General features: G+C 39.8%; 3 protein-coding genes across 4 annotated transcripts; 1 reads left to right on the top strand and 2 right to left on the bottom strand.

Moving 5' to 3' along the window:
* Positions 1-1,643: 1,643 nt before the first annotated feature.
* On the bottom strand, positions 1,644-4,750 carry COPRS (coordinator of PRMT5 and differentiation stimulator). The gene is made up of 3 exons (XM_010218412.2): positions 4,666-4,750; positions 3,889-4,146; positions 1,644-1,863 (listed from the first exon to the last, which is right to left on the bottom strand). The coding sequence occupies exons 1-3, from the start codon at positions 4,748-4,750 to the stop codon at positions 1,694-1,696; spliced, it is 513 nt and encodes a 170-aa protein (XP_010216714.2). The 3' UTR covers positions 1,644-1,693.
* A 3,870-nt stretch (positions 4,751-8,620) lies between these two features.
* UTP6 (UTP6 small subunit processome component) lies at positions 8,621-16,651 on the bottom strand. The gene is made up of 19 exons (XM_010218413.2): positions 16,525-16,651; positions 16,364-16,448; positions 16,151-16,192; positions 15,970-16,062; positions 15,296-15,343; positions 14,436-14,499; positions 14,160-14,278; positions 13,556-13,633; positions 13,192-13,273; positions 12,950-13,031; positions 12,544-12,725; positions 12,323-12,402; positions 11,570-11,647; positions 11,222-11,401; positions 10,428-10,508; positions 9,848-9,957; positions 9,702-9,768; positions 9,321-9,393; positions 8,621-8,787 (listed from the first exon to the last, which is right to left on the bottom strand). The coding sequence occupies exons 1-19, from the start codon at positions 16,614-16,616 to the stop codon at positions 8,630-8,632; spliced, it is 1,794 nt and encodes a 597-aa protein (XP_010216715.2). The 5' UTR covers positions 16,617-16,651; the 3' UTR covers positions 8,621-8,629.
* A 10,149-nt stretch (positions 16,652-26,800) lies between these two features.
* Positions 26,801-47,420, top strand: SUZ12 (SUZ12 polycomb repressive complex 2 subunit). 2 transcript variants are annotated; one of them, XM_088538028.1, is made up of 16 exons: positions 26,801-27,117; positions 29,796-29,842; positions 29,934-29,998; positions 34,037-34,105; positions 36,036-36,085; positions 37,413-37,498; positions 38,796-39,027; positions 39,151-39,253; positions 40,529-40,634; positions 41,241-41,418; positions 41,989-42,080; positions 42,547-42,690; positions 43,424-43,581; positions 43,964-44,162; positions 44,685-44,764; positions 45,080-47,420. In XM_088538028.1, exons 1-16 carry the CDS (start codon positions 26,802-26,804, stop codon positions 45,423-45,425), a joined length of 2,271 nt encoding a protein of 756 aa, XP_088394154.1. In that variant the 5' UTR covers position 26,801; the 3' UTR covers positions 45,426-47,420. The 2 variants fall into 2 exon arrangements, with proteins under 2 accessions (XP_088394154.1, XP_088394162.1); XM_088538036.1 differs by lacking the exon at positions 26,801-27,117 and adding an exon at positions 29,484-29,608.
* The last annotated feature ends 3,095 nt before the right edge of the window (positions 47,421-50,515 follow it).

Raw genomic sequence — 50,515 nt, 5'->3', positions numbered from 1 at the left:
TAAGTAGTTACTGCAATGCCAGAAATCCTGCGTGCAGATCCCACACTTTCTGATGATTTTTTTTTTTTTTTTTTTTGCCAAATGAAAGTACATTCACAGAGCAGACAACTTTTTGCTGCCCTCTGCAGGGTAACACTGACCACTGCTGTTCTTGAAAGTAATAAAGAGGCTTACAAAATAAACCATGCTTTTTCAGAGAACTTTTATTATCTAGTGGTACACATCATTACTTCAAAAACAGTCTGTACTCAATATATTTATAGTGCATATATAAATTCTGAGCAGCAATTTCAATCAGCTTCATTTCTGTTTTCTAAGCTGGAGAAAGCAGCTGCTACATATCCAACCCTGAAAAGTCTGTCACAGTCAATTGTTACTGCTGTTGCACAGAGGCAAAGGCAAGTACTAACCAAACCGCAGAGCTCTGCTCGCCACGCAGAGCGCAGACCCGTCCAAGGCTGCAGCAGCCCAACACAGACCCGAAGCACCCGCGCTGCCCCGGAGAGCACGGCCAGAGCCTCCCTGCGGCGCGAGGCCGAGCGCCGAGCGTGACAGCGTGCTGGAACGTGCTGGAGGAACTTCTCATGGAAATACCGCTCCTCAGAGCGCTCCAGCACACCGCAACAAGAGAGCGGGTGGGCTGGCCTCCAACCCCAGCCCTAGGCTTCCAGCTTATACTTGTATGGCTTGCTAGGTACTGGTATTTACTCAGGAACTGCAGTGTACCAGAAAAGAGTCTTCCAAACTCTTGTCCTCCTCTGGACAAGGAAATATTACTTTGCCATTCACTTTTGCTTTCCACAAAAAAGAAAGTTATTTGAAATTATTTCAGTCTTATTCACTAGATGATTAGAAAACAAAACAAGCAAAAAATCCAATGCTAAATGTTAACTTCTTGCCAGAGAATAAACAAACATGAGTATTGGGCTTTAGTATCAACAATCAGTGTCAAAACATGACATCTTAAAAAAGCTCTCGAAAGAAAAGTTATTAATGAAACTTGAAGCATTAAGTGATCAGCTACTCAGTCTACCTGCATCCACAACACCCAGCATACTCACTAGGTGCAACAGGCCCACTTACCCAATCCTCATAATGTCCACATGTGTAACAGCAAAAATGAATACCAAATACCTATAACTTATTCATATTGAAAGGCATTTAAAATATTAAAAAAAAATTGTATGTCATGGCTAATTTTTTCAAACACCAAAATATGAGTGACAAACTGCAATATAAAATTGCAATATAAAAGTTGAAAGGAGGAAGACATTTTTAAAACTATTTGAACCAATTTGATAGCATCAAACGCAAAGGAAAGAAAAAGGCACAAAACAGAGGCTGATACACCAGGACCAGCATGTTAAAACTGGCTAAACTGGGCAATCAGGCTGATGTTTAGAAATCAAGTATTTCCTCCCAAGCAGTTAATTAGCAACAATATAGAGGTGTAACACACAAAGAACAGTCCAGAAGTGAACAACAACTTATAACCAGCACCTGCACTTTGGTTTCTAGAGGTCAAGCATGACCATCTTACACAAACCTCAGGAAGAGCCTGAGAAACTTCAGAAATGGTGCAGCATGTCTGACCTCATCCAGACCTCCACCAGCAAGCCAAGGGGCTTGACATTAATCAGTGAAGAACACAGTCCAACTCAGAAGCCAAACTGAGTTCTGCCCAGGGGCAACCTTATTCTTCAGCATCATCAAACTGTCCAGCCTCAGTGATCCTAATGGGTGATGTAAAAGTAATGCAAGGTGCATGGTGACACCCTGGATTGTACACCGAATCCTCTCGCCACGAATACAAGGCCAAAAGATTATTCTCCTGAAAGCTTCCACAGGGGAGATCGCCAGCATCTAAAGAAGATCAAAAAAAAAAAAGAGATTTAAACCATGAAAGATATTTACAAAACTAGTGGTGTAGCATAGCAATATATTTTGCACAGTATCTTCCAGTCAATAATTTCAATCTGATCTACAAGCACTAGTGAAACTAGTCTACAAACTCAAAAAGCTGAGTTTGGCAACAGCTTCATTTTAAAAAATGCCTCTTGCCCCAGAGACAACCTAAAACAGTTTTCCCAAAAGCTCAGTCACACACCTGGACTCAGAACATGCAACAGCAGCTCTTACAATTCATACAGTTCTTCCTTCACTTCGGGTATAAAAGGCTCAAAGCCACACACTTATTTTCTCTTTCCAGCTCCCTCCATAACCACATGGCCAATTAGAAGGCCCCAGACCCTTCAAGGACTGGGTCAACCAAAGAGCAATGGAAGAATGAGACCGTGCAAAAGCTAGGTCTGAACAACGTTTCTATAAACTGATTGTTTACCAAATAGGTAAAAAGACTTCGCCCTATTTTTAGAGGGCAAAAGATTTCTAGTCAGCTAACATGGAAGGGACTAAGCAAATGAAAAGCCCAGATGATGGGACAGAGGACAGTGTACCTCCTTGCCTTTTATCCAATAGCACTGCAGAACAAGCCAAGCAATCACAACAAGCATTCTCAAAGGTGATTATAGATCAGGAAAACAAAACAAACAAAGAACAACAACAAAAAAGAAAAAAACTCACACACAGAGGGCTGCCCAAGCACTTCTCTGCAGCAGTAACTAAGACACTCATCATCAGGATCCTTCATAAGCACCTGAACCCAATAATCACACCTCCCTCCCTCTAAATACAGAAGGAGAAAAGCATAAGTAATGATGAGCTAATTAAATACAGGAAGAGATGAGAACCTGTGATATTTTCAATCCAAATCAGTAGTTTCAAAACATTGCATAAATTTGAGCAGACAAGGATAAAAAGGATAACCTAAAAATGGAAGAGAAACATCCAGAATGGAAATATCAAATAAAAAAAAAAAAAAAAAAAAAGGAAACAGCACTTTTCTCAGATAACCCAGCATGAAGAGTCAGCACTGTTATTTTCACTTTAAAATTAATATGTTTTTATAGGAAGACCACAAAAACTTCCCCAGATCCTTCTACTGCCTTGAACTTGAATACTACAGCCATCTGCAGCATGATAATAAACAAATAGGTATCTCCTAGGCAAAGAGAGAACTGTTTGTATTAATTGCAAGAGATACACTCTGGTCAGATACAAATCTTCAGTGATACTGCTCTGCATCCACAACAACTCAGCAGGTTATCACTCACTATTGGCTAAGCATACAACATATAGCCTGGAAAATTTAAGGTTTAGAGGCTCAGTTCAGGCAAGAATGATTATTAAACTTCTTACAGCTAGAATGATCAATACTATTGTAAAAATGGGTTGTAAAACTGCCATTACCACCTTTGTCCAAGGCACCGATGAGAAGGTAGTTATTTACACAGTTATTTACAGAATCAAGCTTAAAAACAAAGTCCAACAGCAGCAACAAACTGTACTTTGGACACAGACCAAGTACTTGCACCACTCGCCTCCAAACAGCTCCATGCTCCAGAGGCACGTTAAGGTTGTATAATCGAGTGATTTTTTTTTTCTCTGAAAGGAAGGAGGACCTTTCACACAAAAGATGTTATATTTCTGAAGTCCTCAAAACAGTCTCTTTTGCTTCAGAATAAGGATTCACTATACAGCCCTAGATTCTCCAGAAAACTCCATACACACAATCTTCCGTCTACCGTCCCATCCCTTAAGAATTGCTCAAGCAAAAAAAGTTACACTTGAACTAGACAACACTGCTTTAAATCTTGTATTTTACAAGAAAATAAAATTTTGCAACACAAATTCATGAGGCAAATTCAAAACAAAAACACTTCCCAAAGGAAAACATGATGCTATTTAAACACATTCACCTGCAAAGCACCCACCTCCAACCATGTACTAGCCAAAACTTGAATGAAGAATAAGTAAATTTGCACTTACCATATGGACTAAGTTCAGAATCCTCCAATTCTTTGTCCCAGTCCTCCACCTCGTATTCAGTAGCAGTTTGGAGCTCAGGAAAAGCTGCAACTTCAGACACACTGGATGCTTCACCCTCCGACTCTTCCAGATCCGACAAGGAGTGAATAGATTCAACTGCAAATCCACTGACGTCATTTTCATAGTGGGAAATATCAGGGAATTCACTATCTTGAGCCTCACTCTCAGCAACATTTGCAATATTCTTCAGGAAACATTCTATAAGGAACAGCAAGAACCAAAAGAGCCTTAGGAAGCGACGGCAAAATGCTTCACATGCAATAACTTTGCTAGGTCTATGAAGGGACAGCACCTTGGAGCTACAAAACTAATAGACACAAGTTCGTTCAAAGCTTTTCTTGTACTTGAGGCTTCAGACACTTGGGAACATCAGACATGAGCCTGCACCAGCCCAGACAGATTCCTCATGGTTCTTAGCTCCTTACACTGTGCATGGCACCCAGCAGCCCCACTTGTCACAGCTGACTCATGGTATTTTTATTAAATGAATTACTTTGGAAAACCACCACTCCGGTCTACCCAAATAGAGAGGGTTTTCTGCAGCATTGACTAAATACTCTTGTACCTAGTAATGCCCCCCTCCAAAAAAAAAAAAAAAAAAAAAAAAAAAAAAACAGGAATAATGCCATAACTCCTGGCATCTCTCCTGCATAGCCCAAGGGTTTTAAGCAGCTTTCCCCGAGCATGAACCCCACCACCTGGCTCTTTCAGGCCTACCTCGGCCGGGTGCCCATGGCGCAGCGCCGCCGTCGCCGGAGCGCCGCTCCTCCTCCAGGGACGCGCTCCCCACGGCAGCGGCCATCCCTGCGGGACAAGGCGGGAAGGAGGCAGTGGCACCCACTGCCCAGCCCTGCACACGCTCGGCCCGCGGCGCTCGGTGCATCGGTTTGTTCCCTGCATGAGCCAGGGCTTTTAGACCAGACAGATTTTTCATTTGGGAAGGCGAATCTGCCAAGGAATAGCTTGTGCTGCTGCCATTAGTCACACCAAGCAGCAACAAAATAAATATAAAGAAAAAATATATATCTTACTGGTCATAACAGTCATCTGGCTGCTGCCTTGGATGGCAAATAGAAGCAGCAAAACTGAGGCGAGTTGGGTCAGTTGGGAAGCAAAGGTGGGCACCAAGATGGGGAATGAAAGGGGAAACAGGGAGATCCATGAGGGGTCCCAAGGGATCCACTTTGGAGCCTCGGCAGCCACCAGGCCAAGGAGGAGCTGGGCCCCCGGGCAGGCGAGGCGGGAGGGAGGTGCCGGCTGGCAGCATGGCGGGGTGAGGGCGCCCCGGGGAGAGGAAGGCAAATGCCGTTACCCACCGCGTCCGCTGGCCACGAGGGCGGGCTGCCGCGCGGGGCTCTCACAGCACGGGCGGCCCAGGGCCGGCAGCCGCCTCCCGCACCGCGTCCAACGGCCCGACCCGCCCCCGGTACTGCCGCTGGTACCGGTGCTGGTGCCGGTACCGGTGCTGGTGCCGCCGGCCCCGCCCCGCGGACGCGCAGCCGCCGCGTTGCGCGGGAAGCGGCGCCCCCCACCGCGAGCCGCCCCTTAACGGCTCCCGCCGGAGCCAGCGCCGCCTCGAGCGGAAGGGCAGAAAGTCATTGTTTGACGCAGTATTACTTTTATCGGGGGAAAATATTAAATTTGTCACCGAATTATTAATTTTGCTACAGAAAAGTATTAAGTTTACCACATAATTATTGAATTTACCACAGAAAATTATTATATTTACCACAGAATATTGAACTTACCACTATGTCCCTACGCGTGGTGGAAGAGGCAAATGAGGAGCAGGGAAGGGCTGCCTGGAGAAAGCCGCCACGCTCACTGAAAGTAGTTTGTTTCTTGCTGCTTGGGACAATTATTGATGTTTCCAGGGACCCCAGGATTCTGGATCATATAACGTTTTGCTAACTGTTGAGGATTCATTTGAATTGGGTTAAAATTAAGTATCTTCTCTGCTGAATCTGAAGTTGCATTTTTCTGTCCAAAAGGGAAAAAAAGGACAAGTGCTGCACTGAGCCACACTCACACAACAGCCAGGGTTGAACCTGCTTTGACACCCGCTGTCAAAACAAATGTGGAATACGCTGTTCAGAGCGACTGAACCCATGGTCTTCATGTCTTGTACTCATAGAGCTGGAAGAGATGCAGCTGCGCACCCACCATGTTTGGTCCCAAAACAGCTAAAATTGCAAGGCTGGTGCATGCCAGGCTTCACAGGTGTCTGGCAGGCAGGAGGTGTGAAAGAGCTATGTGGAAAAAAGCTGTTGTATTTCACCAAAAAAAAAAAAAAAAAGGGCAGCCCAGTCTGAGCCTTCCCCACGGTCAATATGTCAGTCACCAACGGAGGGAGGCTCTCGCCTATGCTGCTGCCAGCTCTGAACTTGGCACTGGAGTGGCTTGTTAATTAATTTGGATAGGTTTGATGCTCAGGTTATTTAATTTGCAAAGTAAAGGCTTCTGAGTCTTTCACAGGTTAATATACACTCCTGTGGAGTTTGGCAAACTGAATCCCGGGCAATATGGGAAGACCATTCCTATGACCATCATGATCAATAGCCTAAGGGTGGTCCCATCAGAAAAGCAGTAGAGAAAGGGCATCCTGCAAAGCTGAGTGAGCCAGGAAACCCACTAACACAACCCAAGGGCACTTCAGCCAATGTGGCAGCTTATAAAAAAAAAATTAATTGCTATCAGAAACCGTCGTCTTCTACAGTTGGACTGTATTTTCTATTTGTTCTGTTCTATTGTGCAACTTCTCTCTTACGCATGCAGCGCTATTGCTGCTATGAATACAAAGAAATAAGGACTGTCTGATTTAAGAGCAGAAACAAGCAATTAACAGTAGAAGTAGCAGATTACACAAGCATTAGCCAAGGGTAAACAGGTTTTACATTCATCAAATTGTAAATAAACTATTAGTAGCTCCCCAGGCTCCCTGAATTTTTGTCTTGCCAAAAAATAGCAATCTCCCAGTCTCCCAAAGACTTCACGATTGAAGCATGCTTAGAAAAGAAAGGGGAAAAAGAAAAAAAAAAAAAAAAAGCTTTAAAACAGAGGGGAAGCACCTCTACAGAATGGGTCTGGTGGCTGCTCCCTGAACAGAAGGTATCAGGCAAATGAATATGATTTCAGGAAATGCATGTAGCTCAAAGGGGCTGTAGGTAGTGGCAAGGTATTAAGTGCAGAGTTCTGTATGGTACCAGAGCAGATAACAGAAAAGGTTGAGCTACAAAAGGCTCTAATAAGTTTTAAATTTACAAACAATTAACACCCAATGCTTTTATCAGTAGACGTGTAGTAAGGGTGACTGAGGAACAGAGCGAAACCCAGTTGCATATCACCAGCTCAGCCCTCTCTGGAGGCTTTTCATGCTAGCCCTGCTTTCTGAAACGGTGATGTGTCTTAGTGGATTTTCTTTCAAAGCCTTGTAATAAAATAAAAGCTTTTTGTTGTTGTTGAAGCAAGATAGGAGTCAAGGAAGGGAGTAAAATAATAAAGCATAGACCAAAAGGGCTTAAGAGGAGCAAATAGTGGGGGGGGAAATACATAATGTCAGATGTGAAACAGCTGAAAACCACTGGGGAGAGGGAAGCTGGCCTAAAGAAAAGCTTGGGAAAGACATAGCACATACTTCAGCTGCCACAGAAAATAGCGATCTGAGCAGGCTGTTGCTCCAAACCTTGTTTACAAGTTCACCAAAAGTTACTAGAATTCATTGCTTGAAGATTTGCAGGTTCTACTTGTGTGAGAAACCTCAACAAAACATTTTTTTGTACTAAAATGTCTTTCAGGTACAAATCACTTCAATCTTGAGATTAATGGTTGAAAAACATGTACCTACTATTCAAAAGGAAAGCCTGCCTTTCTGAATCGAGGTCCTTATGCCAAACAGCAGCAGTCAGACTACCTCCTTGAAAAAAAAAAAATCACACCATTCAGACACTGAGAAATTACATAAAGGAACCACTGTTGTAAGTTTCTGTATTTTCCCTAGGCATCTTCTATTGAGTATTGTTAGAAAAAACAGAGTGATCTAATGGTCTGATGATAGCAGTTATGTTATTTTAACCTGTTTGACACAGGGATGTAGTAAGCTGTTGCAAACAACCAAAGACTGTCTCCAAAGAACCATGTTTTCAAAGTTTGAGGACACAAGACTCAAGTGCAGGTCAAAACTTCCTTGTGTGACATCAGGAACCTTTGTGAGGTAGAGCTCAGCTCTACCTTTCACAACAGCTATCAGAATTACAGTCTTTGAGATACAATCACAAATTACAGTAGTTTTTTGTTATTAAAGACAGGACTTCAAGGGCGAGAAACGAAAAATAAGTGATATATCATTTCACTGATTTTTTTTTCCACTGTGCCATTTTTCATCGCTGAATTTCGAGGACAGATAGAGAGGTCGGGCTGCTGGGGGCCTGGGAAGTGCAGACCTGATGCACTGTGACGACGCAGAGCTAACACTCAGTTCTCAGAGCTGCCTTTGCTTTCTCCTTTAACTGTGCAATTGAACCTGCCCAGACAGAGGCATCACCACTAACAACTGCAATACAGCAGACTAGATTCTTGCGTGTGTGGGAAAAAAAAGTGTATTTTAATATGATCCAGGAAAATATTTACCCTTATACAAAGATATTAGAAAAAATTCACTATTATGCTGAGTAGCTACAGTTTTTCATAAGTGTCCAGTTTGCAATAAGGTGTATTTGGAAACAAAGTTTTCCACCAGGTCTCCCTGTAACATCTTCATAGCTCGCCAGTGAATGCTGCCGCAGTTCTCTGGTTTGCCTTGGGGATGGTTTAGCTCCTCTTTAATATAATCCAGCCAGAGATCTTTAAAAGAAAACAGAAGTTTCAGCTAGATTTTGAATGGGTATTACATAATAAACATACAGTACTAACTCAGAAATTCTCCTCAAAAACTGTTTTCTATATTAAATGCAATGAGGTTTACTTGAGGACTGCCCCCCCTGCCTTGAGGTCCAAAAGCTATTCTCAAATCAGTGTGACAGTGATGTTTTAAGAAATAATATATCTTGAAAACCTAGTTCCATAATGTTTACAAATCCAGATTAAAGGTTATGTGCATCTCTTATGCTAGACCACGTCAAAAAAAATTATTTGCTAGCTGTTCTGCTTAAAACCATCCTACTGTGACCAAAGATCCTGGACTGAAAGTTCAGGTCACCGCAAAACATTATGCACTTAATGGAACAGAAGAAATAAGCTGCATTCTACATGATAGCAATCATTTTTTTTTTTTTTTTCAAATGCATGGAAGTAAAAGGGACAGCACTGAATTAAAAAAAAAAAAAAGAAAAAAAAAAAAAAGAAAAAAGAACCACACAAACAAAAAACACCCTTACCCGAATTTGTGGAACCAAACTCTCGCAAGGCACGTTCATAGTATTCTCTCAAGTTAAGCATTTTGCAGGATTCCTATCAAAGGAAGGTATTAAAGGGCCATTTACATTGTACAGAAGTTGATATTGCAATTTAATAATTTAATTTCTGACGAAGAAAAAAACCTGTCATGATAATTACACATGTACCTACACACATTTTACCATGAAGTTCAAAGATTGGTTACCATGGAACTTGGTTTTGTAATGCAACTTCAGAATACAAATATGAACTGATTACAAACCAGTTATGCTACTTGTAAGACCACCATTTTCTATTCAAATCCAAAGTTAGAAAGTGTAGTTAACTAAATTAATGCTCTAATCAGATATTTAACAACTTACTTGCTCCTTTTCTATTTGTATCATCTTCCTGAAGAAGTCAAGTGAAAATGGACGATTTTCATGCAAGCTGGAGTGAAAACAAATAACTTCAGACCTTTAACCTTACAAACTTACGCCTTAGAAAAATCAGGTTTTTTATTTCTCACCTGGTAAAGACTCTTTTTACTTTCTTATAACCACCATTCCTGTAGGCCCAGTCAAGATACTTTTCTTTCATAGTCACAGACTCAGTAGGAGCTGTGGCACACAAGGATCTCTGTGAATTAAAAAACACGTAAATTACAATTAAAAGGCAACATGGGAGAAATCAAGCAGTACCTTCTCTCTAACTAGACATTTGACATTAAGTGGGTCTCGTAAGTGAGGCAAGCTATCAGACAAAAACATCCTGAAAGATGTCTGAAAAGCAGCATTAGTAACACATCCAATATTTTGCAGATTGTAGTATAGCCTAACGTACATTTTTCTTCCAATATTTCAGACAGCTGGGGTTTCACAATGTTCTACCAACATTTGAATTTAAGTTTCCACTGTAAATAACTGTTTTATGCTGTAAAAAAATGGGCCAGAAAAATAGTGTCATGACCTGTATTTTCATACAGAGGTCGGAAAATGCCTTTTGTATGTTTTTATAAGCTTCTCCCCTGCAAGAGAAACACACTCCTCACATGCTGTTCTGTTTATTTTCATGCCATGAGAAAAAGTAAGTTTATATTGGTCAACCACCTGGTACAGGGCTTCTGTGTCTTGCTTGGTGTTTGTGCCCTCACTCCATTCCACCCAGAGGGTCCACAGCGGCAGGGTGCCCTGCAAGGGAAGCAGCCAGGGGATGGTATCATTGAAGCACAGGTGAGAGGCAGACTGACCTACAGAAACAACCACCACCCCATCTGTCAGGTCGCACATCACGGCTGCTCTCAAACTGCCCATTAGACGGGACTATTAAAGAGCTGCCTCTGCATCACACAGGGAAATCAATTGTAGTCTCCCTCCTCGCTCACAGGGAGATATTCAGCTGCACAACTGCTGAGTGTTGCCTTGCACGTTCTTTTGCATCACTGACCACCATAGCCCTAAAGTAGCTCCCAAGAACAAAGGGGAGGAAAGAAACAATCGGCTGAGGGTTTCCTCTCCGCACTCCCTTTACCCAGGGTTTGAAACAGAGCAGCCAGAGGGCACACAGCTAATCCAAGGCTTGAAATACCACGCATGCAAACAATACATCAACACGGGGCAGGAAAGGAAGCATGTTTTTCTAGTCAGACGTGAAAAATGCCAGCTGACTGCTAGAGGGAGCATGCAAAATATCACCTGTCATTCAGACCTTCAAACTTTGAATCTGAAGTTTATTTGCAGTTCCCTGATGTTCCTGCACACAATGTGCACGTGAAATGTCAAGTTATTATTTCTGACCTTAAAAATGACTTTGGACTGAGTGCTTTGCAAAAAGAAAAGCCCTTCAAATATCAGAGGTTTCCTGTCCAGGACAACAGCATGCAAGTCCATAAAACAGTACAGACCTTAGATTTCATGTGTTTAAGGGCTTCTTCAAAACACTGGGTCACATCATCGCTCTTCAGCTGGATCAGCACCTGCAGCCTCATCTGCCAGATTTCCACTGAGAGTCTGAAACGCTGAGTTGCAGCTTCTGCCACCTCCATAGCCTTTTCACAGAGGCCAGACTCCAGCAGCAGCTGAAGCTAAAAACCAGCAGATAAAGGTAGTCACAAGAGTTCTGTAGTATTTTGGTAGAAAACCAAGCCCCGAGTACTATATTGCCCAGCTTGCCCCCTACTCAGAATGGTAAAGTTACGCATGCAAGCAATGCAGGGCAGTCTCCCAGGCTATTCTTCTGTGTCAACTCTTACCCACTGCTTATAGTGGCCTTCTGGCAACAAACTGGATTCGTGGGCCTTGTTGAACGCACTCAATGTCCTCTCCAGCCTCTAGAGCCAAAAGCCAACAAAAAGGAAAGAAAACAAATATTTATCGCTGCAAACACCAGATCCCCAGCATGACAAAATATCTACTGGGCTTTTTTGTCCAAACTCCCTGAAATTAAAGTTACAAATCTAATGCTTGAGGTACCTGCATACATTTCAAGATAAGGGCGAGATTTCAACACACAAAAAACACCCCACACAACCCACACAGTGATGTTCTCTGATTGTGGTAAAGGGGACAAAATTGCATAGGAGTCACGATTAGTTATTCCTGTCAGTCACACACAAGAATAGAGGTGCAAGAAAGGTGCCCACATGCCAGCACCAAACTCTGCTCTTATTTACACGAGATGTTTTAACTCTTCCCTCCTTTTGAACAAGCCCAAGTTTGCAGCACTATCAGTGAATGTTAACAAGTTTGGCCTCATAGAAACATCCATCTGAGGTGGTCACAGTACTTTGCTGACAAGTAAATGCCCAAGTTATTCACATTTGGGCAAGGCCACAGTAAAACCAACAGCAAAGCTGATTCCCTCAGATGGAGGCTACGTGATCTTTAATGACAATCCCAGGTCAATATTTCAGATGAAGCACTTCAAAGTATACTTGCTTTTTGACTGAAAGATTACAGAAGTCAGTAAAAATAGAGGTGCTTTGTTACTATGAGTATTTATTTACCTTTTGCTTTAATTCTTCACTGTTGGTTTTCCTGTTGTATCTCTCCAGGCAAAAAGTGATATAGCATTTCCACATGTCCTCTGCAGGATCAAATGCATAGTATCAAACATTACAGAATTACAATGGTAAGCTTGCCAACACCTGCTTCAAAATGTTTACAGTATGCTGTAAGCAAAAATACCAGGAAACAAAAATGTTAACATGCAAGTAGAACATCTCACCTGTGGGGACTGCTGTCACAGCCTCCTCAAACACTGCACAGCACCGCTCCTCTCTCTGGGTCATTTCAGCTACTTTCATCTGTTTTGTAGTATGTTCTGCAGACTGCAGAGACCCCAGCTCCAGCTCACGACGAGCCATGTAGTCCCATGTAAGAGGGTCATCAGCATAGCTGGCCTGCAAACTAATATACCACGGCTGCAACACCACTCAACTGTCGTTGACTTTTGCACTTCATTTCTAAATAGTCAAACGTCACATAAGCAATACTTTTCCAAGAAAAAAATACAAAATATTGCACTGATATGACTTAACTTTCCATTTGCCTAGAGGAATCAGACTTAGTCATTAACCCGTCAATCACTATAAATTAGGGCAGTGGAGCGTTTTTATTAAAAAATTCCTCACCTTTCAAGAATTTCTTTTTGCAAATCTTGCGTAAAATCAAAGAGCTTTGCAATAGAAAGCAGAGCCAGATGAAATTCAACACCTAGATGTCAATAGAAAAAAAAACAGTTATCAACTGGAATTAAAACATTACATCCCACTGCACCCTTTGTTTACACCGGATTAGGACTACTCAGATACTGGAGATCTGAGTTAAAGGCAAGCATTTTCCTACCAAACAAGGGCAAGAAATGTTACACTACCTTTGATTTTCTGAGCAGCGTCCCTGTAAATTATGCGAGCCATTTCCCCATTAAGAATCTCTTCAGAATAATTGAATTCTCCCTGTGATATCAAACACAGCATTGTTAGAATTATCTTCCTTCCTTATTTTTGCAAGCATGGAAAAAAATACCAGAAGAAAGAGATATTAAGGATAGATTCTGATGAAGAAAAACATTAGCTAGTTTGCACAAGTTGAGGAGAATGAAAAAAAATAATCAGTTTAACTACTGTCCCACCTAAACTGCTCTCAAATCAACCATTAATACAGATCCCTTGAACCTATGCATTCAGACACATGATACGCAAGCAGAGAGTAGCTCTGAGGAAGCTTAAGTGACCTACCAAATCCATCTTGGCTTGTTCAAATTCTTTCTTTTCTTTCCTCTGTTTTTCAGCATGCATCAGCTCCATTCTGAAATACTGCAAAAGACAGAAAAACATGAAAACACAGGGGAATAAAGCACAGAACACCTAAATCCACCAGCAAGCGCTACAAACCTAATATCCCATGTATGCTCAACAGCCTTGTTTTTTAATGAATTATGCGTATACCTAACTACTCTATGTATTTCCCAGAAACTTTCCACATTTAGAAATTTCCATATTTCACACATTCTTTAAGTCTTAATTTACTGTTAAGATAAACCATGCTTCCTAGCAAAGACTAAAGATGCGTAGTCTAATCCAGAGAAATTGCAGAGTTCATAGTACTTTGGAGAATTCTGACACATTCATTCACAGACGGCATAAAACCCTCAATTTTTATACATACAGGATTCACTAAAGCATTGTTAAGAGCCACCAACACAAACACAAAAACTCGAGGAAAAGTCTTTTTGACATTTTCACATTGATGAAAAAACAGTTTTTGACAGATTGATGTGAGATTTGCTGGAGTGATTTGATCTGACTGAAAATAACTGCACATGGAAGAACAGCAACTCACTTCTTGGTAAAGTTTCGAACACTCTGGATGGAAGCGCAAAGCACGAAGAAACAGGTGCCTGGCACTTTCTGAGGAGAGACGTGACTCCATTTCCCATTTTGCTGCCATAATCCACAGTGCTGCAACAGAAAATATGAATAAGTAGCAAGTTGAACCATAAGAGGAAAGCAGGTATTTTTACCCCCACAACCGGAATCAAAAAACAACATTACTTAAACATTCAAACATTATTCAAGTTTGAGACTTTCTTTCAGGACTCACCACAGTTTTACTTACCTGGTTTATTGGGGTGAATGGCTAACATGCAAGAAAAGACCTTACTAAGCTGATGCTTTGAATTCTGTAAAAAGAAAAAAAAAATGTTTGGTTTTATCTATTCTAGTACTGAACTGAACCACCAAAGTTTCATTATGGAAGATTACAAGCTCCAATACCATTGTAACAGGGGAGGAAAAAAAAAAAGAAAAAAAAAAAAAGAGAGACTTCTCTCCTCCTTGAAGGCCTCTCATAGTTGTTTCATATTGACCAGCTTTCAGATGTTTCAGACTGCATTGGGATAGCTACCTTAAATCTCTCTGGAAGGCTAACAGAAACCTTGCATGAGTCACAAACCCCTAACCTCACTGACCACTCTGAGGCAAAGATTCTGTTTTGGCAGCACATTCTTTACTCTGACCAGACCACCTTCTTTAGGAGAGAGAGATCAACGTCTGAAGGGTAGGAACAATGCAAAGCCTGGCACAGAAAAGTTTACCAAGTACAAAATTGCCAGCATTATACCTTTCAGCGTAACCACTCTAAGAAATATTTGGAACAAAATCACAAGTCACAGACAGATTCCAGGGAAGTGATAACCAATGGCATGCATCTTGCAAACCAAATGATACTCAGATTCCAGGCAATCAGCCACATCTTTGTGATCTGCAAGCATCAATTTTCACACTAACTTGTTCCAGGTTGAATTCTGCACTTATTTATATGACTGGAAACCTCAGACAGCTCTGACAAAACTATTCCAATATTGCATTATGATATAGTAAGATGTGTTCTTCCGTCCTGCAACACTAGCTTCAGGCACCGGACCGATCACCCTTTGAGGATCATCTCAAAGGAAGGTTCATATTCTGAAGACTCACCCATTGCTTGCAAAACGCAACATGCGACAACCACAGCTGGACATCTTCCTGTGGGAAATGCCAAGGGGAACAGAATTAACCTTATAATAAGGCAAGCACAGAATCAATTTTGCACACTGACAAGCAAAAAATGTACACTTGTTATAACCATAAAAATGCAAAAAGAAGTAAGTTTGAATCTCAAATTCTCTTTCAGATCTTTCAATTCCTGCAAAACATCTAAAGCAAGCTAGTCCTCCATCTCAAGATGCATTCCCACAGTTTCTGCAAGCAAATCTGCATTTTACAGAACTCAAAACAGAGCTATTTGGGATGATTCCTTAGGCACCCATTTAGGCCCCACTGTTGGATGCCTTGAGACAATCTTTTCTCAAGACAGGTTAAGGTTCTTTACATTTCAAGTTTCTTGTTTCTGGAAGCTGGCACACCAAACTCACATGGAAGTATAAGGCTCAAGACAGGCAAGAAGGAAAGACTCAGAAAAAAAAATATATCCATTTATCATTTATATATATCATTTATCCAACATGAATGATCTACTTTTAGGCTACTACTAACCGTATGTCCTTACTTCTATTTAGCTTTTCAATCACATTGTTCTATGTCACTGCAAATACCTTTGGCAATAATATCTTTTTAAATCACACCAGTCCAAATGAAAGCAATAGCCTTACTTTCCACTTCCCTGTGGCACGTTTGAAGAGGCTGTGGACTCTACGCACAATGGAGTTCTCGATTTCATCCTTCTTAAATGAATAGCCAATACGCTAAGAGAAAATATATATATATTAATTACATAGCACTAGGAAGTTGGATATGTGGTATTTTGCGTGCTAAGAAGCTCAAGAAACTTACTGCTCTTCTCTTCTTTATTAGTTCCAGCAGATTCACTTCATACTAGAGGAGAAAAAGAAGTAAAATCAAATGAAGAAGCAATGAGCTGTGCTGTGCGATGGGGGTCCCGCACCCCTGGCGAGGGACGAGGCGGGCAGGGAGGCACCAGACAGAAGGTCCCGCCTGATTTTGAGCTGCCAAACGCACAAGTCACCTCGAGGGGAAGCGGCGCACCTGGATGTAGGTAACGAAATCCTCCTTGCGCAGCGCTCGCCGCTGGATTTTGTACTCGAGCGCCGAGGCCTTCCTCAGCACGGCCCTGCGGGGAACACGAGCGCGGAGCTCAGCGGAGCCGGGCGCGGCGCGGGGCAGCCCGACCCCGGCCGCGGCCGCACCTGATCTCCCTGCGCGTGAAGAGCCCCACGCGCTCCAGCTGCTCCAGCTCGGGCACACGGTCCTCCAGGCGCTGCTCGATGCGCTCCGCCATGGCGGCAACCGCGGCGGCCCCACGCGCGCGGCACTTCCGGGCCGCGCCGCCCGCGGGCCCGCCCGCCACTGCGGCGCCCCCTGGCGGCCGCGCCGCGAGCGGCTGAGGAGGAGGCCGCGAGGCGCAGGGGGCGCCTGAGGAGGTGGCCTCGATGCTGCGGCGGCCACGATGCCCAGGAGGTGGCCGAACCGCTCAGGTGGCAGCCACATTGCTCAGGTGGCGGCCACATTGCTCAGGTGGTGGCCCCGCTGCGCCGGTGGTGGCCCCGCTGCTCCGGTGGTGGCAATGCCACTGAGGAGATGGCGCTGCCATCACTTGGCTGCTACGGCAGGAGGTGCCTGCCCGGCCTTCGCTCCCTCCCGCAACAAGCAGGCAGGTCCGGCCGAGGTGGCAGAGCAGTGGCAGGAGGATTTCTGGCTGAGCATTTTCTATATTTACTAGAAATGCTCTGGCCAAGCATTTTCTGTATTTATTAGCCCCCCAAAAAAGCTGTGAGTTATCATTGCCTTTAATTATGGCAGTGAGTTAAAGGAGTGTTTGTGAGCACAAATACGACTTTTGTTAAAATCATACAGCAAAAAGCTTAGCGAGAACAGCCTGCAGCTTCCACAGAATAAAAAGTTTAGCAAGATTAAGAAGTGGATTTTTATAATTTGATTTATAATATTTATTAGACATGATTGAAAAGCAGAATGAATTCTTAGTGGAAGAGCTGCAGAAATTTTTCACCTTGTCAGGAAATTATGACACTGCTTTCCAAGAAGTGATCAAACAGGAAAGCTACCAGGAAGCAGAGAGGCATCAAACCCTCGCAGAACTACCAAGTTCAGATCGTGTTGGCTGAGGCAGGTCTGAAGAGCAGTTGTGTCTGTAGCAAAGCAACTGCTTTGCTTGTAATGACAACAGCAGCTCCCACCGGAGGAGGTTCCCGTGGCTCTCACTGAGCAGCCACAAGCTACAGCTTCTCACGTTACACTGCTATCCATTCGCTTCAATAAATCACAGCAGAATTTACAAAATCTGGCAGCTGCCTCCAAGCTGCAGGAGGCTGCAGGAAAAGGGGAGGACAGCGGGTGCTGAGGGGACTGGCACAGACACCCCTTTGGGGGGCAAAGACCCGGCCTGCAGCAGGTACCTGCAGCTCCTGTTGAGGTCAGGTTTCGGTGAAGCAGCACAACAGGCTTAAACCTTCATAAAGCCGTGGCGTAGGAATGTTATTGTTCATGTTCATCGGTAACATTAATTGTTTTGAAGGTTACAATATTCACCAGCTCTGCCTGACCCCAATGTAAATCCATAGACTTCAGTGCAACAGTGCTTACCTCAGGAGGGCTGCACTTGGCATGGGAAGGGAAGTGATATTACTACACTGATCACTAAGCTGCAGTGTGGTTGGAATTACTATACTTTATTGTTTACTCTATTTCTGAATCTGACTGTGTCATTTCATATCATAAAAGCAATCTGTATTTACAGCTTATCTGTCATAGTGCACTTAGATCATAACATGTAAATGAGAACACTACATGGAGTTCAAAGCTTACGAGGTCTCAGTTATTGCTCTGGGAAATTCTGTCTTCTTGCTCTCCTCCATCTCTAAACATCAAGCATCCCTTTGGTAGAAAGAAAACAGCAATAACTGCGAGGCAGAGACACAAATCTGAACAATACAGTCACACAAACTCACAGAATGGTTGAGGTTGGAAGGGACCTCTTGAGATCATCTAGTCCAACCCCCCTGCTCCAGCAGGGACGCATAGAGCACATCATCTTCTGAAACCTTATGAATGATCATTCGATCATCCTGAAAACATTTTCTGTGATCAGCACACACCGGTGTACCAGCAGCAACCAGGAACATGAACACAGCTAACGGCATCCAACGCGGAAGGTGACAAGAGTCCCTGCGAGGCAGCAGCCGCCACCACCTTCCGTTGTGCCCCTAAGAGAAATCGCTCACATGCACGTATTTACCAACAAGTCTTTTGGTGTATGTGAGAGCTCTTCACATGCTATCCATATAGTGATAACAATATGTGTCTGCCAATGCTTCTGAAGGCATTAAATCCCTTGTTAGCACTTGTCAAAGCTCCACAATATCATCTAATAGAAGTATATAGGCACAGCACAAACCACTCTGCAGGACCCATCACTGTGGGACTTCAAAGGAAGAAAGACTGGTGTGCACCAAAACAATAGAATCCCCAAGGTTTTAGTTTCATAGTCTAATGTTTTCCTTGCAGAAACGCACACATAGCGAGTAATAATGAGATTTATAATGTTGAACTTATTGAAGACCTCACAGGATTCTTTACAAATAAACCCCATCACAAGCAGTTTGAAAACACTTTCTGCTCTCTCAGATATCCCTTGTTTCCTGTAAATGGAACAAGTACAAAAATAAGAAAGCCTCTCCCTTTCTTCCCTAGGCAAAACAATCCTTAGAACAATTAACATTACGGACTGTCAAAAGTGTTCAGACCAAAGTGACAAATGCAGTGAGTGGCAGGCAAGCCCAGCCCGACCCACCAGAACACTGCATGCTGGATTTGTCATGCAAATCAAAATGGAACCTGACATACTCTTTGTTCATTTTCCTTTCAAAAAATCTACTTTAAATGCCTCCCATGTGCCTTGTTTTGGGAGCTGACATTCCGAATGCATCAGTGCAAATTAAGGGAGGGATCTATTACCAATAAAGACGCTGGGATACAGAGAATTACAAAAATCTTATTGGAAAGACTAGGGCAAAAACTGGTGCAGCCTGCAGCTGTACTACTCACCAAATTGGCTGTTGCTCCTTCCCTTATGAAGCCTCTTTAAATAAACTCCACCAGTAGATCCTCAAATGAGAAGTTCTGGCAAGCCGTCACAGCCCAGTATTATAGATTACAGCCTGCAAGACAAGGATATGTTGTGAATAAGGAATAACAACAGTGGTTTTGCTTTGTTTTGATTTAGATTTAAGGTAATCTATATTAAAATGCATAAAGGTTAATGCACATAAAGAAAATGGTTAAATGATTAAAGTCGATTTAGACACATCTATTTTATTTATTTAAACTGGTTCACAAGATAAGTGTATAAACAGTTATGATTTTTCAGAAAATATCAGCAGATGTACAATATATTATAATTAACTAAAATTGTATGAAGAAGAAACTTTCAACAATGAGAGTGGTGTCCTGACCCCATGAACATAATTGGGAAAGTTTCACTGACTTCATCTGGGCCAATAGTTCATCCTTAGGAAAACTTCTGTAGCAAAACCCTCAAAGGATTTCCTGAGAATATGGAGCTTTGTTTTAAAAACACATATAAACACATATATTAATAAAGCAGCTTGGAATATATTCTCAAAAATAGACTAACACACACTTTGAACTGCATTGAACTCCTGCATTATCATTTAGTTTCGCATCTGCTAAAACTGACCGTCAGTCAGCAGAAACAGTGATTTCAACACTGCATTTCAACTTTGAGCCTCAAAAAATATTCCAAGACTGTGAGACTGGTCAGTTAGTGCGATCCATACCTGCGTTCATGTTGGTGCCTGCACCTGCCCTCGGTGGATGTTCCTGGTCCTGTTCTGCCAGGTAAACACTTGCCTGTCTCCATACAGCAGCACTGTTGGCCCTTACCCAGCAGCGTTACATCTGAATGCTGCTCAGAATTTCATTCACTCACTTATCTCTTCAATTTTATCAGCAAAAATAATCATATGAGCACTTTCATCCGATGACTTAACAGAGCTACTATCAGGCAATTTACCCTTATACAGGGTCTCTTAAAGAGCTTTACTTTCTTCTTGCCATTGGCCCTGAACCTGAACTTTTATGAACCCGATTTCCTCCTTGTCGCTTTCAGAAGCTGTTTCTCCTCTGTAGCCCCGAGATATGAACCTCTATAAACAGGGAAATTTTACCAAAGGGGAATTCCGCCTCTGGAATTGTTTCCTTGCCAGTTCACATCTGGTACTCAGCACCTGATCCGTCTGCTTATCCAGGGGCTCAAACGGTAGCAGCTCTAACTACGCCTTTAATTTGACACTGTTGTTTGGCGGGTTAGGAAGTAGTTGATGTTCTGTCTAAATGCAGTGGGATTGTCGCAATTATCGATCATATTCCATCTGAAAATTCATACCCAGGTGGAATGCAAGTCACATTTCAACAATTTGGAACTAAATTATCTCCTAATTACTCCCAATTGTCAATATCACAGATTGCATTTCTTAGTGACTTTTAACTTAATATTATTTCTTGTCCATACATTTTCACTGAGGAGTGTTGACAACTCTGCTAATATTAATTTATCTCACTGATCTGTGTGTGTGCTGAGAATGAGTAAAATTATGGCCTGGCCTTGCTTGTGGCACCATATCCTTACTTAGGAGATGCAAGTACTTCCTCAGAGCAAAACCTTGTGTCGTTTAAATGCAAAGATATCAGTATTGGCATCAATTAAACTGGAATGCCAAAGAGCACAAATTGCGTCTAATATAGATTTATTTCTCCTTCTAGAAAGTGGGAAAATGAGGGGTATTTTATAATTCTTGGTCACAATTTGCCTCCTGCTACGTTCCTCACCTCCTTCCATGGAGCTTTTTTTCCTTTGATGGAAGTACTTTGACCCCAGTCATGGCAACAGGCATGTGGCAACCCGGTAAAACTGCTTCTGGAAGTGTGGATAATTTAGACTGCAGTGGGCAGAACCACACACCCCGAGCAGCATTCAGAAAACAGAGCAAATACCAGTAAATGCTTTCTGAAGCAAGCTCTAGCACACAAACCCCTGAAAACATGTCAACTTCCCCATGAAATGCTCAGGTAAGCTTCCATGTGTGTGAATGAATGTTGCACAGCTGGCAAACTGGGGCATATTAGGAGAATAGCTTCTGCCCTCATCTTCTGACTTAAGACATCGCTGGGGATAAAACTAAAAAAGTCTCATCTTATTAACGCGTATGCTGCTTAGCCATAAGAAAAATAATTTGGATCCCTGCCTGAGTATCAAATCTTGTCCTGTATTTAAAGCTAATATTAACTTATCTTTTGACTAATCTGAGGTTTATTTTTTACTGTCCTTTGACATATTCTAAACCTCCTTCTTTTTTTATGATTGATTGAAGCTTTTGTTCCTGCACTGTCATCAGACCTTTTGGTGAGAAACTTCTATTCACATCTGCAAAGTACTGAATTCTCACACCTTCCCAGCAGTTTCTCTTTGATCTCTGCACTTCTGAGTTTAATAATTAAGTTTGCATCAAAAGCCTCTTTTTTTTTTTTTTTTCTGTTGCTGCATCTTCACTGTTTCCTTGACTTGGTTAAGATTCCTGAAAGGTCTCTCAGAATATTCTTAGGATAGTTTTGTAGTAAGTACTACACATGGTAGATCTTTAAAAATAGAGTATGAATAGCATGATTCCTATTCCTTTTTTTTTTTCTTTCTTTCCTGGATTAAATAGCGTTTATACATCATGATTTGGCATGATCTTTTTGCTGTGTATTTTGTTTGTTATACATATTTTTGTTTTGTTTTGTTTGTTATACATTAAGTTTTATAAATTTTCTTCTGAATTTAGCACAAACAGGACATCTACAGATCTTCTGTAAAAAAACTGGCAAAAAATCTGGATTAAGGCCACATTTTTATTTTCTGAAGTTCTAAGTGGATATTTTATCTTGGTCTGACTGTGTTTATGTTAAAAATCTTATTTTTTTGTTTTTAAATCACTGTGTGAAATGTATTTTTCTGTGACGAATACTGTTACTGTTAGTAGACATCTGAGCTTACAGAAGAATCAACCTAACAGATATGTGACTTTTCTAGAGCAAATTTTCATAGTGCTTTGGAAATAATTCTGATATTTTAGTCCACTATCTAAACACTAGAGACAAACAATGCCAATAAAAACCACGGAGCAGAAATAAATCATTAACCGAAGATCACGGAATACATTTCACTGCCAAAAAGTCAGCAGAGATGTAGCAGAATATCACTAAGAGAACTCCAAGGAAAAACTCCAGAGCAGTGACACAGATTTCTACTGAGCAGTAATGACTGAGTAATAATCATCCCTTATTTTCACTATATGAGTTCAGAAGTGATTCAGCAATGAAGGACGCAGCGTGCATTCACTTTTACTCCCTACAATTAGGCAGACGCGTGAGGGACCTGCTCGCCCAGGGCTGGGCATTATGGGTGCATTAAGATTCCCTGAGGGCCAGGTTCCTTGAGTGCTGCTCCTGAAATACATTTGAACAGCTCGGTACAAAGGCAGTCCCCAGGCAAACACATGAATGAGAATCACAAGTGGCTGCTCTGTCAATCTTCCCCGCACAGGGCATTCATGGCCATGCATCACAACACTTGCCCTGCGACGTGACATCCTCGCTCTTCCCTTTGCCGTGCTTCAGTGCAGTTGTTCCCTTACAGCGAAGTTCATTTTCTTAGTTCCCTGCTGGTAAAAAACAAGGCAGCAGCAGACATTAACATGCAGAAAAGCACACGGAAACCGAGAGCTGCCACCCCAAGTGCAATATGATCCTGCCATCCTAAATATACCCAGGCCTCTGCCCATCCGCCCTCACAGTCCTGCCCAGGAGGCTGCCGTGACGCCGTGTCTCAGGCTGCAGGATGATGTGGCCCTTGTTTACGAGAGGCTGCGAAAGCGCAAAGCGAGGGTTGGCTTTCGCCTTCCACCTACGTAGGGAAGAGCGCATTATCTAATAATTTCCATGGCCTGTTGCTGCTGATTCAAGTTAAAACATAACGAAAATGAAAAATGGAAATGGGACCAGCGAGTCAGCTGTGAGCAAGCAGTACATTCCTCTCTTCCCTCACATGGCCTGCAGAATGAACCAATAAATACTAGATGAAATTATCTCCACATCTAGTGCAGTTAGTTTGATATAGTAAAAGAAAGAGAAATATATCTGCAGATGCATGTTTGTTTATGTTTGTCTTTGTTCCATAGCATATAATTCAATAGAATTATGCTAGAAGAACTTTCATTTGGTCCGAGCTCCAAATATACTGGGTATTGAATTTCCTCTTTAAATGAGAATTTCTCTTACAACATTTCCATGCTGAGATAGAGTAATTTGGAGAACTGAAAGGTGGAAAGCAGCATAGGCGCACTACAGGCAACCGAGAAAAGCATGTAATGATGAAATGAAGGAAAAAAGTCATCAAGTGTTATAAAATATACTGACACTTTTTCATGCATATCTAAAGAGGGAAAAAATCACTGCACTTCAGCCTTTTGGGATGACAGGAATGTTGGGTATGTATGGATTGCAATAAGGCTTGGGAAAAAGCGATTTAGAAGTAGCATATGTTTTCAATCAGCAGGAAGCAAATCTGATCTTTTGGATATCAAATGTAAATCCCACTAACAGTATGTGAAAACAAGAATGGATTGGCCATCTTGAGCCATAAAAACTGACATATTATAAAACCACACTATTTCTGCTTTTGCTGCTAGGAATTTGTTCCAATAGCAACCCAGGTTTGCTAGTGATTGTTTCTAGTGCTTATCCTATTGAATTTAGGCTTTTTGTTTTGTTTTGTTTTATTATATCAGAATATTTTTGCATTTATGGCAAACAAATACACTACTTGTCACCTTTTATTTCTTTAATTTTATGAGCTGGTATCGATTTTTAGTATTCACTGCAAAACTTTATTGAACTACTTTATTAGAAAACACATTTTAACTAGCTTCACAGATACTCTGGCATCTGCCAAAGGCGGCCATCTTCTTTCTGTTACCTGCTGTATAGCTGGAATATCTTTTTTTAATCAGTGCATCTGTGAAACCAGTAACTGTCTATATTACTAGCCAATTCTATGATATTATAGCCAGGAGCAAAAGCTTATTTATTCTGAAGAAAGCATAATTCCCTTCAAATTTAAGAAAGAAACGAGCAAAAAATCTTTGCTTCTCGCTTCTACCTGTGCCAAATAGTTACTTCAGTTCTTCCATGCCCTGCGCTCTTTCTAGCTATTCACACTGTGAAGTCCCAGATATTTTATATCTGAATTTTGGAGGCTCTTTCAGCATCCATCTCTATACTCTTTTAAGTACATATGAACAGCCCAAGGCAGGAGCTTTAAAGAAACAAATGACAAAATGAAGAATCTTTTTACCAAACAAGTAAAACACACTAAAGCTGTGGAAGCTGTAATATTTGGCACTGTCCTATGTTTCCAGGGGGCCCATACGCACTTTTTTTTTGTGTGTGTTGGTGATATTCTGCCCCACTAAAGCTGGAGTTGCATCCTTAGTTTCTCCATTCACAAGCAGATCTGACTCCAGTGCCAGAGATTAATTGCCTAATTATCTTTCTTACTCCCTTTTGGAAAGTTGCCCTCTGGCTCCTCCTCTCGGTTTTGAAATTTAGAAGGACGAGACATCAGAAGTATCCAAGCCTTGCAAACAGAGGGGATAGATTAGGGATAGATTTTAGGCTCTGAACAACTTTCAAGTACAAAATTGCAGCTATGCAACTTTTTAGGAGCCTCTTTCACACATATTGTAATATTTGTTACCTTTTGTCACTTAGCACAGGAAATCACTGACCTCAGAATCAACCTTGGATGGCTTAAACATACTCCTTGTTGGCCAAGCTGTGGCTGTCTAGTCTACAGATCTTCAGAAAACTGGAAAATACCCCATGTAACAGAAGCGTAGCTGAAAAATCCTCTGTCATGTAAAGTGTCTGTCCTCAGAAATGCACAGTGCATCTAACCTTGCCACTGCCAATAAGCAATTAGTGTTCAGCAAAAACAAATGAGTGAGAACAGAGAAATTCAATGGGAAGATATTCAATGGGAAGATAAGAATCAGGCGACTAGAACGCAAAGCAAACAAGAGTTAGGATGACAAGGATGAAGTATGCAAATGCCTACTTTATAAATAGAAGATCAACCAACAAACAAACAAACAAAAAAACCATAACCAGTAACAATTTATTCCTTTCTCTTTATATGTGTGTGTGTATGTGGTGTATTTTTTTCTCCCTTAAAATCCAGTACGGTTAATAACAGACAACTGAGACATCAGATTGGAAGTCCCTTCTGTTGATAAACTAAGGCAAATTTACAGTGCATCTTAGTTTGATAGGTAATTTTCCTCTTAATATTTTCACTTTATTTTTTGTAACACTGGGAATTAGAAGATAGGTGGCATAGTCCAAGCATCAGTTGCAGCCAGTATCAACATTTGAGGCTGTATTTCACACACACACATGCCGCTTTTACCCTAGTTTCTCAAAAGATATCCCACAGAATTGGGAAGCTGTCAAAATCTTCCATATCCTGAGGCAACCACACTGCTGGCAGGGATGAGTTTGACCAAATAAAGCTGGTTTTAAGCTGAATTTTCTCACTGCATCTCCTGTGCCTCAGACCCCAGGCAGGTCAGTGGGTGTCCAACAGGCCTGGCAGTGGCACAACCTCCTCCTGCCCGTGTCCTTGCCGAGCACGAGGGGCTCCTGACACCCTCCTTGCGTGGGGACAGGCAAAGCCGGGGGACATTTTACCTCAAGCTTCAGGCCACCCTGCCCCGGCGGCAGAGGAAGCCTGAGGAAACCTCAAGGGTCGGGAGAGAAGAGTGAAGCCGCGGGACGAGTCAGACCTCATGTCCGACCCACGACGGCCGTTTCGTTATTTTATTTTCTTATTTATTTATTGATGTGAACCACAAAAACGATTTCCGAGCGCGATGCGGCTCGGGCTCCCCTCAGGCGGGCGCGGGGGCGGGGCCGGGCGGCGCGCGGCGCGGGCGGGCGGCCCTACCCATGATGCCCCGCGCCGCGGGGCGAGCGGCCCCTTTCCCGCGAATTCAGTTCAAAGGAGGGGGAGGGGAGAAGCGCCAAGCGCTGAAGCGCACCGACCAACCAAACTCTTCCAGAACCATCCGTGCGTCACGCGGAGGCGGGGCCGCCGCCGGCCAATGCGGCGCTGCGGCGCCATCTCCGCCGCCAATGGGCGTGCGGCGGAGGCGGGTGCGTCGCCGTCGTCGGGTTCGGCTGGCCGCGGCGCTGAGGAGAGCGGAGCGGAGGAGACTTAGAGGAGTTGGAGCGCGGCGCGTCCCCTCCCCCTCCTCGCCCACCCGCCCCGGCCGCCCCCTCCCTCCCCGCTCGGTCTCCGTCCCGCCGCGGGCCCCCCCCGGGCCCGGCCATGGCTCCGCAGAAGCACGGAGGCGGCGCGGGGCCCAGCTCGGGCTCTGCCGGCGGCGCCGCCGGAGGAGGAGGAGGAGGCGGCGGAGGTGGAGGCGGCGGCGGCGGGTTCGGGGGCTCGGCGGCGGCGGCGGCGCCGGGCGGTAAATCGGGCGGCGCGGCGGGCGGCGGCGGCGGCGGCGGAGGAAGCGGCTACTCGGGCGGCTCCTCGGCCTCCTCGGCGGCGGCGGCGGCAGCGGCGGCGCTCCCCCCCGTGAAGAAGCCGAAGATGGAGCAGATCCAGGCCGACCACGAGCTCTTTCTTCAGGCCTTTGAGAGTGAGTGCGCGGCCGGCGGCGGGGGAAGCGCCGAGCCGGCCCGGCCGGGGCCGCCGCAGAAAGGGCGGGAGGCGCCGCAGGGGAGGGCCGCGCAGCGCGGGGGCTTCCGGGGGTAAACACGGCCCGGGCGCGGGCGGAAGCGGGGCCGGGGGCCCCCGGGGCGGGCGCCTCCCGCCGGCCCCTGAACTTGGCCGCGGGGTCCCCCCCCCTCCCCGCATCCCCTCCTGCCGCCCGGCGCGGAGCCGCCTCGCGCCGCTCCCCGCCCGCCGCCTCGACGGGCCCCCTCGGGGCACGGGTGCGACGAGCGCTGGGCTGGACCCGCTCCCTCTTTGTCTGCTCCGCTTGTGCCCCTCGCTGGGGTCTCGCCTCGGCACCGGCCCCCGCCGCCCACGCGTCGCCCCGTGGCACTTGCAGCCCCCAGGAGGATCCCCCGTCCCGGGCGCTGCAGAAAGTTGTTGGCGGAAATCTGGCCGCAAAGCGCGGGGTGGTGATAAAGTGTGCCCTTATCCCAGGCGGCCCCCGAGCAAAGGGCAGGTCTGCAGGGAATCTCGAAAGCCCCGCTAAAAAGACAACTAAATGTATGGTCCGGTTGTGGGACCGGTGCTGTCACCGCGGCACCCGTGTGCTGTGCGTAGCGGCAGCGTTGATAACACGCTGGAGTTTTGGGTGCTGTGTCAGGTCCTTAATGACGCCGGCGCTTTTTCTTTTTTTTTTTTTTTTTTTTTTGACTCTTAGTCATGTTAACACAGCAATGTGATCAATAAACGCCTTCCTGCAAATAGATCAAGGGATAAACGGGACCTTTAAGAGCTTTGCTCAGTGCTGAAGTGTGGGGTGTCGGAGATGCGATTAGGGGAGAATCTGTTCCCCAGCTCAGGATGGGGAAAAAGTTACGGTGAAAATCCATCACCATGAGCTCGTGTCGTAGTCCGGAGATTATGAGAAAACAGCAATGAGTAAGTGCGGGATTAAGAAATCCTAGCACATGTAAAATTGAATCACGTTCTCCTTGAATGGTTTTGTCCCTTTTCAAGGTCATATGATAGAAAAAAAATATTTAAAAAAATATATTTTTTTTTAACTAACATGGACTTGTGAAGCGAAGGTCTCCAGGTAAAAGTGTGTTGTAGAAATTTTCTGCTCAGGAAAACTGAAGTGCGAGCAGCAGTGCGCTGTCTTTAAATTACATATTGCATGGTTAAGAACATAATTAATGTTTTCTTATATTTCTAAATTATGCGTATGCCATGTTTTTTGCAGACTGAAATGCCTGAAGTGTTGCCTTACAAGTTGTGGCTGCTTAGTATTTTCATTTTTTATCAAAGTTCACATCTTTCTTAATGTCTTTTTGCTTGATTTCAAACCTACAGATTTTATGATTGTAATATTTAATTTGTGTTAAGCAGAATTTTATTGTTTTAAACACTCTTTAATGACTAAGATCGGTTATGATTTCCTTCTCTTCAAAAAGACAACACATTTCTACCAATACATTCTGAAGTGTAGAAATAAGGTTGAATGGTATTTTTAAAATGGATGAAGGATTTTAAAATGCTGTCCTTGTTCAGTTCTGATTTCAGGATTCCACAAATAACAATATGATTTCCAATCGTTTTAAATAAATACTTCACAGGAATATAAAAATCAGCTGTTTCTTACAAAATAACTAGTTGGTTAGTTTCTCTTTGGGGAAGAGGAGACAGTGCTGACAGCCTCAGTACGGGCACTCAGCCTTCTCTGCCCTGCATCTCCCGTTCTTCCTTGGCATCTTTTATCTAGCCTTTTCCAAGCCTCTTGCTGACCTTATCAAATTAAGATGGCTCTTAGTTTAAGAATAGTGTATTTTTGTTCAGTTTGAAGTTCTTGGTGGATATAACCCAGTCTAGAGCTAAACTATTTTGTATTGATTTCACTTTATTTTAAAACTAAACTGAAGGTTCTCTTTTCTGTAGACAAATCTTGCTTTTTTTTTTTTTTAACTTTATATTACACCTATTTCAAATGATGCTGCTCTTTCATGTTAGTATTGATCACAGATCTATTATCTTCCAGCAAACAGTTTGCTATTTGGAACAATAGTTACTTTACCAGAATAAATGCATCCTTTAAATGTAAAATGTTCTAGACAATAACAACTTTCCTGGCTTAAAATGATCTGTAATGTGCCACAGGTAATTGACACACCCTGGGGTATCTTGTGCTTGTCAGTGACCTTGGTATTTTCTAGAAGGATAAAACAATTAGATACAAAATTGACTGTATAGGTTTAATATACTATTTTGGTATCATATCTGACACACTGTTCATTATTTAGGGGAAAAAGACTCATCTGTTCAACAGTAAACTGTAGTGTGTTGAGCTTTTTTTCTGCCTTTTTTATGACTTTAAGGCTTAGAGGAACCTCTTGTTCGATGGAAAACAAGAACATAGTTGTCTGGGTTGTGATGCTGATTTATGGTAGCTTAGACAAGAAGTTGCTTCATGTTATACAGTAGGTGGAGTAACCTTTGACTTGTTAACTGAGGCTTACGTAGACTTCATGATGTTTCATGTAAGCTGTGATTTCAGTAGTTGTGTAAAAAAAAAAAAAAGGTTAAATTGGATACTTTTTCATCATTATAAAGCTGTATTTCTAGAGGTGCAAGGTCTGGTAGGTAACATATATTTCTTTCTCTCAGAACCAACACAGATATATAGATTTCTACGTACCCGGAATCTCATAGCAGTAAGTAATTGGTCTTTATTGCTCCTTTACTTTGGGCTCATAGGAAACTTTAAAGCATATTAATTTCTTTTTCTCATTTCTCTTTCTGCAGCCAATATTTTTGCACAGAACTCTCACTTACATGTCCCATAGAAACTCCCGAACAAATATCAAAAGGTAAAATTACTTTTTGAAAAGTAATCTTAAAATAACAGCTAAGTAGTAGAAGTCAAAAAATAGTGAAGTGACCTGCTGTTTGCTTTGAACTGGATGCATCTGAGGAATGGGCTTCAATTTTGATGTTGCAAAACAGTCATCCAACTCATGTGAGGATGCTATGACTGCATGTTTAATTGAGTATAAAATGCATAAAGTGTGTGATATAACTGTAGGTAATTATTAACGCAATTTCAAAGTTATTTCAATTTTTCTTTTCCCCAACACACTGTAAATCATTCATGATACTTTTTTTTTTTTTGTAGTTTAAAGACTTTTAAAATTTTTAACACTGAAGTTCATATTGCTTGGGAACAGTTGCTGTGGGACTGAAATGCTTATTCATGAATGTTTAAGGAATAGTAATAAAATTTGATTATCCAGGCAATTAAAATTTTAAACTTACTTGTATCAAAGGAAGATAGCTTTTGGATTATTTGTTGAACAATAACTTGGGCACTTCTATTTGAATCAAATGGGCTGTATTTGGTGCTCTCACATCTCTTGGTTAGTGTTTAGAGTACTTTTCTTGCCATTTTGGAATAAGGTGGCATTAGTTATAAATGTTACTGCCACCTTAGTCTTAAAATTGTGCAAGAAATACTTTGTTTCTTGATGTATCTTGAATGTATCTTAACTTTTGACTGGATTTTTTTTAACTTACAGTTGCTGCTTTTTTTTTTTTTTTTTTTTCCCCATACAACAGTGACTGAAGTGTATCATATATTTTAAAGCAGGGTAGAGCCAGATTTTAAGAAATAATGTTTAGGACTTATTTAATTCTTTTTCTGCAAGTCACCTAGGTATCTGGAACAATATATATCTTTTTCAAAATGTGCAACAAAAACATGTTTCTGCTTATTATTTGTCCTAAATTATAGTTGGATGATATGCATATGTTCTTCTTTTACCTGAGTCTTGTTCTCTTTCTTTGGATGTCTCCTGTAGTTGCTGGGAAACAACTGGTACTTTGCATGTACATTGCGTTGTCCACTGTTCCAAATTTCTGTTCCTCAGCTGCCCAAGTAATGCTTAGTTTCTCTTTGAAACATATTGATTTTTTTTTACTAATAGCCATAATTCTCTGGTTTAGAATGGTGATTTTATTTTAGATAGTGTTTTGATCCATAACAGACAGATTAATGTTCATTTCACTCACTAGTTTTCAGAAAATATTGGCTTATTGAAATCAATTTGGTAATTAGATGTAGGAAGAATGAAGTAAAACATACTCTCTTTACAAAAACAGAGTAATGCACCAGAAGCAATTTAGTTTAGTTTCCTGGGTGTTTGCTGAGGGGAGAGAAAAAGAAAAGAAAGGGGAAAAAAAGACACAAACCAGCTATCAGTGTGTTCTTATGTGCCCCACCACTACCTAAACTTTTCCATATTCTATGTTAATGCTATGGCCCTTATTCTAAGCGGTCTAGTTAAACTGGTGAATACTGTGGTTTAAATGTAGTTTTATTTAGGTCTGGGAATGGCACTGATTGAAGGACCCGTGGCAAAACAATTTTAGTGTGATTTCTACAGAAGGTTAGCAAGGCTGTTGTCGGCAGGTCTATACTGGCAAACACATTTTAAAGTGCACAATGGCCGTGTTGCTATTAATTCAATAGGAATAGTTAACATATGGTCCTGTCGTTTTGGTGAACAAGAAGCTTTAAAAGAGGAAAAAATATGAATTGGACTTCAAAATCTTACTGAGATTTATATCTGGAAAACTTCAAAAGAGTAAAAATGTTAGTGGAGTTTTATTTTCAAATTAATGTATCCTGAAAATGCATCCTTACCATGCCTGAATAGGTGGTTACAGTATACGCATGTTATTTGTTTTCCTTCTAAGATTTTTAAATTTTGCCTTTTTTAATTTGGTGTTGTGTTGACTGCCGCTTAACGTTATTGTATGTAAAACAAATTATCTCGAAGCTTGATACGACTTAACTATATAATTATAGTTCCACGTTTTTTATCTCTAGCTCTACAGTAGTCTGTAAATGGCAGACAAATTTATCACTTGGAGGTGATAAAATTGGAATTTAACAAGAAAATATCCATTGATGTTGATCTGTATGTTTTATATGAAGGATATTTGTCAGGACCAAGTTGTTTAAAATGTAAAGAAACGTGAATATGTAGTAAGTTAATGGACATGTGTCAACTTGGGCTAATAGTCCATATTGTTTTTTTTAAAGTATTGCAAACTTTTTTTGAGAGGTGATATAATTTGCTAAAGTGATCCCTGATGAGAATTGATAATGATGGAGTTGAGAATGGTTAGTAGCCCTGTTTACAAAACTGACTGCCTATGAAGAGTTTGAATAAAGAAATATATATATGTGTGCATATATTTAATTATTGGCAGAGTGGCAAGCTATGATGTGACTTTCAATACTCTGTTAATTATTACTGTGCTTGAGTGGAGTAAGAGTGGGTGGAGATAGGAATGCAAGATGCATGTACTTGTAGCACCAGTGTATGCCGTTTTGAAATCCTGGGTGCTAGGGATGATTAAGTTTTGTCTGACTGGATTAGAAATATGACACACACATAGTAATTTAAAGGAACTTCCTTTAATCCCTGTTCTTATAAATTTAATACAAATTTAACACATTTGATTTACTGTGTTTTTGTTTATATTTGTTCCAAAAGATTTTTAGGAGGCTTTTTCTTGTCTTGGCATTTGGAAAGGTTGAATCATTGTTCTTGTTGTATCACTATTACTCACAGATGCTAAATACAAGCCTTGTCGGATATTAGTATACCTTATCAAAGATCATTAAACCGTTCCCTGTTTTGAAACTGTCCACAAGCCATGTTTCAAGCCCATATTTGAGGTCATGACAGATTTTTTTCTGTAGAGCTGTGTTTTAAGCAATTCTCTAGTCTGAACCCAGTTTTCTAGTCTAGCCCAAGTTAGTGACTTGGTAAGATCGCCTAGTAGCCTTGCCAAGATCAATGTGGTGCGGCTAATTTTGATAAGCTTAAGCAATGTGCATGTCAAGACTAGACTACTTTTTCTTTTTAACTTGCCTGCGTTCACTTAGGGGATTTATGGGTGCAGACAGTGCACCCCTTGTTTTTGTATGAAATCCAATATTTGACAACAGCTTGTGTGCTCTCATTATTATTGCTTCATATCTTATTCTCTAAAAAAATGTAAGCATGGCTGTACGAATGTTGCACTGTCAGTCTAGTTACGCATTTTGAGGGGTGCATCTAGGGCCAAATACTCATTTTCCTTTAAATAGAAATTTAAAACTGTTCTGGAAACTACTGAATATCATCTATTTGTGAGTGAACTTTATTTAGCAGTGTACGTTTAATTGTGTTGGGTTTATGTAGTAGAATAAGCTGAACATATGAGCGTGAATGTACTGTTATTGATGCATTTACTGAGAGAAATGATAGGAAGTGAATATTCCCTACTGCATTGCAGTCATGATTTTCCCTCTCAGTGTTTTGCATGAATGCATTCAACAAGTGGCTTCCGAAGTACGTTATTCGTTGTTTTGTGTCCATTTAATGTAACTTTGTGGAGAAGGAAGCCTTTTGGATAATCAGGTTTTCAAATACTGCTGTTTTTCATATTTAGAATCAAGGTTGAAATAGCAATAGTTGGAGAGCTAACTTGTACCTGTGTAGTTGGCATAAGCATCAATGAAGTGTGAGGATTTTCTCTCTGAGCAAAGCTGAGATACTAGATAGTTTTACAGGAGTTTGAATGTGATGCTGTTAAATGACACTTCTTAAAAACAGTAGGATTTATTCTGAAAGTTCTGATTTTAGTAAGGATATTTTGACACTTTGAAAAACTGTATTGTAGTTGCATTCCTATGACACAGTTGCACTACTTACCCTTAAAAAAGGTATAGAAAGGATGCTTTGTGGGTAGAAATCTAAGACTGTATGTAGACAGTTATAGGCAGAAAATTAAGTGAATCAAATTTTCTTGTTGTTATGGGAATGTGAAACTATTTTCTGCTCTTTTTCTCACAGGAAAACATTCAAAGTAGATGACATGTTATCAAAAGTAGAGAAAATGAAGGGAGAACAAGAATCTCACAGGTATTCTGCATATATATGTATATACAAAAGAGCTTATGTGAATGGTAAATCAACAGGAATGTGAAAAAAAAAGGAAGCAAAGTTGTTGCCTTTTGAAAAGTTGCTTACAAAACTTTAAAATATGTATGTGAACTAATCACTTGAAGAAAAGCAACAATGGGGTACATTTTTTTTGAATTTTTGTGCTTTCTTAAAAGTTATGTGGAATTGTTTTAGAAAAATGCTTCCTCTGTAAGTGCTAATTATTAAGTTATAATTACTGATGAACCAATTGGTTTCTTCGTATTTTTTTCCTCATTAAGTTACTTTCTTAAATCATATAATACACAGTTAGTGTGGGGAAAAAGCTAGTCTTTTTACCGAGTCTTCCTATTCCGCTTCAGGGCAAAAGTATTTGAGATGTGAACTCTTGCTGAGTGTGCAGTATTGTATTTGGCACAAGTCAGCTCAACTGAGATGTGAAATTGGGTGTGATGCGTTTCAGTTCATTTTCATCCTAGTCTGCCCTTGTGATAACGGGAAAAAGAGGGTATAGCAAATACCCAAATGAGGTGAGGTGCATCTTATTGGTGTTATGTTCTAGAGACTGCTATTTTATTTTCTTCCTCCTTTCTTTGGGGGGAGTAATAAATTCAAATTTAAATGAATGAAAGCCACCTCTTTGCATAGTGCTGTCAAATAGACGAATTAAGGTGGTAAAAAAAGCCCTCTAAATTTTCAAGTTTTATTATTTGCAATCTTAAAAATAAAAGTAATATCATGTTACCTCTCCTTAGGCATAAACATGTTGATTTTTTTGGTATGGAGTTGATTTTTCTCATAGAATTGGAAGAAAGGTCGATCAAGTACTTTGATTGTACCATGGTGATCAAAGGCTATAAATGAACCAAGGTTTGTAAGCTGGTGAAATGAGTGTTGATAGGTCAGTAGAAAGGTTGGTGTTTGTTTAAAAAAAATCAGGTGTATGAACAATAAAAAGAATAAAATTACTATTGTAAACACTCAAGAACTGTGAACACTATTTCTGTTATCAAGCATTTTCATAGCCTCAGCAACTGTAAGTGCGTGTAGTAATTTTTGTGCAGTTATTCTCATACTGTTTTGGTTCCATTATTCTTAATAGAATTATAACAAAAATTCTACTACTTGAATTTTGATGAATCATTCTCACAATATTTTATGGCTTTGCAAATTCATAAGTTAATTTGATTTGATATTAAATCTCTAATCCTTAACAAAAATCAGTACCATGCAAGGAAGCTGAGAAGTGACTTATCATGCGATGTGTTTAGAATAGTTGAGGAACTAAAATGCATTCTCTATTTAATGATTGGAATTAAAATGCATTTATCGGGAGTAGAATAATCAAAGCGATAAACTTCAGGACTCTGAATCTAAGTAACTATAGTATTTTGATTGCATATGTTAGAGTTGAAATGGACTAGATGTGACTGGTAAATGATTTTTAATGCCATCTGTCACTGTAAAGATTCTACTTACCACACCTCAAATACTTGGACTAAGACTTCAATATCAAATTCATGCTTTAGCCTGAAATACTGGAAAACTTCATCAAAATGTGTCTGCCTCTTGATGCCTACCTAGGAAATATTTGCCTGTCCACGAAGGCAAGATCCTGTGCATGCTTCAGATAGTGTTGTGCAAAAACCTCTACCTTTTTCTGTCTCAAGTCATGGGTAAGAGAAAAAGAATCATTTGATTTGTAAAGAGCAGACCCATCTATGACTGCATCTGTTGCAGTCTTATGGTTGCTGTATTTAGCAGTTTCCAAGCAGTTAGAGGACAGACCTCCTCACTATGATTCTTCCTTTCATGGGAGATCTGTCCTGAAAATCAGTGAATTGCATGTCTGCTGTGAGGGGCAAAATACTTGCTTATTCTAATACAAAATTTCTTTTTTTTTGTTTAGCTTGTCTGCTCATTTGCAACTCACGTTTACTGGTTTCTTCCATAAAAATGGTATGTTTGCAAAATTCATTCATCATACTGCTTTGTATAGCGCTTTCGGAGTTAGTACAGATTGTGAGGGGAATATTTAAGTAGTCTGTTAGAAACTCTGCTCTCTAGACGCAGTTTTTCTTTATACTCAGTTGTCCCATTAATTACAGTACTTCAAATTTTGCTTTTAATGACCGAAAATTGTGTAGCTTTTCACTGTGTGTGCTTCAGATATGCTTTAGCATATTTGTAATGTTAAGCAAATAAGCCTTCCAGAGTTTTAGTCAAAACACAGTGATTTTGATAAATACTTCAAGCCATCATCCTTCCAAACTTTAAATAGACCTTGAGTTGTTCCTGAAGAAAGTGATTTTATGAAAATGCGACTTTTGGGAATTTGAAGTAAATCTTAAACAAAACAAAAACCTTCAAGTAGTAGATTCAATGCTTTGGGATTCAAAATATAAGCATGAAAATAAATGATATCAGGTAGAGCCTAGAAATAAGACAAAGTCCAGAACAGGTTTTATAAAAGTAACTTGTATTAGTGCATTTTAGTATGTGTAATTGTTACTTGCAGTTTTGTTGTGTCTTTATGCATGACATTCAGCATTACCTCTTAAAATCTCAGTATGGGACTATGAAGTTGAGAATGTAAGGCTCTATTCCTTTAACTAAAGCAGCAATTGCCTTTATGCTGTGCAGACATGAGTAAATTTACTTTTTACTTCCCTGCAAATAAAAACTTAGCTGTTTATTTAAATAAATTGGAGTTTCTCATCTTTCGGTTAAAAATATCCTGAATGAAGTCTTAAGTCTTTGGATTTAAAAAGTGCTTGAGGTCATGTAACAGGTTCTGTGCTCTGATCTGGAAGCTGTCATGTTCCCTCAGAGTATTTTGTGCTTAACCAGATCTGCTCAGTAAGAAATCTAAAAGTTACAGTGGCAAATTTCCAAATTTTAGCATCGCTGCTTTATTGAACTGTAATTTCGTTCTGAGAAACTACTTTCTGTCTCTTGGTTGAAGCTTCTGAAGTATAAGTATCTTTAAAATACTGCTGGTCTCATGGGATAGTATTCCTCTTGTTTCTGTTCTCTGGAACTTCATATTATACATAGCCCTTAGTGCTTTAGAGAGGAAAACTGCAAGAGATAAAGGTGTCTTGGCAGCTGCAGATAAAAACAGAGTAGTGTAGAAAAAAGGGGTCTGTATACTGATGCTTCTTAAATACAAATATATTTTCAAAATTTGTGTCTGAAAGTGAATACAGTTAAAGCAATTTCAGGGAGATTTGCAGCATTGAATAGACTTTTATCTTTTGGAAATTATATGTTTTTTTCTGTTTAGATAAGCCATCACAAAACTCAGAGAATGAACAAAATTCAGTAACCCTGGAAGTACTGCTTGTGAAAGTTTGCCACAAGAAGCGCAAGGTAAAAGTGATTTGACAAACTACTATGTATGTATGCTAAAGCAAGTTATACTTTGTTCTAGAACATCTATTTAACATTACCATACTGGAAGCTAGTGGTGAGATGATGCTGAAAGACTAGTTTAGTCCTGAAAGTTATTGACAACTGAATTGTAAGTTGTTTTCTATTGACCGGTAAGGAATTCTTCAGAAACAAATATGTATTGGTCTTGCTCCACTACCTGAGAATTAACTAGAATATTTTTTGTAAAAAACATTCAGCACTAATTTAATTTTTCTTGCTTGTAAGTCATACTCATTTGTTGTGAATTTCAGCCAGTTGTTTTCATTCCATTTTTTTATATGCCTTTGCTAAGCTCAAACCTTATTTCTAATTATTCTGTTAATTGTATTTTCATGTCTAAAGGTTTAAGTAGGCACCCACAAATTCATAAAATAGTCTATCTTTTAGGGATTAGAAGTAAAAAGGAAAAAAGTTGGTCATTGTTTCAGTTCCTCAGTCACCAGAATGTTGTCTCTTTCCTTGATTTTTTCTGTACCTGTGTTTTTACTCTGATCATCTCGGTTATTGCAGATTTTAGATATTATTACTCATAAATTTTTTTTTTCTTGGAATCTTGGAATTTGCTTGCTACGTTAGCTAGGTTTGTTTCATGCCAGTGGGGAAAATTATCCTCACTGCTGAAGAAAAATAGAAGATTCAGTAATGCAAGTTTTATTTTTTTTTTATGGAGGGGAAAAAAGGTTTACACCCCTATTTCATATATTTTCATGTCAAGTCGTTGTGATGTGGATTTTTTTTTTAGGAGTTAATGTTTCTATTAAAATTTATTTTGTCTTGCTATGGTATGGACAAATATGATAAAAACAGGAGAGGGTCGTGGTTATTTTAAGTATGTTTTGTTGCAAATTTCATACTTAGGCTTTTTTGCCTTATTTTTCCAATATTACGCAGTGTTCCATGATGTATTTGAGAGATACTGTATATAATAAATCCTAAGTGAGTGGTTCTCTATCTCTCAGAAAGCTTGTAAGTGCACTTTGTAATATTGGATGGAAAAGATAGGAAGCCCTTGGAATATGTATATAACCAAAACATTTAATTTCTTTTGGTAAACAGAATTAAATTAGCATTAATGACTTTCCAAATGTCTTTTTAAAAAAAACATCTGTTAGAAGGCTTATTTTCGAAAAGACATTAGGGCAAGTGCAATTCATGGATTATATAAATTTATCACTTAATGTCTATATTTTGTATTCTAAAAAAACTAAGTTATAGCTTTCTTGTTTTCCTGCAGGATGTCAGTTGTCCGATAAGACAGGTTCCTACAGGTAAAAAGCAGGTGCCTTTAAACCCAGACCTCAGCCAAATAAAACCAGGCAACTTTCCATCGCTTGCAGTTTCCAGCAATGAGTTTGAACCAAGCAACAGCCATATGGTGAAGTCTTACTCGTTATTATTCAGAGTAACTCGCCCAGGAAGAAGAGAGTTTAATGGACTGATCAATGGTGAAGCCAATGAAAACATTGGTAACTTCAATCTTTATATGATTTTGCAAGTTTTACCTTGTAGTCTTATATATGGTTATCTTAATCTACACTGCATTTGAATTTGTCTGTATAATAATTGAATGCAATATTTGTTATATGCAGATGTCAATGAGGAACTTCCAGCTAGAAGAAAAAGAAACTCTTCAAATCGTGAAGATGGGGAGAAGACATTTGTAGCACAAATGACTGTGTTTGATAAAAACAGGTAATATTATCTAAAATAAATAGTGTTTCTTCTAATTCTTAGGAAGCTGTTTAGTATTAAACTTAAAACTGTTTTGAATTTCATTGTTGGCAGACATTTTTTTTTTGCATCTGAGTTGGTAGCTAATGTGCTTGCTTAGGCTTTATTGTTAAATTACTTGTTTTAAAAAAAAACAGTCTGTGTGTTTCACAGCACATATTTTATGTGGGTTTCACAGTACTTAGTGACAATTGCAGGTAATTCCATTTTATGATCTTGAGCATTGTTCTGTTAATCTTCATCAGTTTGTTCCAGGACTGATTTCTGTGGTTTTGTTATGGACCAGTGACAACATAACTAAAAACGCGTATGGTTGCTAAAGTATGGTTGCTACTTACATTTTTATTTGATAGCATAATATAATGCTACTTATTCCAATAAAAAAACATGTTATGTAACTTTGTTACTGTTTAAGTGCTTAAGCAAGCAGTTAAAATGATGATAAGCTTACTCTGTTGGGTAGTTTAAGTGTGTTGAAATGTTTTTATATTTGTTACCTCGACATTAGTTAATGTACTAAGAAGATGGGATAGGGGCAACTTGCATGTAGCCATAGCTTATTAGAGCAATCCCGATAGTGCAGAAGATAAGTAGCAAAGTGCCATTTCCTGTGGATGTTGTATTGTTTGTCCTGGGGGAGATGATAGCAGTGGCAACAACCAAAATCTTGGTATTTATGATGAGAAACAGTCTGTTTTGTTATTCTGAGAAGGAAGTATAGCAAATGAATTTAAGTGTCCTCTCTGTAGGAAATCTAGAACCCAGGTAGAGGTGGGTATCTAGATCAGTTCTTTGATAATAAAAAATACAGATTCAGGAAATAACTATTTAAAATATAGCTCGACACCAGGATTCTGAAAAAGTGCTTATTTATCCAAATACACTTTTAGAAGATTTTTATTTGGTGTAGGACTTTTAAGGAAATGTTTTATATATTCGTCTCAAGATTCTCATTGTAGTATTAGTTGTTATTAAGATTAGCTTCCTTTTGGGTTTATTTTCACGAGGATTTGAATTAAAGTTTGTCAATAGACACCTTTTACGTTATGGATGGTGTTTACCTACAGACTTAGGCTGTGTTACCAAATGATTTTGCCTGAAAAACTGTATTTAGTTTCATGAAAGTTAGTGTGAAATGTTTTGTTTAAATGCTGAAATATAGTCTGCGTTTTAGTGGACAAACAACACAAATAAAAGTGAGCTTCTATTCTCAAAATACATACTTTGTGTTGACAGACGCTTGCAGCTTCTAGATGGGGAATATGAAGTGGCCATGCAGGAAATGGAAGAGTGTCCCATTAGCAAGAAAAGAGCAACATGGGAAACTATACTTGATGGAAAGGTAAAGACTGTTTTATTACCTGAAGGACTTGTCTTCCCTTAAAATAGTCTTGATTAAGGTGGAATACAAATTCAAAATGCAGCAGCTGTTCCTTTGAAAATGGATTAAGTTAAGCAAGGAATGCTACTATTCTTTCAGGAGATATACAAAGCATGTTTTGATTTTAGCTCTTGTTTAGAAAAGCTTTGACCACATGAGACTATTACTCAAAGAAATGTTAAAAGCTACTCTAGGTATGGCAGTTGTCTCCTGTAATACCTTCTGAATTTCTCTTTCCTAAAATGGGACAAATCAAATTCAGCTATTTTAATAAATGCCAGTCAGACAAAAAGGAACAAACTATAGAAGCAGAAAAAAAAGAGAAAAAGGGGGAAAAGAGCTATCCAGGACTTGACAGCAATGTACAGGAAGTCATAGAACATCTTTTTTTTTTTTCTTTTTTTTTGTGATATATCTAAGCGTAGATATTGAAAATGCAGGGACTTTCTTAATCTAGATTGTTAAAAGATGTCTATCCCCTTTTTGTGAATATTTGTAAATATTTTTGCATGGCTTGTTTTTGTGCATTGGAAGATGCTAATACTACTGTGTCTATTTTTTTTCTAGAGGTTGCCTCCATTTGAAACATTTTCTCAGGGACCTACACTTCAGTTTACTCTTCGCTGGACAGGAGACACAAATGATAAATCTACGGCTCCTATAGCTAAACCTCTAGCAACAAGAAATTCTGAAAGCCTCCCTCAAGAAAATAAGCCCAATTCTGTTAAACCTACTCAGACTATAGGTAAGCAAACTTAATTTGATGCTGAATAGTAATCTCCTTAGCACTTACATGCCATAAGGTCCCTCATGTTCCAGTGCAACAACTTCAGGTAATCTTAAACATGGAAAAACAAAAATGAATGGGCTTCATGTATCTCATAATTTACTTTTTGAAAGGTAAGTTTAATGGCATAACTCTTTTCAGCTTTTAAAGTCATGGCAATATTGAAATAAGTAACTGTAGACTCTGCTTTCAGCTACAGCTAAAGAATTACTGATTAAATGGACAAAAGAAAATGTTGCTTTTTGGCTAATGATGTTTAAGTTCTCTGAAGGATTCTTCAAAACTGTGGATCCATTTAGATACCTGTAAATTTTGAAGGAAGCTGAATAGCAAGCCTTCTTGCTGATAGGAAGAGCTGCCTAAGCCATAGTTCATTACCGTAGCTGGTTCCCTCCAGAAGGAGAGTGCCCTTCACAGAATTTCTGTAGTCTGATAAGAAACACAAGGTGTGCTTTTATTTTTTAACCTCACACTAAGCAGAAATGTGTGTGTCTCCATGTTATTTTGCTTTTTTAAATTTTTTTTTAGCTGTGAAAGAATCCTTGCCAACAGATCTTCAAACAAGGAGAGAGAGAGATGTTTTAAATGAACCGCGACAAAAATTACGAATATTTTACCAGGTATTGAAAATAACTGTTAGCGGGGAGAGAAATAGTGAGTAAATGTTGCATGGAGGTAAAATGTTTTCATCTAAGTTGGGTGCAAGTTTTTTGTTCATAGAACTGTCTTATTTGTATTCTCAGAGATTGCCTTATGGGTTGCAGATTCACATAGCATGAGCAGTTCCATGTATTTCTTCTCCCAGGAAGTATTTTAGAAAATTAGTCTTCCTGGGGCTATGTCTGACACATCTTTTGAAATACAAAGGACGTCTCCCATTAGACGCCTGGAGGGAGGCAGGTGCTTTTCTTATGGGGAAAAAATTCTTGAAATAACATTGTTTCAGTACATTGAGCTGATCTAATGTTCCTAAGAACTTATGGTAGAGCTTTCCTGAAGTTGTGTCCAACTTGGTTTTATGGGTGGAAGGTTAATGAGTTCGATGTATTTGATGGTAATAATATTTTTTTTATTTGTTTGCGACAGTTTCTTTATAACAATAATACAAGACAACAGACTGAAGCCCGAGATGATCTGCACTGCCCATGGTGCACACTGAACTGTCGTAAACTGTATAGTTTACTCAAACATCTGAAACTCTGTCACAGCAGGTTTATCTTTAATTATGTTGTAAGTGATCTTATTGTTCATTAGCATGAAACATAATAAAATCTGTAGTAGATACTATATAATGTATTAACTTCATTGCTAGTCTATTAACGTGTAGGACTGTATCTGCAGGTTAAGTGTAACTTTCTTTGATTTCAATTAAATGAATGTTTGTATACTATATGGGTAATTAAAATTTGTAGGTTTTTTTTATAGTTCTTTCGCCACCGAAGCCCCTGGACAATGAATTCTGACTAAGGCTGCTGCTTTGACAATAATTATTCTTTTTATGTGATGTAGCAAGTAATATAATGTATGCTTGGTGGAAAGTCTTTAGAGGTTTTTGGAAGGCAGTATACATAACTTCATTATACTGATAAGGATCCTTCTAACAATCTGAATGAAATTCCTTCCTGTTTGTTAGAGAATGATTGTTTCTACCCTGCTTAGAAGATCATTCTTTACTCCTTCCAGTTTCCAGGCCGTTTACCATCTTCTGCTAGTGTTGTCTTTTAGTTTATAATTATTTTTGAGTCGTTGACTTGCTTGACAGTAGTGTGGCATATAGAACTTAAGGAAACTGAAGTAGTGTTATTGGCTTCTAGAGGTTAAAAATGACTTACATGTTGTAAAAGGGATCTAGAGTTGTGTGAAATAATTGATAGAGTGGTATTTTAGGTATTTGGAATTTAAAAGGTTACTTCTGAAATAGTCTTTACTTCTTCCTAAATATATTTGCAATTATCTGTTCCAGTATCATCCAAAAGGTGCTAGGATAGATGTATCTATCAATGAGTGTTATGATGGCTCCTATGCAGGAAATCCTCAGGATATTCATCGCCAACCTGGATTTGCCTTCAGTCGCAATGGACCAGTCAAAAGAACCCCTATCACACACATACTTGTATGCAGGTAGGTATATTTAAAAGAAAGTCTGTGTATGCTTGTGTGATAGGGGCCAAAATTTATTAAATTAGGGATCTGTTAAGTTGTAGCTGCGTGTAAGCAGTGTTGAATGAAAGTAGTGGTAAGAAATGATGTACTCACCTGTGATATTTCTGCAGCTGTTGAATTTATTCATGAGGTGCCTTCTTTTTGACTTTATCCTAGAACTTCTCTTACCCAAAAGATATAGTGGTTTTGTTCTTTTTCTTATGGGCTGTTTCACCAGTGATAAATTTTTCAACTTTTTTTTTTTTTTTTTTTTTTAAGACTTATTACTACTACTAGCAAGAGTTAGTATTTGCATATTTGATTTGATAGCTGAAAATAATTACTTTTTCCGTTCTGCTAGGCCAAAACGTACGAAAGCAAGTATGTCAGAATTTCTTGAATCTGAAGATGGAGAAGTGGAACAGCAAAGGACATACAGCAGTGGACACAATCGGTTATATTTTCACAGTGACACGTGTTTACCTCTCCGTCCACAAGAAATGGAAGTAGATAGTGAGGATGAGAAAGACCCCGAATGGCTACGGGAGAAGACCATTACTGTAATTATTCCCCTTAAACAAGCTGCTTTTAAAATGCATCTTACTTTTTAACATATGGTCTACAGGTGTTGTGGGGAACAAATAGGGTACATGCTTTCACTTTGAGAATAAGTAGAGTATTTTGTGAAGCTGAGCCACTAACATCTAGAGTGTTTTATATAAATTCATGGAATCAAAGTATGTGCTTAAAGTATGTCTTTAGTTGTAAATTTAACTCGGTCCTCATGATAAGTTTTTTTTCATCACTTTGTGCCTGTTTCTCATTAGAAGAGGAGGTGCTTGTGTCACAGGAGTACAGTGGTATCTGTATAATGTGGAAAATAATTGATCATCGTAGATTCCTATGTGAGCTGACTTTGTTCGGATCCTTTTGATTGCAGTACCTTAATCTTCAAAAGCAGTTATTTCTGTGTAGAGTTCATAAGCAGAAATTTAAGTATACTTTCATTAATTGTCACTAGATGTAAAATTCTAATGTTTCTTTCTTTTCCTGTCTTTTCCTCCAATTGTTTCCCCCTCCAGCAAATTGAAGAATTTTCTGATGTTAACGAAGGAGAGAAAGAAGTGATGAAATTATGGAACCTTCATGTTATGAAGCACGGGTATGTTATAAACTTAGTTTTGATGCAAATAGTATAGCTTTGGGTGACTGTTTTGTACTGCAATTTGCTAAGCACCTAATTCATTTCAGTGGTGTAGGAAAGGTTCATAAAGGATGATTTGCTAACGTGCTTTGTATTGTTTTAATTTAAAAAAAATCTTGTACATAGCTCTATGGCTTTGAAAACAAAAACATTGCAGATATTGAGACAACATAATGGACAATCTCTGCAGTTATCTTGATAAGCCATGTTGAAGGATGTCTTCTATTTCTGAAAATGTTTACCTCGCGTAACGATGGATTTCTGACTTGACAGGTTTATTGCTGACAATCAAATGAATCATGCCTGTATGCTGTTTGTTGAAAATTATGGACAGAAAATAATTAAGAAGAACTTATGTCGAAACTTTATGCTACATCTGGTCAGCATGCATGACTTTAACCTCATCAGCATAATGTCGATAGACAAAGCTGTGGCCAGGCTTCGGGAGATGCAGCAGAAGTTAGAAAAGGGAGAATCTGCTTCCCCAGTAGATGAGGAATCTTCTGAAGAACAAAGTGGGACGACAAATGGATTCAGTGAAAATAATATGAGAGAGAGAATTTCGGAAATGGATAGCATCTCAGGTGTCACAAAACAGAGCAAGAAGCAGAAACTCTGAAGTCAAAACTGAAACGCCATTCAACGGACAAACATTGAAGTGACATTCTAGGGTGCATGAGCTCTATAAAGAATTACACACAATGCAGAGATTCCAAACAGGCACTGCTGGATGGAAATAAATGATTTCAGCAAGGATATTGTTTTAACAGGGTTTCTATTCAGTTAATTATGCAAGTACTACATGTATATCGGTTTTGGTGATGTAATGACAATATTCTAAGAGTTTGAGCATGAAGAGCAATATGAAAGTCTTTTTGTAATTTTAGTAATTAGTGTCTTAAGAACTTTATGGAATTTTCATAATTTAAGTATATGTAAAACAATTTTTATATTAAGATTTTGCATCTGTATCTGGCTGTTTTTTCCTACCATGAAGTTGTGGAATATTGGGGAAAAGGGGGTTGGGATACAGTTTATGCTTTTCTTATTTAGAAATTCTCCAGTTAGCTTTTTGTGAAAATAACGTCTCACTATTTAAAGTTTAACCTCGATCCTTGTATTTGAAATCATTTATTAATTTGATCATAAATTACAAATTAAATCTTTTTTTTTACACTAAAATTATGAAATTTTGCAAACTTAGCACTTCCTTTGTCTTGTGCCTGTTTGGAAAGATCTTGGCTTTTCATGTTACAGACACAGTGAAGTACCACCTTGGCTTTTTGAGGTTACCAGCAGTTTGGTTTTTCGTGGATAATTCTGATGTATTGATCACCCAGTGTACCATTTTAAACTTGAACATTAGTTTATATTTTTATTACACATTTACACAGCTACACAAACTATTCGATGTAAGCCCCTTGTGCCGGGGCCGCGCATCGCCATGTGCCATGCTAAAGCCGGGAGTCTGTCGTCACACGTAGGCATTTCGTCGACCAACTTCCCTGGAAGTTCATGCCTGCTGTTTCGCCTGAGCACAGACTGCAAGTCCAGGCCGTGGGTTTAGCTTTGGCTTTTGAGATGCCACTCTTGAGGGAAAAATGCACTGTAAAATTGGACCAGAAAATGTGTTGCACTTCTTATGCAAGTATTCTGTGATGTATTGTATTCAATACAGATACTAAGATGCTGACTAAACTATATTTGAGCAGTTTTGCACTGCTGTTAACACATTTTATGCATACGTTTACAGATTTTTTCCAATGGAAAGTGGTTTCACTACTGGTACAGTATCAGCACCGAAGGGTTTATTCCAGCAAGCACTGTGGTTGAGTGACATCACCTCAATTTTTTATTATCCTTAAGATATTGCATTTTTCATATTCTTTATTTATAAAGGAACAATGCTGCTGTAAATACAGGTATTTTTAATTTTTTATTTCATTCCATCACCATGAGATGCAGTTCCCTATTTGTTTAAGGGGTATATAAGCTTTCTAATGGTGTCTTCAGAAATTTATAAAATGTAAATACTGATTTTGATGGTCCTTTAAGATTGTGTTTAACTGTGAGACTATTTAACTAATGGTGTGGATGTGATTTGTCATCCAGTATTAAGTTCTTAGTCACTGATTTTGTGTACAAAAATAGGAAAGAGGGAAACTGCAGCTTTCATTACAAACTTTTTGAATTTGCCAGCTCTCTGAGTTTTAGCAAACTCTAATTATGCCTCTGGATAGTACATCAAGCATTTCTCTCTGGCTTTAATTTGCTAAAGCTGTGCACATATGTAAAAAAAATAGATTATTTTAGGGGAGATGTAGTTCTAGAATTATTGCTTATGTCATTTCTTAAGCAGTTATGCTCTTAATGCTTAAAAGAAGGCTAGCATTGTTTGCACAAAAAGTTGGTGATCCCCCCAAAAATAGTAATGAAATTACTTCTGTCCAGTAAACTTTGTATGTCATGTCAATTTATAATAAAAGCTGAAAAAATCCCTTTGTTTTCTATTTATAAAGATGCCTTTTCTATATGTACCTTTGAGAGATTTTGAAGATATCATGTAAGCTGGTTAAAAAGCATTTGAATGGTACAGTAGATGTAAAAAACAAAACAAAACAAACAAGTTTGGTTGTTTAAATGAACCATTGTTTTTACATTAAATGTTTTATTTGAAATCGGCTTTTGTACATAAAGTTCAGTAATATAAAATCTGCCATGATGGTTGTCCAGTCATTTTTTTGTGCATGCAGAACGGCCACAAGCAGCATCTAGTGCAAGCTTCCTCTTCTGCTTGGTTCAATTTACCTTAACGTGCTTCCTTTGCCAGATTGTTACAGATGTGGCTAAGAACCCAGGCCTGTGGGTCTATTTAAATTGCCAAGTCCAGGGCTAGATTGTGGAAATAGTATTTTTGCTTTCTTGGGGTGGAACTGAATACGTGAGATCCAAGCTGTGTGCATTGGTGTTTAGAGCTGCAGTTTATCTTACTGAACCAAAGGCACATGAATTGCTGTTTCAGTTGTAAAAATGAACGGCTTGCGTGGGTTTTCTGTTTTAACATGCAAATGGTTAATGTTTCAAGTAGTTTTTACGGCTGTAACTATGCTTTATTTTGAGCAGAGTTGAAAATCGGAATCTGTGCCTTTCTAAGATTGTAAAGGAAGATGGTCTAGGTAATACGGACCAAGAGGAATTGTGCTGCTCATCAGAGTGTACTGGGTGGTGAATAGCAGGCACTGAAACTTTTTCCCAGTTAAAATAATTTGGATGCTGAAATAGAGGATATGACAGGTAAGCACTAGACTGTAGCTGTCTAATGTGTATTTTCTGTACAGCTAGCAAAAGCTCTTTTAATATGGCCTGTTATATGTTCACAGCAGATTGTGATCTTCTATATTTGGTGGTACCCTTAACACACTAGGTCTGTGAACCACAAGCCTGAAGGTAAGCTCTGATACGAGTATCTAAATCAGTGTTAAATAGTGTATTTGCCCCTTCCTCCCAATTCAAATGTTTTTTATCTTCATTGAGAATCACTGCTATTGTCAAAACTGTCCTCACAGCATGCTTCCTTCCAAGTTAAGTGTTTCTTAATTTACAGAACATTTGGGTGCCATCGTCAACCACTGCTTGAGTGAAGGTGTTCCTGCGGGACCAGATCCTCGTCGTAAATCCGGTAGTCCAGTGTTGCACAACCAAGGAAAGGATCTTTGGATGAAGTAAGTTTCCCCTTCGAACACTTTAATTTCTGTGATAGTTGCAGTTACTTGATGTGAGGTCGAACGTGCTCTCTTTGAGAGAAATACTCAGAATCCTAATGTTAAGCAGGTTCTTTGTATAAATACAGTATGAGAACAAGCTGCCTTGTCAGCAAGCTTATCCACTGGTTTCAAGCTTTAAGTTCCCTTTAAAATAAACCAAAGTGATGGAGTTGGCAGCAGAAAGCAGAAATAAGTTAAAGTGAAACTGTGCCTGTCCAATATGGACTTTATTAGAAGAGGATTAAACAATATTGGTTCTTGCTCAGTCAATAATGTTGGCCAAAAACTAACATGTAGAATTGTTGCAGCACTTAAAGCAACTTTAAAAACATGGTAACAGTAAAATGGAGTAAAGACCGTGGTGGAATATCAAGGAATAGAGTAGACAAATGTTGAAATTTGTGGGGGAAGATAAAGACAGGGGGAAGCTTAAGAACATGATTGTAGCTGCATGAGATGGGTGTTTAAATGTGAACTTCTCAGGGAAATGAAAGTAACTGCAGACGTGAGGAAGCTCAGCAGTAACTTTTTTGGAACTTTGGAGGGAGTAAAGATGAAAGTAATTGGAAAAGAAATGGAGAAGCACTTAAACATGGGTGCAGTGCTGTAGCCAGACTATTTTTGATGGTTGTGGTAATTGAGCTCACCAATATGCAGCTTTATACCCCTGTTGAACAATTAACTAAGCAATACAGAGTTAAGGATGAAACTTTATTTAGAAAATTCAAATATCACTTGACACAAATGTCTTGGATGAGGTAAGTGAATATTCTAGCTTCAGGAAACAACTTTCAGGATTTCATAACTTAACACTCAGTTGCTTGCAAGGCTCCAAGAGCTAGAGGTGAAAGACTGTAAAGGAAGTGTCAAGTCTTTTATTTATCTAAACTGTTCTACAGTAACAATTGTTTTAATCTAACCTCTTCAGCTTTTTTTGTTTTTTTAATACCTCTTACTCAGGTTTCTTACCCTGAGATTCTTTCCCCCTCCCACATTTAAAAGGTGCAGCTCTAAGAGGCAGCTGAACAGTACCTAATGTGTATTGCAGGCAGCTAGTCTTATACTTAGTTTAAAAAACAAGAAAATGGGCAAGCTGGCCTGGTTCTAGATACAGCTAAAGACCAATGTTGGAAAAGCAGATTTAGTTTATTGGTGTCCTGAGCTCCCAAGAGGGGCCAGAGGACTGTACTAGTCCTTCACACTAATCCTAGGCTTGGTCAGCACAGTCTGAACAAGCTCACACACAAAACCCTCTCCAGAAGTACCTGAAGTGAGGATTTACACTTCACATTCCAGGATGCTGGTAAATAGCCCCCAGAGCAGTAGTCTGACAGTCAGTGGTCTGACTAGGCTCTCAAAGCAGATGAAGAGGTACCTGACCCTTCGATGCCTAGAAGTGCAGGTATTTGCTAATTTAGCTTTCCTGGAGTGAAAACACTACGTTAGAGCTAGTTCCTGGCGCCTGAAGTTTTACCAGCACAGTAAATGTTGCTGTGTAGCAGTGGCTGGGCTGCTGCTAGCTACGCTGCCAGCCCGGCTGGCTGCAGGCAGGACTGCTGCTCCCTGACCACCTCCTGGGCTTTCCCAGCTCTAGCTAAGGCCTGGCCTAGGGGATGCACTGCCTTATTGAAAACGCTCCCTGCAGGCTACTTGAGAGAAGAAGCCCCAGAAGTACAGGATAAGCAACTACTTTCTGACTCCCTACCAGGGAAATGGTTAAGTGTGGGGAGCTAGAAATACAGCAGGCTTGTATTTGCTAACACTGATTAATCTTATCTGCAGATGTCTGGTCTCTTTTACTTTGTATTTTACAGCAAATGCCAATGCAGCTGTCCTAAACGCATTCTTTGCATGCATCTGAACTTATTTCTCCTTGTAAAGTATATAAATATTAGCCTCTGCTTGCTTTTGAGATTCACATACCCCCCCTACAGCTGTCTAGAAG

Source organism: Tinamus guttatus, unplaced genomic scaffold, assembly GCF_059628265.1.
Source record: "Tinamus guttatus ecotype Peru unplaced genomic scaffold, ASM5962826v1 Tinamus_guttatus_pri_ptg000045l, whole genome shotgun sequence".
Taxonomy (NCBI): domain Eukaryota; kingdom Metazoa; phylum Chordata; class Aves; order Tinamiformes; family Tinamidae; genus Tinamus; species Tinamus guttatus.
The sequence above is the reverse complement of the archived record's forward strand: the minus strand, read 5'-3'. Positions and strand labels throughout refer to the sequence as shown.

What these genes read in the sequence shown, in the direction of transcription:
- UTP6 (XM_010218413.2), bottom strand. Translation starts at nt 16,616, where the DNA reads ATGGCGGAGCGCATCGAGCAGCGCCTGGAGGACCGTGTGCCCGAGCTG. An exon ending in GTGCCACAGGGAAGTGGAAA is followed by an intron (nt 15,344 to 15,969) that starts GTAAGGCTATTG and finishes CATTTCCCACAG; the next exon opens with GAAGATGTCCAGCTGTGGTT. An exon ending in AACAAGCCAAGATGGATTTG is followed by an intron (nt 13,274 to 13,555) that starts GTAGGTCACTTA and finishes TTGATATCACAG; the next exon opens with GGAGAATTCAATTATTCTGA.
- SUZ12 (XM_088538028.1), top strand. Translation starts at nt 26,802, where the DNA reads ATGGCTCCGCAGAAGCACGGAGGCGGCGCGGGGCCCAGCTCGGGCTCT. An exon ending in TCCCGAACAAATATCAAAAG is followed by an intron (nt 29,999 to 34,036) that starts GTAAAATTACTT and finishes TTTTTCTCACAG; the next exon opens with GAAAACATTCAAAGTAGATG. An exon ending in GGTTTATCTTTAATTATGTT is followed by an intron (nt 42,691 to 43,423) that starts GTAAGTGATCTT and finishes TATCTGTTCCAG; the next exon opens with TATCATCCAAAAGGTGCTAG.
- COPRS (XM_010218412.2), bottom strand. Translation starts at nt 4,750, where the DNA reads ATGGCCGCTGCCGTGGGGAGCGCGTCCCTGGAGGAGGAGCGGCGCTCC. An exon ending in GCCATGGGCACCCGGCCGAG is followed by an intron (nt 4,147 to 4,665) that starts GTAGGCCTGAAA and finishes TGTTCCTTATAG; the next exon opens with AATGTTTCCTGAAGAATATT. An exon ending in TTCTGAACTTAGTCCATATG is followed by an intron (nt 1,864 to 3,888) that starts GTAAGTGCAAAT and finishes GATCTTCTTTAG; the next exon opens with ATGCTGGCGATCTCCCCTGT.